The sequence below is a fragment of the Crocodylus siamensis genome, chromosome 8 (genome assembly GCF_052110815.1).
Source record: "Crocodylus siamensis isolate JL-2025a chromosome 8, ASM5211081v1, whole genome shotgun sequence".
In the NCBI taxonomy this organism is placed as follows: domain Eukaryota; kingdom Metazoa; phylum Chordata; order Crocodylia; family Crocodylidae; genus Crocodylus; species Crocodylus siamensis.
Genome location: NC_143402.1, coordinates 67,930,472 through 68,001,571, shown reverse-complemented (window position 1 = coordinate 68,001,571; position 71,100 = coordinate 67,930,472). Strand labels below are relative to the sequence as shown.

General features: G+C 50.4%; 2 protein-coding genes across 2 annotated transcripts; one reads left to right on the top strand and one right to left on the bottom strand.

Moving 5' to 3' along the window:
• Window positions 1–40,039: 40,039 nt before the first annotated feature.
• On the bottom strand, window positions 40,040–52,108 carry USH1G (USH1 protein network component sans). The gene is made up of 2 exons (XM_090060486.1): window positions 51,945–52,108; window positions 40,040–41,282 (listed from the first exon to the last, which is right to left on the bottom strand). The coding sequence occupies exons 1-2, from the start codon at window positions 52,106–52,108 to the stop codon at window positions 40,040–40,042; spliced, it is 1,407 nt and encodes a 468-aa protein (XP_089916612.1).
• Window positions 52,109–57,264: 5,156 nt separating this feature from the next.
• OTOP2 (otopetrin 2) lies at window positions 57,265–64,018 on the top strand. Its single transcript, XM_090060312.1, has 6 exons — window positions 57,265–57,646; window positions 58,155–58,291; window positions 58,977–59,035; window positions 59,782–59,912; window positions 60,457–61,343; window positions 63,848–64,018. Exons 1-6 carry the CDS (start codon window positions 57,265–57,267, stop codon window positions 64,016–64,018), a joined length of 1,767 nt encoding a protein of 588 aa, XP_089916438.1.
• Window positions 64,019–71,100: the final 7,082 nt, after the last annotated feature.

Genomic DNA, 71,100 nt, shown 5'->3' with positions numbered 1-71,100 from the left:
CTGACCTGCAGATGTTCTAGGCATGCATGCATACTAGCGAGGTCAACAAAAGCTGCAGGTGCTTCCCTAAATATTAGGCCAATTAATCCACAGGACTAGTTGTTGGGCCTAGAGGGGCGTGTGCTGACTCGGCAGCCATAGAGTTGCAGGTTCAAGCCTGAGTGTGTGCCCAGGCTCCCAGGTGGACCCCCGGGTCCAGGATGCAAGCGTGTGTTCTCTTTCAGGTTGGCTGATCTCCTCCTGCAGGGTTTAAACTAGGTTCATCGGGGGAAGGGGAGGATGAGGACAGAGGGAGCCATGGAACACCAACCCAAGAGACACCCACAAGAACAGCCTGACCAAGACAGGTGATGAGCATAAGAAGTACCCAGGTAAGAGACAGGGGTCTGGATAGTCCTGGGATTAGGGCTCAGGAGGCCTTAAATGCTTCTACACTAATGCTTCTAGCATGGGGAACAAGCAGGAGGAAACTTGCCCTCCTGCTGGCTAATACAAACCCAGACATAGTGCGGCTCACTGAAACTTGGTGGGATTCAATGCACAATTGGGTGGCAAACATCAAGGGCTATGGGCTGAACAGGGAGGAAAGGCGGGGGGGTGGCGCTCTACATCAAAGAGCAATACACATCCTCAATGAACAGCAGTGGGTCAGGATACAAGGGGATTGTGGGGAAAGGGACTTAACGGTGGGGTCTACTACAGGCCACCCAACCAGGGGGAAGAGCTGGACCGGGAATTCTCAGGTCATCTTGCGGAGGCAGTTAAGTCAAGGGACGTGGCCATCATGGGTGACCTAAACTACCCAGACATCTGCTGGGAGGTAGCAGTCAGCCAGGTCTGACCGCTCACGTAGGTTCCTAGCCAAGTTACAGGACCTCCATCTAACCCAGGAGGTGCCCAGCCCCACCAGGAGAAATGCCTTGTTGGACCTCGTCCTGGCCACAGGGGATGACCTGGTGAGGGGTCTGTGGGTGCTCGACCACCTGGGAGATAGTGATCGTTGCCTGCTGGAATTCACCATCCAGCGCAGGGTGGCAAAGGCCTGCAGCAAGGCAACAGCCCTGGACTGCAGGAGGTCAGATTTCAATGAGATAAGGAGATTAGTCAGGAAGGCACTGAGGTCCTGGAGGGGAGGGGACTCGGGAGTCCAAGAAGAGTGGTCGTTCCTTAAGGAGATGATCCTCCGAGCCCAAAGGGTGATGGTCACAATGCAGATCAAAGTGGGCAAGAGTGCTCAAAAGCCCCCGTGGCTCACCAAAAGCATCCAGGAACATCTCAGCGCTAAACAGGGGGTGTACACCCAATGGAAGGGACAGGCCATCACCAAGGAGGATTATACCTCCGCTGCCTGAGACTGTAGGGAGGCAGTCAGGAAGGCCAAGGTGGAGATGGAACTGGGACTAGTGACCCGGACTTGCACTTCCTGATCATCGCCAAGGGCTCAGCTTTGGTACAAAATAACATTGTTCTGTATTTCTGCAATGTGTACCCAAAGATCTTGGAGCATCTCACAGTTCCTGGAAAGAGGGCAAAAGAGGCCAAGGCCAGAGGGGGAAGGCAGCCTCCCCTGGAAAGCTCCAGATCTGAACTTTCTCCAAAACTGTGGGCTCTCTCTAGCCCTAGTTTATGACTCAGGCCTATCCATAATTGAAATGTCTCTCTCTGCTGCTGATAAAGCTGCATAACAAAGCAACTGGAACTCATTGCCTAGCACAACTTCATTTTTATCAGGCAGCAGAAAAAGCTGAAGGGTAAATTAACAGGAGCATCAGTTACCTTGCTCAAAAACTTCCCCATTGACTTCAAAAAGTTCTTGAGAAGAAAGCGGCACAAGTCATCATTTGATGTTCCAGCTGATATGTGCTTATCTGGGTGACTGTCCCCCAGGAAATGTGGCTATCTGTATTGGAGCACGAGAGGTACGGGGCAACAATTCATAATGCACAGCAGGATGGGGCACATGTACAGAAATAGTACATGGACAGTAAAATAAATCATGCTAGTCGTGATCAGCAGAATTTTAGGTCTAAAAGGTCCACGGTCTAAGCTCTCTCTCTTGGCCGTCCTTCCTGGTTGACATTTTAGTAGGGAGTTGTATTTCACCTAGAGTACTTTTTCTGCATGCAGTTTTTTTGCACCGAGATACTGACAGGGAACCTTGCTTAAGGATGACAGGCAGGATTTTTTTTAACTGCTGGGTCTTTGCAAACACTGACCTCTGTTGAAGCTGGATATTTCAAAGTAGATGAGCTTGCCAGGTGGGCCAAGCTGCCTACTTCAAGGGGATGCAAACACTTACTGCTCACTAGAGTGAGCTATTTATGGGTCCCTTCCTAGCCAACTCATGGACCACACTTACTATACCCACCACATGGCTCCCTCTCATCTGTGAGCCCCGATAGCTACACAGCGGCTACAGCAACTAACTGCTGCCATGAAAAAGCGATCCTAGGAAAACACTTCACGTACCTAAAGGTCCTTCTAAGGCAAGGTTAGCTGGAACCAGAGGTAGGTCAACACCATGAAGAGCCAGGTCTCCACAGAGCACAGATTCTTGAGAGCCTCTGCCCTAGCTTGCCCATTGCTAGCTACTATATCACTCTAAGGCCTTGGATGGGTGCACGTCCCTGTCCGCAGGGATCAAACCTGAGACCACCAACATCAAATTCACCAAGGTAAAGAACTCCCTCTGCAGCAAGAAAGCAGTAGGAGTCCAAAAGCCTATGGACCAGCTGTGAGAGGGACAGTCACATGTGCTATGCCAGCCTCTGACACTATATCTATTAGTGTGCCTATTTCTAAAAGGTTAGCAGGACTTAAAGGAAAATTTGAGGGACTAGGGCCTAATAGTGAAGAAGCCGGAAGCGCATTCCTGGTGCAGCTTGTGGTCAGCAGGGAGGAATCAGTCGTAGGTTCTATTATTCACAGAGATGGGGCAATTTGGGGGTGGCTGATGACATCAAGCTGATAATGTACCTGGGAGCGTTCACTGTAATACGATACTGGCAATTTCCCTGGGTGCAAAAGAATAGCTACACAGATAATATTTCCTCCTTTGCTTCCCAGAAGCCACATGAGGAAAACAGCGCAGAGGAACTCCCACACCACCAAGTGATGAGCCTCCCCGAAGTCACCACCAACAAGGCAGCAGGATATTGCAGACAGAGGGGAAAACATGACACGAACTAGCTGAGACACAGACAGGATGGCTGTCGCAGGCCGCCCCTAGACATCTCAGCTCGTAGAGACGACCCATGTGCCACTCTCATTCTCCCTTATGAGAAGCCCATAAGGATGGCACTAGACATTGTCCTGGCTCCTGATTTGCAGCATCTCTCATTTTCAAGTGCTGTATCTCCCTTACAAAGCTCACAGCAGTTAGCTCTTACAAAGGGAGACTTTCCCACCCCCCCTAAGCCCTGCAGCTGCAATCAGGCAGGACTCACACCACTTTAAGGGGAGAAGTGCCCCTCCTGTGAGGCATCTTCTCCTATTGTCACTCAAAGATATGGAGAAAAGAACCGCAATAGAGACCACCCAAAGCCAGAGCACTGGAAAACCCTTGGGTGGGAGACAGCTTTACAGACAGGGCATCGTGCAAGGCCAGCCTCTTATCTGGAGGTGTGAGGGATGGACTCCTTGGGGGGGGGGGGGGGGGGGCAAAGCTGGTGGGGGTAGGGTGACGACTGCTCCCACTGAGCTCACTGCCATGTTGTAGCTGTTATTAATATTGTATGCACCACTGCACTCAGGGGTAGAGCTGTAGAGACCTGCAATTCTTAAGTCTAAATAAATATTCTCACATCCAGGTCTGGATGAATTCGCCGCTTACATTTATGAGGGCAGCACAGGGTGTTAAAGTGTCACTGTCAACTCCATTGAATGTCTCAGATTGCTCCTGGCTGATAATCATTGAAGCCTGTTGCCCTAAGCAGAAATGGCATAGATTTGGGGGTTTTAAGAGTCCAAGCATCCCTACCCAACATCTGTGTGTGCTTTCTTGGCTATTATGTTGTCTAGGCTGCTCCAAATCTACTTGACCCATGGCAATTTATTCTGAAGAGCCAGCTGAATCAACAGGATTTACATATGTGGAAGCCAACTGACTACAGCTAATGATGTGAGCTATGCCCGAACTCTCATCTCCTCAACTGCTCAGTGTCCCACATTCTCCCATCATGCACACAGAGCAAACCTGGTTGAAATCAATGTAGTTACACCTCATATTTGTATTTAATCCCTGTCATCGCTGCCAGCATACACAGCACACGGGGGCCAACCCTGTTCTATTTAGCTTGTAAGCTTCCTGGTGTGGGGACTGTGGCAGAAAGCCACCTTGGTTTCTCCCCAAGTTCTCTGCCCTGTGACAATGAGATTAAAATAGACCCAGCACAGAGGATTCACACCTCAACCTGTCTCTTTAGGTAACCTGAGCTGGCTGCATTCCTGAGGGGGGGGGCGGGAAACCTGCTCCCTCTGCCTACATGACTGGTACCTGGGTGAGGGGCATCTACCTGGTGAGCTGGAATCTGCCCGGTAACAGATGATGCATTTCAAATTGGTTGGCCGACAGCCAACTGGGGCTGATCCCTTAGGTCTGCGGACTAAGGGAGACTTTACTTTTTGCCCCCTGACTTGGGGAAGTGCCCCAAGTGCCTGTACTGGGTCAAGTACCCGTCAGACTATTAGGCCTGTGTTTCCCCAAGGACCCAGGGCCGAGACAGTCCCTTCTCGGGGTGGTGGCAATGATGTTACCCCAGACTAGCAAGTGTGCTCCGGGAGAGGGGTCGGCCGAGCATAAGGCGCCCCTAGGGAGGCATTCAGAGCCTGGAAGGTGGTCGGCTCAACGCAGGAGCGCCCCCTACTGGCCCACCACAGGGACTACCTCTCGAGGACATGGGACAACCTCATTATAACAAAGCCCCAAGGAGCCAGAAGAAAAGTTCATTAAAGGAGGGTCACCTTCAGTCAACCTGCTCTATCATCACAATGAAAGTCAATTGGTTCCTGAGGTGCTGGTTGTTATAACCAGGTCTGTTGCTATGAGGTTCTTCTGCATGCCTGTATAGAGCCCAAAGCAAGGAGGCACAGGTCTCTAGGCGCTTCTGTGAGATGCCAGGTAATGGACTGGTTGCAAGACACATTTCTACATGATTCGCATGACAACCCCATTAACCTTAGGTTCAAAACACTTCCAGGTTCATTGAACCCTGACCACATTATGAAGGATTTCAAGGCTCTGGGGGACAAGCTGAAGGAGACGGGGGCGCAGGTGGTATTTTCCTCTCTTCGTCCGGTGAGTAGGCAGGGATGGCAACACAAGGCGTGCATTGGCGTGGTCAACCGCCACTTATGCAGCTGGTGCCACCAGGCAGGCTTTGGGTTCCTGGATAATGACCCATGCTTTCGGGCAGGGGACTTGCTGGGGTGGGATGGGCTTCATCTCTCTCCTAAAGGCAAGCATGTCTTCTCTTCCAGGTTGGCTGATCTTGTACAGCGAGCTTTAAACTAGCCTCACTGGGGCAGGGGGCCACCGGAAGACGAGGAGACGCCATCTGAGCAAGACAGGTGACAAAGGCAAGGAGTGCTAAGGTAAGAAACAGGGGTCCAGACAGTCTCCCTAAACAGGGGGTGGCACACAGTCTTGCAAGGCCTTAAATGCCTATATACACCAATGCTCACAGTATGGGGAATAAACAGGAGGAACTCACCCCCAGAATACCTAGTTCAAACCCAGATGTCATAGGGCTAACAGAAACATGGTGGGATTCGTCCCATGACTGGGCATTTAGCATTAGGGGCTATAGGCTTTACAGGCAGGAGAGAGAAGGAAGGAAAGGTGGGGGTGTGGTGCTCTATGTCAAGGAGCACTACACATCCTCTGCCAGCAGAATGGAGTCAGAGGAAGGGCAGGCTGAAGTGCTCTGGGTTAAGATTCAAGGGGACCATGGGGAGAGTGATTTGATGGTGGGGGTCTACTACAGACCCCCCAACCAAGGGGAGGAGCTGGACCAGGAATTTTCGGGCCAGCTTGCAGAGGCACTTAAGGCAAGGGATGTAGTTGTCATGGGTGATTTTAATTACCCACACATCTGCTGGGAGGAACAGTCAGCCAGGACGGACCGTTCCAAGAGGTTCCTGGCTGAGATACAGGACCTCCACTTAATCCAGGAGGTGCACAGTCCCACCAGAGGAAACACCTTGTTGGACCTGGTCCTGGCCACAGGCAATGACCTGGTCAGGGGCCTCCAGGTTCTTGACCACCTGGGTGATAGCGATCATCGCTTGCTGGAATTCACCATCCAGCGCAGGGTGTCAAGGGCCTGCAGCAAGACGGTAGCCCGAGACTTTAGGAGGGCCAACTTCAACAAAGTTGAGGAGACTAGTGGGTGAGGTGCTGGGATCCTTGAGGGCAGGGGAACTCAGTGTCCAGGACGAGTGGTCATTCCTTAAGAAAACGATACTCCCCTTGTGCCCTGAGTCCATCCCAAAAAGAAGCAAGGGGGGCAAGAGTGCCCAAAAGCCCCCCTGGCTCACCAAGGGCATCTGGGAATGCCTGCTTACCATAAAGGCAGTGTATACCCAGTGGAAGGGGGGTGCTATCTCCAAAGAGGAGTATACCTCCTCTGCTCAGGCCTGGAGGTGGGCTGTCAGGAAAGCCAAGGCGGACATGGACGCTAGTCCTAGCTGTAAGATCAAGGATAATAAAAAATCCTTTTTTCAAATATATAGGGAGGATGAAGGCGGCACCAGGTAATGTGGGGCCCCTGCAAAGTACACTGGGCAATCTGTGGTTGCGCCAGAGGAGAAAGCGGAACTCTTTAACCAATTCTTCACCTCTGTTTTCTTGTGCAGGGACCGGGACTTCCCCGCTGGGATGCCAAATGGACTCAAGGGGAACACCTCCAGACCTCAGGTTGGGGAGGACCAGGTTAGAGAGCTTCTGGAGGGGCTGGACGTGTTCAAGTCAGCGGGTCCAGATGCTCCACCCCAGGGTGTTGAGGGAGCTAGCTGGGGTTTTTGCAGGGCCCTTGGCATGGCCTTACGAGCGCTCGTGGTGCTCAGGCCAGGTCCCAGATGACTGGAAGATAGCCAACATGGTCCCCATCTTCAAAAGAGGGAAAAGAGAGGACCCCAGCACCTATAGGCCCATCAGTCTTACCTCTATCCTTGGGAAACTCTTTGAGAAGATCCTCAAGGAGCACATCTGTGATGGGCCGGCTTCAGGGATGATGCTTAAGGGCAACCAGCATGGTTTCATTAGGGGCAGGTCATGTCAGACCAACCTGGTTGCCCTTTATGATCAGGTCATAAAGGCAATGGATGCAGGTGTCGCCATGCATGTAGTCTTTCTAAACTTCAGCAAGGCCTTTGACACCGTCTCCCACCCCATCCTCATTAAAAAACTAGGCGACTGTGGCATTGATGCCTACACAGTCAGATGGATTGCAGATTGGCTCAAGGGTCGTACTCAGAGGGTGGTGGCAGATGGGTCATATTCAACCTGGGGGGAAGTGGGCAGCGGAGTCCCCCAAGCCTCAGTCCTGGGGCCCGCGCTGTTCAATTTCTTCATCAGCGATTTGGACGACAGGGTGAAATGCAACCTATTTAAATTCGCTGATGATACCAAAATTTGGGGCGAGGTGAGCGTGCTAGTAGGGAGGGAAAGACTGCAACCAGACCTGGATAGGTTACAGGAGTGGGCCGACATAAACAAGATGCGTTTCAATACTGAAAAGTGCAGGGTGCTGCACTTAGGCAGTAGAAACCAGCAGCACACTTATAAGATGGGAAACTCCCTTCTTGAGAGCACGGAGGCAGAAAGGGATCTTGGAGTCATTACTGACTCCAAGATGAACATGGGCCAACAATGTGAGGTCACGGTTGGCAGGGCTAACTGGGCTTTGTTGTGCATCCACAGGTGCATCTCAGGTAGAGCCAGGGAGGTGATCCTCCCCCTCTATACGACGCTGGTCAGGCCACAGCTGGAGTACTGCGTCCAGTTCTGTGCGCCCCATTTCAGGAGGGATGTGGACACAATTGAAAGGGTCCAGAGGAGGCCACCCGCATGATCTGGGGACTACAGGGCAGACCCTACATTGAAAGACTGCGGGACCTAAACCTGTTCAGCCTTCACAAGAGAAGGCTGAGGGGGGACCTGGTGACTGTCTATAAACTCACTAGGCGGGACCAGAAGGGTTTAGGGGAGACACTGTTTCCCCTAGCGTCCCCTGGCATGACAAGGAACAATGGACACAAATTATTAGAGAGTAGGTTTAGATTAGACATCTGCAAGAATGACTTCACAGTCAGGGCGGCTAGGAGCTGGAACCAACTTCCTAGGGAAGTGGTGCTGGCTCCTACCCTGGGGATCTTTAAGAAGAGGCTTGATGACTACCTGGCTGGACTCATTTGAGTCCAGTCTTTTCTCCCGCCCAAGCAGGGGGTCGGACTTGAAGATCTACAAGGTCCCTTCCAACCCGACTTCTATGATTCTATGCTTTATTGCATCAGAAAGAGGAAGAGTTTTAGGAAGCTGGGGATGGAGACTTACTGATTCTGGGGAGAGGGATAGCTTAGTCATGGCACAGCAAGTCATGCAAAGCAAGGTTTGTGATAGGTAGCTCTCCCATGCAATGATTAGCCCCAGTTCCGAAAGCAGGGTCTTTTCTTGGCACATTCTGCCATTGTGGAGGAGCTAATGGAGTGGGAATGAGTCTGGACCCCAAGTTTAGTCTTGGCTGCAGCTGATAAACTATATGCAACTAGATTCACCCCAAATGATGTAGGGAGGTGCCATGTAGGCCTTCAGCCTACAGAAGGATAGGTGGTGTTTGTGGCTGGAAAGGGTATCTGGAAAAATGGTACCCAACCTGCTTTGTGGGTTGCTCTGCAGATAGTATGAGCCATCCAAGTACAGGCTGAGACTAGGAAGGAGATAGCAAGCAGGAAGAGATTTCAGGAGGCCAGCTACTCCAACCTCTGCTCAAGGCAGGAGCATCTCTGTCTAAACAACTGCACTGAATCAACTTATCCATCAGCAGTCCTAACCATATTCCTCCACCCCCACTGGGGCCTGCCAGCAGGGGATCAGTCTTCAGAAACTGTGTGTGGCAAAGTGGGGCTCCCCAACTAGCCACAGTGCTAGTTTCCCCACTTGCCTTTGGGCACGCCCCCCCACCTGACTTATCTGCCGTGCCTTCTTGTTAATTAAGGCAGGAGGCTGCCCATTCTTGCCCCACTGCCAGGGGGCGCTATCTGCAGGTCTGTTCCTCCCCTACACCGCAGCCCAAGCCTTGCAGATGGCATCCAGATGACACAGTGCTCCAAGCCTAGGCCTTGTTGTCAGGCCTCAGACACACTCACATTCATACCGGCCTCCTCTCACACTCTACCCTCTCTCACAGGGTTTCTTTCACGCATCAACAACTTATACTGCCTTTTCCCTTTTGGAGCAGGCCCCTTTGGCCATAGGCTTTAGCTGGTTCGTACCTTGGGTGGCAGACGTACCGTCTTTTGGGCCTCTCCCACAACCCTCACCAAGGTAGTGGCCAGCCAATTGTCTGACTGGATCTAAGCTTGCCCTAGCCCCTTCTGGGGCAACTCTATACACTCCCACACTGTGGGCTCTCAGCCCTCTGGTTCTTATCCCCCGCACTGGGGCTCCTCCCCCCTTTCTGGGGCCACCCCTCACTGGGGCGTTCTTGACTCACACCATGACTGGTGTTCCGGGGTCTTACAGGGACTCCCACTCCCCTCTGGAGCAGCAGGTCATTGTGTTCCATTATAGCTCTTCTTTTCGACCCACACTTGGCCTCCCAGCAGTGGAGGACTCACTGAGGTCAAGACTCACCCCTGTCTCTCGGACTGAGCCCCCTTTACAAGACCTCTGGCCCAAACTGTGGCCTCAGGCATCCAAAGACATACCTTGTCCCACTCCCCTCATATGAAGCCACCCCCTTCACTTAGGGCTCCACAACTCTGCCCCCTTCACTTGGGACCATGGGGCTTCCCTCCCCAGTGGACTCAGGTGGCCATAGCCATGCCTGGCCCCAACTAACTTTCCTCAGGGTCCTACACCCCACAGGGCTCAGGTGGCCACAGCCATGCCTGGCCCCACTACCTCTAATGTTACACAACCCACCCGAGGGTGAGGGCTGGGGTTAAGGCACCCCTACCCACCTTTCACCAGGGTGGTAACTGGCCTGGCATTTCCTGGGGGCTCCCATGCCACTGAGAGCCCCACCAGGGTGCAGTTTTAGGTCATGTCCAGGACCAAAAGCCTCCAAACTGTCCCCTACAGCTCCTCCCTTACCTCCAGGTATTCCAAGCAGCCTCCACCAAGCAATGTTACTGCCTGGCCTGCCAGCAGCAAACTGCCCTGTTTATATGGGCAGCCAGAGATCTAAAATGGCCACCGCAATCAAGCACCTGCTGGCTGCTTGGCTTTGCTCTTAAAGTAGCAGGCACCCACAGTGTCCTGCCACACACCTTCCCCCTTAAAATTGTTCCTGGGGGAGGTTTCCCCTGCTGCTCCTCCAAAGCAGCAGGAGAAATGAGGCTAAGGGACCTGAACCTGTTCAGCCTCCACAAGAGTAGGCTGAGGAGGGATCTAGTGGCCTGTTACAAACTAGTCAGGGGGGATCAGCAGGCATTGGGGAAGGTTTCCCCAAGCACTGCCAGGAGTGACTAGAAATAATGGTCACAAGCTGGCAGAAGGTAGATTCAGACTAGACATCAGGAGGCACTACTTCCCAGTCAGGGCGGCTAGGATCTGGAACCAACTTCCAAGAGAAGTGGTGCTCACTCCTACCCTGGGGGTCTTTAAGAGGAGGCTAGACAAACACCTTGCTGGGGTCGTTTGACCCCAGTACTTTTTTCTGCCATGGCAGGGGGTCAGACTTGATGATCTGCTCATGTCCCTTCCAACCACACCAACTACGAAACTATGAAAGCAGGCTCCCCTCAGAGCCTGTGAAAGCCCTTGAGTGGCAAGCACCCCAAAGGTGTTCCGCCACACTTTGTACTAGTGAAGAATTGACTGCTCACCTGCAGCTGGTGTTTCTTTTATGTAAGAATCCATTGGAGTTTCCAACTTCACAATCCAACCTCTCAACATGTCTTGCTCAGAAATTCCATACACCATGGAGCATGGTGAGAAAATCTGCACCGGGATGTTTCTTTTAGGAGTCTTCCTCATCTTTCTGCTGAAGAATGATTTTTTGCCTCTCTTCATTGTCAAGGATCTTATTGCACCAAAATAAATAACACAAGAGACTCTCACCCAAGGATGGAATTTTGGCTCAGCTCCTGCCCTCTAACAGCTGATCAATGTGTAGGAAGTCTCCTACCCTTTCAACATGCTGGAATTTTCTTGTTCCCTTATACACTCAGGAATGCCAGGGAATTACAGCATAAAGTAGATGTCTGCAAAGAGGGTGCTTTAGTTCATGTCCTTGGTTTAGTGACTTCCCAACCTCTGCCCCCTAACTCACTACAGCTAAGTACAGACAGTCAAAAAGCCTGAGGCTGATTCAATTCAATATTTGCAGGTTAATCTACGCTGCATAGCTTGAACCGATAAGCAAGTGAACAGACATCGCTTCTGATTCTGGAAATGCAGCCACATGCCTGCAGTGGACCAGGCCAGAAGCCAGGGGGCGCTACAGCATGCCTCCCTGCTGGGCTGGAACAGACAACTCTGGCCAAAGCTAGCCCGCCCAACCTGCGAGGGTGGGATTTGCAGGGGAGGTGCAAAGCATCCTGGGCTGCTGGGAGACTATGAGTTAACTTGAATCTGAAGGGGATCTGGGACAGCAGTTCAATAAACTGATTTAACCTAAATCAGTTAAGTCTGATACTACATCCATCCAGGTTTATCTTATACCAGTTTTGGCCATTTTGAAAACAGTTTATGTGCACTGAACATCTGTTGTGTTACAGATTTAATCTGGTTGCCAATCACTTATACCAGTTTATGTGTAATTTCTGTCCCCAGCATGCATGACTACACACTAGAATTAATTCTACTAGGCAGCTTCCACCGTCCTGCTGAATGGGTTGCACTTGACATTCAGTTACAAGACCGTTTACATCACCCCCATACTGGATCCTCAGACACAGGGCCAGATTCTTATCTAGAATCCACAATAACGTTATTTCAAGTGAAACTGGCTCTGGTGTAAGTAGCACTTGGTGAATAGGTCACAGCAAGAAGCCGGAGGAACTTAGGCCAAGATCCTCCGTGGTGTTTAAGTGCCAACTGTCCATAGATGTCAGCGGCAAGTAGGCACCTACAGGCCTTGTAGGATTTGGGCCTTGGTCCTTTTTTTCTGTTCATGGTTTCACTTTGAAATCCTGTAACAACTTGACCTAGATCTTTAGGCTTTCCCCATGCACTGTGCCAACTGCATCTGTGGAAAGACAACTTTCCCCTGGCTATAACGTATAGCCCTGAAAAGGTGAAGGCTCTAGGTGACTTATAACCAAGTTACCTCTTCCCAGGTACCTCTGTGAAAACATCCCCTACAGTTCTAAGGCCTTAAGACTCTTAAAATGGCATGGCCAGCTCTCCCACCAGTACAAACTAACTTTGTGCCCTACACACTAATTCCAGGTATATACCAGCAGGGCCACACTGACTTTCATGAGTCTGTTCCAGGAAAAAAACAGCACATAGCATATTCAAACAAAATATAGCAGGGAAAACCAACTGAGACTCTTGCTTTGCCCAGGCAAGGTAGCTCTGCTATCCCCAAGGGCATAGGAAGGATCCACTGGTAAAATATTAACACTGCTAGAACACCAGTTGCTCAGTCACCAACCCCTTGTAAGTGGGCACGTGTGAGAGCACATTAGATGATCTTCTCCACCACAGCCTGTTGGTCTCAGCCCAACCGCTGTGGCATTTTTTTTATTTTCTATCAACCTGCTTTCATGAAGAAATGGGGTGTCATCCACTCCCTGTTCCTTCCCAGATTAATTCCCAATGCCTTTTTGGAGGTGTCACAGACTTCCTCTACTTAGCAGCTCAAAGTAACAATTTGTCTGCATCTGTTATTGTCCCAACTGAAACTAAGGCACTTTCTGTCAACCCCCTCTTTCGGGAGCTGGTGCCGCCGAGCAGGGTGTTACTCTATGTTCAATCTTCAAACACAAAAGCAGAGAAGGACAGGTCAGGGCAACTCTGCTCAGCCATCGTGACATTCAAGCCATGGGGCTCTTCTTATTACCTGCAGCTTTGCACAGGGAACGTTACCAAAGGCTTTTTTACGTGCGTATGGTGGATGCCTCTCTCGCACACAAGAGCGATGCAACCAGGGCATTTCTCTTTTTCTATTGAGTATGCAAATTCACTAATCACCTGGAAGGGATGGGTTGTTTTGAACTGGAGTATGCACCTCCATAATTCACCTCCGGGTGTACAGGTTGTTGTAGCTCTTTGGTCAACTCTACTGGTGTGCCTCCTTGAGTAGGCCCAGACACAGCGTTACTGCTCTGCCCATGCAATATATTCCCAACAAGCATTTTCTTAAAAACAAGATCCCTCTGTGCCACTACAAAAGTGCCCTGTCACACTCTAATGCACGCTACTGGGAAGCAGTCTGTCATAATACCCCTGTCATCACATCTGAGACAGCAAAACTGAAGATGGATCCCACCTTCTATTACCTAACGAATGCTCCATTGCCGTCATGTATAAAACTCCCCCCTCGTCATGGGAAGCCACTGGTTATAACACCTGAGGCAACACATTACCTGTTGTCTCTTTCTGGTTTGAGGTGACAATCCTGGAACCTCTTCAAGTGGTATGACTTGATCTGCTTGTAATGTCAGGCAATACAAAAAATATAATAGCTGGTGAGAGAGAGCACCCAGCTCTCCTCCAGAGATAAATCTCCCACACACACCAGCATTTATGAATGTATTTTTTTATCCAAAGCATTCAGCAAATCCTATTTCAGCCTAGCAGACTGATCAAAAAGATGCTCCAGGGGCTCACAGGCTTTGGAGACCTGAGGGCAATTCTCTGCTCTTTCACCGACTTCTTAGAGAACTTGGGTCAGTTATACTCATCTCTATCCTGCAGTTCCCCACCTGTGAAAGAGGGATAATAGCCCTGTCCTACCTGAGAAGGGGTGTCAGCAGGAGAAAGTTTGCTAGGTATCCATTGAGATATTATGCTAATAGGTGCTGTCTGCCTGCCCATAGGTAAGTGGCTATTGCTGGAGGCCAGAGTCTGCAAACCTGCTTGCAAAGATTTGCATGTCTGCAGGATGTAGCTGGCACACTTCCCAATACCAGGGAAGTGAGGACCGCAGCAATCTCTCCTGATATACTATTTCTGCTTGTTTTTTGTCACTGTTTGCTCAGTTTGAAGCGAAGTTCTAGAGAATCCGGGTTTATTCAGCAGCCTCTATTTTTCCTGCTGCACTAACATAGGTTGAAGATAATAGTACTAGAGCAAATAAATGTCAACAAGGAAAATCTACAATTTGTAAGACCGAGCACACATATTCCTTGGTCAGCAACAGAGGTACCATTGTTCAGCCCTCCTGTAGAGACGTGCAAGCAAGCCAACGCAACTCCGTCAAAGTACTATGTTATCATTCTCTATATCTGTTAGTCTTCCATTCATTCTCTGCACAATCTCCGCACAGGCTTGCAGCTTCCCAAACTACACGTAGTCTAGCACAAACTCGTGGCAAAGCAAGCAGCTCATTGCTTCTCTGCCCACCATGCAACGTCAGTGATCTGAATCTCACTATGTCCAAAGGCCGTGCCCCCAGAAAGGCTTGAGGCTTTGAACAGGCATAGATAGCTGGCGTAGTTGGCACTCATCTCCTTAGGTGTGGGGCAAGGCTAAAATGCAGAGGGGCAATGGTAGAGATGGCACTTTGGCACTGCAGAGGGTATAGGGGGAATCAGAGGAGGTGATACTTGCATGCAGGAGGATTAATGCATTGGACTTCTTGGTCCCCCGTCATATGCAAAGCTCCCAACAAACCAGAGGCCATCTGTAGAGCCCAGAATTCAAACTCCACTTCCCGCTTCTGGATCCAGCATTGCAACCACAACAACTCTGCATCGCACCTCTGACTTCGCCCAGGATTCAGGGGTGGTTAGTCAGGTTCAGTCCCATCCCTCCAGTAAATGTTAATAATCTCTCAGCTGCCTTCTCCCTCCCAAGGTGGAACATGTGCTTATTACTGGCCACGCTTTCATAGATTCATAGACATTTGGGCTGGAAGGGACCTCAGAAAATCATGGAGTCCAGCCCCCCCTCCCGAAGGGCAGGAAGTCAGCCGGGGTCATAGGATCCCAGCAAGATAAACATCCAGTTTGCTCTTGAAGGTGTTCAATGTTGGTGCTTGAACCACCTCCGCTGGCAGGCTGTTCCAGGCCTTGGGGGCTCAGACAGTAAAGAAATTCTTCCTTATGTCCAGCCTGAAACGGTCTTGCAGGAGTTTGTGACCGTTCGACCCCGTCATCCCTTGGGGGGCTCTGGTGAACAAACCTTCCCCCAGATCCTGGTGGTCACCCTTGATAAACTTATAGGTGGCCATCAGATCACCCCTGAGCCTGCGCTTTTCCAGGCTAAAAAGCCCCATGGCTCTCAGCCTGTCATCATAAGATCTGTTTTCCTGACCTCTGATCATGTGCATGGCTCTTCTCTGGCCTCTCTCAAGCTTCTCCACATCCTTTTTGAATTGTGGAGCCCAAAACTGGATTCAGTACTCCAGCTGTGGCCTCACCAAGGCCGAGTACAAGGGGAGAATGACGTCCCGGCATTTGCTTGAGAAGCATCTATGGATGCAAGCCAGTGTTTTGCTCGCTTTACTAGCCACAGCATCGCATTGCAGGCTCATGTTCATCTTGTGGTCAGTCATGACCCGCAAGTCCCTTTCACCTGTAGTGCTAACCAGTGTATCACTGCTGAGCCTATAAGGATGCTGCAGGTTTTTCCTCCCAAGGTGGAGAACCTTGCATTTTTCTGAAGGGAAACTGAGGCAGATTGTTGACATGTTTATCCACCACTGAAAGGGTCATACCTGGGCAAGGAGTACAACAGAGGATGAGGGTGGAAGGCCAATGCATGGTCCCACTCCTGATGGCTCCCTCTGCCGGTTCATACCCCTGTATTTGTACATCATGGGACCAGTGATTTGCTTCCCTGCTGTCCTGGGAAAGCTGCCTGCTTCCAGTGTATGCCACCACCCCGCAGCTCCTCAGATTAGGGAATGGCTGCTGCCCCCTTCATCTCTCCTCTTCAGACTTGCAGACCTCCTTTTGCCAGCATCTTCTTCCCCTGGGCTTCCCAAGAGCTGCTGCTCACGCCTTGCCCCTTCAACTCTGCCAAAGTCCACTGACTTTTGCTGGGATCCAGCAGCTGGTGTTCCCTGCCCGCTGCAGCAGGTTACTTTCTGAAATGGATAACAACCTACTCCATTTGTATCCGCCTCTTGCTCTCACCATACCCCCAAGATCCAGCCCTCCTTTGGAAAGCGTTTGTCTTTAGCAATATATGTACAGCATGTAGCACAACAGAGTCCTGCGCCAGGACCATGCTGACTCCAGAGGCTACCACAACATAGATAATACTCTTCTGTGAAGCCTTTGACTACAGTAGGAGATGCAGCAGGTCCCTGATTGCTGAGATCAGACACAATCAGCATCTGCCAATCACAAGAGGAAGAAAAAGGGGATGAAGTCAAACAGGGGAAAAGGTACAATAAAGAATAAAACTGAGGCTGATGAATGGATCCTGGCTAAACTCTGTCCACAGAGGCGGGGAATGCCATCTTGCTAGAGGTGATAACAGGCAACTGAGGAAACAGGGGCACTGGAAACACACGCGATAAGACAGATGCAGGACTTTAAAGAAGTCCCTTGGTTTCACTAAGGCGCGGTGTCCCCAGACCTGAAAGGAGGATTCTCTAATACTCATCTCCTCCCTGTTGCGGCCTTAATTACTGTTTGCACAGCTCAGTGTAGGAGAGGTACCCTGGACGTGCAGAGTTATTAATTTAATAACGTAAAACACAGGGCCAGCCTCTGGTCTCCTCTCAACATGTGCAGGTGTGATCTGTGGGAGGCGCTAGCCACCCGCCAAGCCACCAGGGCATAATATATTCACCAGAGCAATGGGGGGTCTTATGAAAGCGTTAGATGTTGCACAGGCCTTGGTGATGTAACAGAGCCATATGTGCAACTTTCTGGCAGGGAGAAAAGCTGCACCCAGCCCTTTCAAAACTGGCCCGACTCCTGAGGGAAGTTTTCCTGCTCTTGCTGTTTGATGTCTGTTGATTTTAAGATAAGCTCATTTCCATCTTCAGGAATAACCATGAGCAAGCAAAGCAGCACAGCAGCCTGTGGTAACAGCAAGCTCCTGCTGGTTAGGTAGGATTTGCCCACAGAGTGACTTGCGTACTGGCCTCTTTCCTATGAGTTATCCCAGGGTCCAAAACCAAAAAAGGCTTCAGAGTTGTAGGACTGACAGCAAAGCCCGTGTTCTGGAATGAGCTCCTCGGACGGTAGGGGCTTCTCGTGCTGTTCTGCGTGGAGATATCGCTGTGCAGGATTTTGTATTTCACTGCATGTCTGCCTAAGCGTCTGCAGTAGTTATCACCAGGTGGATGGAATATTAATCCAGGAGCTCTACAAGCTCTGCGCAAGGCAATTACTGAGAGCCTTCAGGATCCAGTTTGAAAGAGATCCTGCCACAGAGGCATAGATAGGGCACGTAATCTCCTTTTAAGACACGGCCAGTTTAGTGCTGGTGACCCACTGAAATCCTTGGCAAGTTATCTTGGAACAATGGTTGAAATCTTGGCCCCACTGAAGGCACCTACAAGCCTCCTGATGACTTCTCAGGGCCCTTAATTACTCTCAGGGCTCAGAGACATGACACACACACAACTTGTACAACCCCATAATAATTCCATGACATCTGGAGGGCTCCTCCTGGACCCCGGCAAGTTGTGCAGCTCCCAAGATTTTGAAAAGTTGCAAAAACATGGGAGCAGTCAGAATGGGCAAGATGAGGAAATGTAATTCGTCTTCTGATCCAAGAGTATAAAGAAAAAGCCTCTTCTATTTCTCCTGTCCCTATCACCCTGAATGCAAGGGCTTGATTTTCAAAAGTACCGAGTCCCATAATACTACCTGAAAGCAATTAAAATCTGGCCAAGAGAGACCCATTTTAAATGGTCCTCCACTGCCCTGGGCTAAATGCAGGTCTGGAGTGACTGGACACATCTCCACTGGCTTCTGCAGTGGTGACGCATAAGTATCAACAGTGGGAGGGGGCACAACTGCATACTGCTGCCTCCCCCACTGCTGCCAGGAGCTGGCTCTGACCAGGCTGTAGTCCCATGCCCCACAGTCAGTGCAGAAACTGCTCCCTAGCCTCCCCTCCCTTGGGCCCCCAATGCTGCTAGGCCCTGGCTCCAGCTGGGTTGCAGCCCCCACACCCCACCTTCAGCACAGAAATCTGGGGGGGGCCACATGCCCCCCACCATGTCACCAATGGGCTTCTGTGAAATATATCTGTTTATTTGAACTTTACTTGTGAGACCTGGGTTTGCCTGAAGGGTGCATGAGCATTGGCAACACATCAGGGAGGCAATGGGGGCGGAACGGGGGGACATATGCCCCCCTCCCCCAGATTTCTGCTCCAACAGCAAGGCGCAGGGCATGGAGCTTCAGCCTGGCCAAAGCCAGGGCCTGGCAGCAGTTGGGGTGGTGGCTGTGGTGCAATTTCTGTGCCAGCGCTAGAATGTGGGGCTGCAGCCCAGCTGGGCCCAATGCCCAGCAGCAGCAGGGGCAGATGGCAGCATGAAGTTGTGCCCCCCGACTGTCAGTACTTACACATCACCTATGAACATAAGCCCACACCCCTGGTAGGGGAAGAACTGCCTCCAGGTGCTGGCTTTGCCTCCTTTCTCATGGATTCTTTCTTTTACCAACATGATCCATCTCAGGTATAAAATTGCCTAATCTAAGCACCTGTCCTGCCTAGACAGACCTCTACCAGTAGGCTTTCAAATGGAAGGTTGTCCCACCTTCTTATTCACCTTCACCATCCCCCTGACACCTCTCTACAGCATTTCATAAGGCTACCCCTGTGGGCTATGTTCTCCTCTGTAGTGAGCACATTAGGGAAGCCTTTCTTCTAGTTACCTCAGTGGCAGGACGAAGCATGAACACTGATGGCCATGGCGGGGTTGAACCACAAGCATTAGCAAGACAGCTGTTGCACAACACTGTGTTTACTGAATACTTGATGGCTATTAAAGGGACTTGGCTGCCAACATTCATCTGAAAAATTTATCCAAGCCCTAAGGCATCCTGAGGAATAAAGGAAATCCTGAAACACAGGAAGAGAAGGACTAAGAGCTTTGGTTCTCCCAGGAGACAAGACACTCAAAGTTATAAGGATTTATTCTCTAAAGGCCCAATCGAAAGCCCAACTGAAGTCAACAGGGGGCACTGCCCAGATGAGGATGATCTTACAGTTCTCCAACACCTGGAAAGATCTCAAAGCTCTTTGCAAACCTCAACCAATGCCCAAATCATGCACAAGAATGTTTTTTTGCCTACCACAGGAATGCAGTCACTCCCCTGGGTGAAACACACAGCGTTTAGCCATCGTCTGGGGCTGAGCACTGTGGGAACTGCAAGAGGAGCTTTCTGCAGGCGGAAAGCTGGAGACATAAAGGGGTAATTCCCCCTCTGGAGGGGCACAAATTATTGAAGGCTGCACAAGAAAGGCAAGTCACCAATGGGTATACAGCATGCCAAAGTAGAAAGGATGCAAATTAACATTAAAACAAGGCTGGGGCTGGGGGGGAAAGAGGCACACACACACAGCCAGCTAGCACTACCAAGCTCTCCCACAGCATTCCCATGCCTGGTTCTCAAAGCAGAGGTCATGTCATGAGGCATTGAGGGGAAGGTCTTCACATGGGCCAGCAGCCAGACCTCAGTGTCTCACGTCACACTCGAGTGATTCCCCATCAGGCCACATCCCCTTCCTTTCTTCATAACTTCCAGTCAGAAGGGCTGGGAGCTTTCAGTAAGGCCATGGAAAGACTCTCCCTAGATGCAGATGAGCATTAGATTTGGCCACACAGCCAGATCTAAAGCCCAGCAAAGCCTTTCTATTGGCTTCACTGGGCTGTGGCGGAGATCCACAGAGAGGAAATTAAATTTTAATGAGCTGTGCACCTGCCCTGCAGAGCTCCAATCACCCACATGCCTGGCATGAGCAACGTGTTTTGATGGCTGAGTCAAACACCATTTATTTATTTGTTATATCACCTTGGCCAGGGCAGGCAAGGCAGATCGCAATGCAGGTGGCAAGTTGCTCGCAGCGTTTCTGCACCACTCTTTGTGTCTACCAGCACCAGGTCCCACCAGGATTGGCATCGAACTTGCATGGAAGGGCACCCAGGACTTCAATCCCAAGGACAATACTTCAGCCCAAATATCCCCTGTTCTGGCATCCTCTACGCTCCTCTAGCTTTTCCTCCCCATGTCTCGGCAAGTCCAAATCATCAGAGGACCCTGGTATGGGGCATCACAGTGAAGCAGACCATGCCTACTGCCCGCGTGCTACGCACCGGAATGGCTAGAGGTGCTAGGCCCACCACTAACCTCTCCTCCCCTCAGGCGTGTTTGCAGGCAATGAGACGACGGATGGAGTACAACGATGAGAGTCGTACTCTGTCCATCTCAGGCTGCAATACGCATGTGGGGGGCCTTGCATGCTTCACAGCGGTGCCTCCCAGTATGGTCCCCTTGGTTATGCCCAGCAGGAAGCCCCCAGTTTTGCTGTGTGCAGCAGCCTCCTCTATCCCAGTCCCTCCACTGACCCCCTGGCTTTCAGCTCGCTCTGGCCCCAGAGAAGCCATCAGGCAAGGCCTTCGCTGTTCTCCTGCCCACAGCCTTCCCTGGCCTTCTAGCTTTCCAGCCCTGCTCTCCCCAGCTTCAAGCTTTCTCCAGCTTGAGCGCCCACATCAGGAAGATCCATAGGCTGGCACCTTTGCAGGCCGCAGCTCTCTTCTTGACAGTTGTCCTCAGGGAGCTCTAATGGTATCCTATGGCTTCTTCCCGGGGCTGGGGGCTCCAGATGGCCATGTCTGCCCGGGAACCCCAGCAAACATCAAGCTCACCCAGCCTCCTTTCACAGTTTATTAGTTTCAAGTGGCCCCCTAAATCAGGTCCAGATGAGGTGCACCTCATCCCAGGGGCTCTGGACCTACCTTCTAGCCGGCTTTCACAGACCAGTGACCCTGTGATGGAGCAGGACCAACCTCATATCTCTTAGCATGTGCCAAGATCCCATGTGCCCTACGTGGTTCCATGTGCCTTACACTGGCAATGCCCAAGACAGGAAGTTAGCACTAGATGATCTGTCAGGGATTTACCTTGCAGATATCTCAGGGCTTTGTTCAGAAAAAAAAAAATGGAGCTGTCCTGCCAGCCAGCCTGGATGTCTTAACTTTGCTCAAGAGAGGTTACATAACCCTTTTATATAAGGCAGGAGCTGTACTCTCACAGCGGGAAGAGATCTCATCCCGCGCTCTCCCTCCCGCTTGGTTTCACCCTGTGGGTTTAACTATTAAAAAAAATAAACAGCACCAATCCGTCCAGTGCGGGTGACACCGATGTCTCCTCCCACTAACTTCAGGGGCAGCAACAACGACAGGGCTCCTCATCCCTCACGTTTCTTGGTGCTCTCAGATAAGCAGCCCTTCCATTTGTGACCCAAGGGAAAGCTGCGTGGGGCTGCCTGGCTCTGCATGGACCCACCGACCTGGTGTCTTGCCACTGTCAAGAAGAATTCAACACTTGTCTTTTTAATTGAGACTAAGAGACGAGCCGGACCCATGAGTCCATCCCCACCTCCACCCCTCCCAGCACTTGGAGAAAGTCCACACTCTGCAGTTTGGAGGCATCTGGATGGACCAACATTTAATGCGTTTTCACTTCTCCACACACAGGCAACAAGGCTCCTAACCAGGACCAACAAACTATATTCTGACACCGCAGAGGCCAGAACTTGCAGCGTCTCCCAGCCCCAGCCCACGTCCATGAATCAGTTGGGTTCGGTCACCGCAGACACAGGCAAAGTGAGCATGAACTGAGCTGACCATCAGCCCAAACGGCACAGGACCCGCCAGGCCACGGCCCTCCATGACTTCTGTGCAGGACTCACAAAGTACTTTGGCCTCTCAGTAGAAAAGCCGCCACCATGGAAGTTCCTACCTGCGGCGGAAGCTGAGGGGGCCCAGCTGCCAAGTCGTAGGCCCATCCTAAATCCCAGCTGGGCAACACCTCCCCAGCATCCTAAACAGGACCAGGGGTCCTGTAGCAATGGGGCAGCAAGCCCCAGGGCAGAATCCTGGGACCAGCCGCAGGGAAACAGAGCAGCCGTGCTGTGGGTGGACAGAGCCGTCCCAGCTGAGATCACCCCTGCTCCTCCTCCCCCTCATTTCCCAATTACAAGCCAGACCGGCTTTCTTCGACTCATGCCTTTATGCCATTCGGTTGCCTCACTGATGGTTTCAGGCTGATCCAGGGGCTCTGTTCTGCAGAGACCCCCCCGGCTCTCCAGCCAGCAGCCTGGCACTTCCACGCAGGGTGTGGCATCCGCCCAGGCTCCATCCCAGCCTTCGCTGCCCGTGGGCTCTGAAGCCCGCCAGGGGACTATCCACCCATCTCTAGGTCTGCTGCTAATTCAGGCAGTGTAATGCAAGCAGTGAGTAGTCACAGGAAGGGGAGTTATATGCAGCAAAATTGCCTCAGAGGGCTTTTATCTTTCCCTGTCAGCATCCATCTCTCCACTTTCTCCATCTGCCTGGCATCCCGACTGGTCCTGAGCGACATGAAATCCTGAGGAACAAGAATATCCCTGATTTTCTCTCCCTCATTCCTCCAATCCCTTGGTCTCTTTCCCCTCCTCCCCACCCATCTCACATCTTCTTTCCAGCACCCCTCAGCTCCCCCTCCTGCTATTCCCCATCCCCCATGATGGGGTATCTGGTGAAGGTGGAGGAAGATAACACATGCCACCTTTCCCCCCTGCCCTCCCCCCCTTGTCATGCTCAGTGGTTACTCTCCCCTTCCCCTGGTTTTCAGACTCCTCTGGAATACCAAGCAGCAGCAAAGCCAGACCAAGTGGAAATCAGGAGCAGAAGAGAAAGAAGAGAGGCTTCCAGCTGCTCTCTGGTGGCCAAAGGCAGAGCGGCAGTGTTGGGACTGATCAGAAATAACATCTCATGTGCTGTTATGCACCCCCAGCATGTTTTCTAAGATCTTGCAGCTCCTGGGAAAGAAGACGGGCAAGTCCGTGGGCCCCGGCTTCTTGGCAGCAGGGGCAGCGTGATGATGAAGGAAGTAATTCCCTGGAACTGACTCAAAAGGGGGAGGTAAAAGCCACCGCCAAGATCAGCAGAACTGAAGAGCACTTTCCCCTTGATCATGGCAAACCTATGCAAAACAAGTTAGTTTTTGCAAACTCAACCCCAGATAAAAAAAGCCGCTTTTGTCAACAGAGGCCGCCTGCCAGCTAGTGCAAACGCACAAGGAACTTCATCCCAGCAAGAGCCTGAGATTTAGGTGGGATTGTTGAATCCCCCCAACTCCGGTCCCCAAACCTGGTGCAATAAGCTCACAAGCTGCAACAAGTGCTTGAGCTGCTTTAGGTGCACGGAACCGCGCTCACCAAGGCATCGGATTCTGCCAGCAGGAACCCGCTGCCAACCTGGTGTTGCCGGGTTTTGACAACACATTGCCAAAGCCAGGAGCCAGATCCGGCTGCCTGTTCCACCTGATGCAACACGCCTGCATGAGAGGTAAGAGAATCAGCTCTATCGGGAAGGCAGAGCGCGAGGTGGATGGGGGACTTGGCGAAGGTCGTAGTGTGAGTCAGTGGCAGAGTTCCAGTGGGCGGCGTTGCTAAGGGAGGGGTGGAGCAACGTGTCAAAAGAAGGCAGGGTGCTAGTCATGAGCAAGGCTGATATACCAGCATCTGTCAGACGAGTTCTCCTTTGGGTCTGTTTGCTCGACCTGTTCGGCCGTGCACCGCTGCTCCCAGCCGCTCTCTGGATCCTCTGGCTGCGCAGACCAGCAGCCGTTCCTCCTCGCCGCTGCCAGGCCGTGCCTGAAGCACTGACTGCGGCTATCCCCCTGCAGAAGTCCTGCCGCCTTAGCGACTCGGCCACCGCAGACTTGGGAAGCCAGTGATGGCGCAAGGTCAGTGAAACAGGAGGTTTCTTTGCCTTCCTCCCTTTATCACTGCAGCGCAATTTGTCCTTTCTTAACCCAGGCCAGGAGGCTGCCGACCTGTTGACAGGTGCATTCAGTAACTCTCTTATTGAACTGGGCTTGTCGAAAGGGCCCTGCTCTCCTTGCCTTTACGCTGTCTCTGATGTAGGCACCTGGGCATCGGTGGCATTCCTCCTGATTTACTACGGACTGGAGGGAGGATCAGGATCCCAGGCCCTGAGCCTCTATCGCTTTACCCCATCTTGTTATTGCTGTGCACAAAGCGAGAGCAACCTGCTGCCATGGTGCTGGGCGAGGGGGGGAGGAATTCTGACTTGTTGGCATCACGCGCCCACTCCACATTTACATGGCCTGGATGTAAATAACTCCCTGAAGTGCGCAGCAAGGTAGACTCGGGCTCAAGCTGCAGCTGGTCCTGCTATAGGCGCTTCCCCGAGTTGGCCGCATTTCTCAGTTTCAGAGATTCCCACACCGGGCTGCAGTGCCAGTCACTCTCTACCTAGCACATCTTCATGGGGAGATGAGCCTCACTCTGCCTAGCACGTCTGCACGGGGAGATGAGGCAAAGCCCAGGGAAGGGAAAATACATGGTTAACCCGCTGTATGGGATCCTGGTGGACAAAAGCTTCCTGGGACAGAGGGTGATCTCAGCCAGGCAAGCAGAAATCCAGTGACTCTCTGGGAGGACTGACCCTGTTTCTACTGGATCTTGATCCTGCTCCTCCAGTGCAAGCAGGGTCGCTCCAGATTCACACCAGTGACCAAGACCTGCATCAGGGGGAGGATCCAGGTATGGTTTTATCTGTACAGAGGGTTCCTCCTCAATGCCAAGCTGAGCATGTTTCCCAAGCCTTCAGTTCTCCACATACCTGGTCCAGTTACCAGAAGCATCTTTCTATCCATCTTGGTCCCTTTGCCACCTCTCCTATCATCTGCATCTCCTCCTTGAGGTCTCTTCCTTCAGTCCCGTCCGTCTCACGCTAGCAGTGGCTCAGGTGAGACACGGTTGCCCGCCAGCTCCAGAAGAGTGTAAGCCAGCAAGACAGGGAGAAATCCCTGCAGGTGGTAGCAGGGAGCCTGCCTCAAAGGAACAGGATGAAGTTAGTAGGGAGAGGACTTAGGCTGAATGTCTGTAGGCTCTGGCTGATACTGAGCTAGGCGCGATGAGCAAAGCTCTTCCAGGAGAGAAGAGGGAAGCCTCACTGCTCCTGCCTTTTAAAACATAAATGGGACCCAGCCCGAGAGATGCCCTGCAGGAAAAAGCAACCAGGAGCTGCGTCCCCAAAGGCTTCACAGATCCCAGGTTCCCTAATTTCTACCCGTAAGGTCAGGCTCTGCTACTTCCAGACAACAGGAGCAATTGAATGGAAACGCGGGGGTGTTGTGCCTGCCCAGATCTGTCACTGATGGCTCCAAAAAGGCTCAGAAGCTGTGCCTGGGTTAATTAGGCAGGTGGTCTGGGATACCTACACTGCCGATGTACTGCAGCCACACAGCCTAAAGCCCCGAAACGCAATGTCCTCCTGCAGCTCTCTGGAGCCCCAGTGATTTCAAAGGGACAGGACCCACATACGGGGACAGAGCTCCAATAGCACCCCCAGACAATGCAGGAGGCACTGGGAAACCCATAGGAAATCATGGGGGAGCCTGCTGGAAAATTTGCTACTTGCCATTGTCAGCCCTACCATCCTCCTGCCAATACATATCAGCTCCCTCTACATCAGGGGCACCCAATTATTTTGGGCAGAGGGCCGCTTACCGAGTTTCAGCAAGCCATCAAGGGCCGCATGACAGGAAGCCCAGGGGAGATAAATATTAATTTCCTAAATTTTTAGGGGTCCCGCGGGCTGGATAGAATGGCCTGGTGGGCCGCATTTTGCCCACCCCTGCTCTACATGGTGGAAGGGCATTCAAGAGCAAGACCCTGGTACTTGGGAGCAAGACCCTCTCCTCCACACAAGAAGTCAAGGAACTTCTGCCATGGGCAACTCCCCTGATCCCTCCTGCTCCCTCTGGCCAGTTCACTGCTCTCTCCACCCACGCAAAGTGATCAGCCTCCACGCAGAGCCGGACATACAAGCTCCTGGCCTGCGGGAGCTCTGCGTCTCCTGGCTCCAGATCTAGAATGAAGAGACCAGTGTTACTGGAACGTGTAAGGGGTTCCGCTAAAAGTCCATTGGGTTTGTAGGCCAAGGGCTCGGGGTGTGTTCCCCCCAGCCCAACACAGATCACAAGCCTATGAACGAAGTGGGGGGTTGCTCTTCCTTAACATCGATCAATCTGCTTTGTCGGAGCACCCACATTGCAGTCAACGTGAAGCAAATACCTGTGGATGAGGCACTCACTGCTGCAGGGCGATGAGGAAAGGTGTAGTGGGAAGGAGGAAGCACCTGTGATAAATTCAGGCAGCACGTGCAGCTATAACTCTCTCCTGCGGCAGGCTGGAGTCACAAGTTCCCAACCCCAGTTTCTTGCTGCGCCTTCAGATGATCTGGTATCGGCCTCCTGGCACTCGGGGTTTGCTTTTCACTTCTCCCTCTATCCCCCCCAGTCCTCATGGCATTCGGGTAGGGGAGGGCTGACATTAATTACAGCTACCTGGAGCCCAGCCCAAGGCACGTCAGACATGAGCTTCTCCTGCAGCCAGTTCCACCAGGGGCTACCATAGAAAGAGGGAGGAAAGGCAGGCAGCTTTCATGGTAGAGCTTTTGCCTGCCTGCAGTGGTGGAAGAAGGGTGGACCTTGGGGCATGCATCTTATCTGCTCCTTTCTTCCACCCCATAGCCCCAGTTTCACCCACCCCAGTGCAAAATGGTCCCCAGAGAAGGCAGGCTAAGAGAACCGGGGTGAAATGGGTGCCTATGCAAAGATCTCACCACCTATATGACACATTGGTCTTCAGAATACAGCTTACATGGGGCAAGTGGTACGTAGCCTTCTGCTGTCCCCAGGACAGGTAGCCCTGCTCTGATTCCCTCCATGTCACTGTCACAGTGTGCAGAGGGAGGCATGAGGGCTAGACCCAACCTTAGAAATATGAGGCCTATTAAGCTGCCCTCTGTAGTTCCACAATGCTGCTCCAGCCAGAGACATGGAAGCATCTCCCCTATTCTGTGGCCAAATCCAGCAGGCCATTGCTTGCCCAAGGTCCTGGACACAACCTGGTCAGAAAATATGCCGGGCTCAAGTACAGCATCTCTTCAGGGAGGATATGGGAGAAAGGGCTTTGGCAGAAAGGTTGTGTCCTAGGGTATTATGCAATGGTTGAGAAAGGGAGAGACCAGAGCCCCCCAGGAGCAAACAAGTCCCAGCCAGGATGCCGAGCTGCTTCTTGCTCATTTTCTTCCCATCAGTCATTGTTTCAACATGCAATCACACCTGGAAGACCACCTAAGGAAGGGTGATTTTGTGCTCACTGAAGCCAGGCTAACAGAAGCTATTGCCACACCTTGATCTGCTCAGGTTCCTTCTGACCCTACCAACTATGAAGCTATGAAGCTTTCCTTCTGCATGTTATAGTAACTGTTGGAGACTCATCCTCACCCAACAGGATCCTGCTGGATTGCTTCCACCACTTTGCCCCGGTGTCCAAGAGTGCTTAAAACCTGGGCGCTCTGCCAGGGCAGCCAACCAGGGGATCAGTTGGGTGATGCAGACACTCTCCCAAGTTGAACCGCTTCCATATAAGCCACCAGTTCCTTCCAGGAACTTCTTTGGCTCTCATCACCAGGAATTCTCAAAACCTGTCAGGCAGCAATTAATGCATCCCCACAACATCCCTCCAGTGCAAGCCAGTATTTTTATAGCAGGAACCGAGCCACAGGGAGACTAAATGCCTTACCCAAGATCACTCACAGAAAGCCAGGCACTGAATCCAGGTCTCCAAGTCTGGCACCGCTATCCCATGGCTGTTGGGCCATATCACCTTCAGCACCATGGATGAGATCCAAACCGGCTTTGCTCATGTCTCCGCATTTTTGCCTCCCGCATCCAATTATATCCCGTGTCATGTCCACCTAAAACAGGTGTCAGCAAAACTGGCCTGATTCAGATCAAGTCTCTTCTGGGTCTTCTCACCAGCAGTGATCAGTCTGGTTCCAATGGAGCTGAGTCATCTCCAAGTACATCCTGAACTGGCTTCATCATCCACAATATCTGCAATAAGAACACCCGGCCTCATCCACACGGACTCTCCCCTGCTTTGCCAACCAAGCCTGGGTGGGGTCACTGCCCAGAACCACCAAGGCAGTGCCAGTAATGATAAGGTAGATTGAAGGTTGCCAGATGATTCATGCTGAAGCCCAGAAGGCTGCATTTCTGCAAGACTCCATTCATCGTACAGGAAGAGCATCCACCCATTGGAACAGGACTTTTCTTCTACTCCAGTTCCCTTTTATATCAATGGTGGCAACCAAGGTTAAAAGTATTTCCAGGGCACGGGTACTGCCAGACCCACAAGGTATCGACTCAACCTGCTTAGTCTTTTGCCCCCCTCATTCTTGCTGGAGACATACATTAAGAGCCATGTGCTATACCTAACTACATAGCCCAGATTGCTGTAGTTCTGCTACGCACACAGGGGAAAGGAAACATCATAGCAAGGGAGTACAGGAGAATCTCAGGCCCAGACCCTGAGCTCTGCAGGGATTTCATTCATTCCTCAGCAGCTTATGGAGTGGATAGTTTGGGGCACAGATCAGAGAGCAGGCGGTGGCCTGGTCACTAAGTCAGCAGCTATTTCGATTCATTCACCAAGCCCTGATGTGCAGGGGTGCAGCACACAACACCTTTTGTCCCTGGCACTGGGGACCAAGTCTCCATCCAGCTGAGCACTTAAGAACATGCTTAACTTGCACCGCAGGAGCCCCATGGGTGTTAACAGGATTGCTCATACACATAGGGACCTGCATCTCCCGAGTACTGGGCATCTTGGGAGCAGAGTCCTGGCACTGGTAAATCAGTGCAGCAAGGCAAGGACAGGGTCTGAAACTAACTGATCCATCAAACCAGGCCTCCCTGAGTACTCATGGTGCAACAGGGCTATGCAAGAGCTGCTGGGCTATAGCATATGGGGTTGCAGCACCACAGGAAGAGCCAGACTGGCCTGGAGGTCTGAACCACTGAGAGGAAGTCAGCATATTGAGGTGGAGCAAGATCTGCTCTCCCTTCACCCACAAATGAGGACAATGAATCCGTGGTGTGTAGGACCAGGCCGTATCCCTGCTCCCCCTGGCTGGACATATGCCAGGCAGTTGTGTTGGGTCCTTATTCACAAGGCTGAGTCCTAAGCCACTGAGTGCTTACCCACTAGGTCTTTATCTACAGATGATGATGCTCTCTCCCACCAGGGTTGTAGTCAACAGCTGTGGTACCTCAGGGTACCTTCTCCCTGGCCAAAGGCACACATTTCATCATCCACCTTCCCCATCCTGGTTCATGGTTTCAAAGGCCCTCAGCTGGATCTAGTGATGCTTTCTCTTAGACATGGACTACTGTATTTGGGATGGGCAAGTCATTCTGCCTGTCATGAATGGGTCAGAGTGTTGTTCCCTTGCCTACCTATGAATAGTCACTGAGGACATCTGAAAAGCAAAGAGACAAAAGCAAACACGGCTAGGCATGTTTTGGCTGTACTGTGCTTCTCTGTGATCTCGTTCAGTCAACCTGACTTTGTTGATTTTGCTGGCATTGCCACTCTGCTCCACATCAACACAGGATCAGGAATAGGTTCAAAGCATGTGCAATTCATTGCAAATGCAGCTGAGTTGAAGTCAGCCCTGGAGGAAGTAGGCATAAGCACCACGGACCGCAGGCTTGAAACTAGAGCCATGTTTGGCAACTGAAGTTTTTAAACAGCCCACGCGCCTCTGTGTAATTTCTTGTGAAACCCATGTCTTATTTCCCACTCATTCCTGCTTTTCCAGAGAGAGGAGACTGGCAAATCCCAGCCATTGCATGCTATACAGTCGAGGTCTTAAAGAAAGACGTTGTAGAATTTCAGGGTGGATCGAGGCTAGCAAAAATCAGGACTCTGTAAAAATAATCAAGAGCCTGAAGTTCACCTGAAGCCTGCCATCATCAGTGAAGAACACTCCCACTGACTTGACTTCCCACCCTGGGAAATGCAGCTACCTCTGGGCGTAGAATACATCAGCTCTTTATCAGCATATGACATTACACAACAGCTTAGCACAGGAAGTGAATCTCCAGATGATACTGCAGCATGTAGTTAAGTAAGAAGCCTGGAATTACCTACATAGGGATTTGACCAGGACCCCAGAGGGGTTGTGGCATCTCCAATGGGCAGAAGCTCCTTTGCTTTGCACCTCATTTCAAAGGTGACACTTCCAGCAGCAGAGCAGGTGCTGCTTCAGACCTGCGGTGTAGTTCTGAGATACACATACTGGGCAGAACTGGGAACCACCGAGTTTCTCTACAGAGCCACATTGCTACATCCTACTAGTGGGCAAATTGCCCCATCAAGGACCTGGGAGCCTATAGCATGCCATCAAGCCTAGCCAGCTTCTACTGCAGTCAGTAATAGAGAAAACTTTGACCTGCCTCCCATTTTATTGGAAGATCTCTCTTCCACGAACTGACCAGTCCCAAACCTAAGCAAACTCTGCAAAATGTTGAGCTCCTAGCCCACAATGCAGAGCTATGGCAGCAGTTCCAGGTTTGGGGTAGTTAACGCGCATGCATATTGCCATAGCAGCCCCATGGATTCTGGAGCTCTTGGGCCAAGTGACCGCGGTAGTTTGAGTCCCCAAGTGCCAAGGACTATTATAACAGCCAAGAATAGCCTAATACCAGCCTAGCAATGTCCACTCTTTCTCTATGCTCCCTGACACCACACTGGGACCAGTGGGACACTCCAACATTAGCAGAATGCCCTGGAGCTGAACATCCTTAACAGGGCTGGCTGCCCCTTCTTAAGAGGACAGACCACCTCGTTACAGCAGGAAGAACAGAGACTGGAATTGGAGAGCATCCGCTTTGCAGGACAGCGCTTCCCAAGAGGCTTGCTCAATAGCTCACCTCGTTGTGGTCTTCACCGGGAGAGGCCAAGAGAATAAAAGAAGTCAACACAGCTCCAGGCATCCAGCAAGCAAGCTTCCCAACACAGTGCTGAGACCAGGTGAAGATCACTATAAACATTACCGAGAACCAGACTTGCCAGAGGGCTTCAAAGTTCACTCCACTCCCATCTACGGTTGCCATTTCACATCCAGGAACAGATCAGCACAGCCAGAATCCATCCCTCTTTCTTCTGTCACCTGACAAAAAATCTGCCTTGCCATTTCCATGTTGACAGCCTTGGCGGCCAGCAAACAGTGCTCCAGATGCCTCCAGTCCATTGCATGCTGGGATGACACTGCATCAGTAGGGAGACAGTAAAAACTAAAGGAGGCTGCTTTTTAAAAAAGTACTAGGATTATTTGATGCAAGGATTTCCAGGAAGGATTCCCCCCTTCATGCTGGCATTCACTCCTTGTCCTGCCTGTGGCTGGGGCTCCTGGCAGCCCCTTCCTTGGTAGCATGACTCCAATGAAGCCACCTTGCTAGGGAGCCTGGTGAGAAAATGAAGGTGTCGTCGTGTTGTGCTCACTTCTCCGAGGAATTTCTACCAGTGCTGCAGCAGGGGTCAATGTATTTCAAGTGGCCTTTAAGGGGGCCCAATTCTGTGGCTCCCTTCAGATCCAATGTGAGGTTGCTATACACCCTGAGGGCCACACAAGCAGCAGCTGAGCATTAATCCCTTTTCCCCTTCCAAGGCCCAGGCTCTAATAGTCTCCCCTGTCAGAGAACAACATAAGGATAAAGAGCTAGAAGGGCATCAGGGACCTGGAGTGTTAAGATGCCACAGTATAAGAAATGTCATCCCCATGCACTGAAAGCAGCCGTAGGCTGGGATTCATCCATGGGTCAGGATGCAGCTTTCCTGACCCAGATACAAGGAAAGCCCCTAAAGCAGGGTCCTTTCTGTCCCCTTGCCAGGCACCAGCAAGGCAGGACAGAGCCGCCTCCTCATTACTGGGCTCAGCGCTGTGCAGCCAGCATCAGTTTCTGTTTGGGAGGACTGTGTAAGGCAGGGTGTGCAAAGGGCTGTGCCCAAGACTGCTTATGAAACCAGGGTGTGGGCCACTCTCTTTCAAAGGGAGTCTGTTATTTCCAGGAGTATCTGGCATGTGATGAAAATCCCCAGCTGGCTCAAGAGGCAGAATGGCCTAGGGAATAGTGCTCTGGACTGGGCTTATGGGAACCTACCTGGACTGAGCTTGTAGGGTGACAACATGCCTGTTTTGCCAGCTGTAAAACAGGATGGGTGATGCCAGGCTTCTCTGGAGGAAATGCAGAAGGTACAAGCAAAGATGTGATCAGGAACCCTGTTTTCTTGTAGACAGGGAGGCTCTTTAACCTGTGTGGAACCAGCTAGAAGTTAGGAGCTCAAGATCCTCCAGTAAGTTCAACAAGGACCTACGGATGGGGTGGGCAGTAGCTCAAGCTGCACTGGCAGCAGAGTCTTCTTCACTTGGGGGAAGATGAACAATGCCCCAAAACAAACCCACCGAATCACGCAGACAATCTCCAGAGCCAGCTCTTCCCTGTCCTACATGCAGCCAGTAGATGCAACCAGCAGGTCTTGTTCTGTGCTGCCACACCATGGCTGGGGCCTTCCCTGCAGAAGCCCAGACTTGGAAGGAACAAGGAGGCAGCTCTCAGAGCCCTGCGCCTGGCTCCACGTGTAGGTGAGCACGTTTCATCACCCCAAGGGGAGTCACCCATCCACATCACCTGCACTTCACCATGCTCCCACTGGTTACCTAACTGTGAGACTCCAGGGAACAGCCCCACTGTGGCTCAACAGCTGGCCAGGCCCATAGATCAGCCCTCACCGTGAAGCCCCTTGCTAAGCTAGCTGCTACCCCCTGCCACATGCAACCAACTGTGGCAGCTGTTTGCTCAGGTACCTGGGGTGTAGCAGCACACCCACCTCATTATCAGCCCTCAGCATTCCCGGGGTTATACAATGGGCGAGGTGCCCTTCCTGCCACGCCGCCTCATTACAGGCTTAGGAGCTGCCTGTCCAGCTGGGGGAATTCCTGCTGGATGCAAGGGCTGAGGTTTGGCCCATCCTCCTTCTTGCCCTGTGATGTAAGTGGAGCAGGACATGGGGCTGATCCCCCTCCACGAGGAGCTCGCTGAGAGCATCCCATTTCTACACTTGAGCTCAGACTTGGGGGCGTGGATTTTAGCTTCCCCGCTGCAGCTTGGACTCGCTGAGGGCATTTGCTGAATATCTTGGTTGGCCGCACAGTCCCAGCTTTTCCTGGCCACAGTTGGGGAAGTTAACATTTTTAACCAGCTGGGTTTTTATGGGACAGGAAAGTTAGGGGGAAGGGCATTACCTGATGCTCAAAAGGACTCAGACATCAGCTGAGAGCCAGAAGCGTGGACAACCTTAAGCAGGATGAGACCATGAGCTGTAAACTCCCCCTGGCATTATATGAGTCCAATCCCTGATAATGGCTAGCTGCCTAAGGGCCAAGAAGTCCTCCCCAGCCTGGGGTGAATGGCTTGGATTCTCCTTTCCCACAACCCCCAGGTCAGGAGTGACTCCAGAGAAGTCAAGAGTCACACCACTGCAAGCAAGAGATGAAACAATGCTGCCGTGCACACTTCAAACCCACGGGGCTGATCGACCCCAGCTGTTACTCCAGTGAGGTGGGCAGAATGACAATAGGATGAAGTAAGGCCAGCGCTGGTGCATGCACGTTAGGTTTGCTCTTATGTATGTCTGTGTGGAGTACGATAAATGGAGAGATACGGCAGGGAAGGGGTGAGCAGAGACCATGGCCTAGGTCCTAGAGCATCAGAGGGGAAAAAAACAACATGGTGGGGGTGAGTTACTTAGCCCGAGGAGAGGTCTGTTTGGCCTTCAAAGGCTGCTTCTTTCTTTCCTTTTCTCCCTTCCCAAGACTTCAGCACGAAAGACCCCCAATGTTCATGGGCAGCTTTGTGTTCCTCTGGGCCTCCTGGCAGCTGCTAATCACTGCTTCCTGCCTCAGGTCTTCCTTGATCTAGTGCAAAGCTCTGGAGCCCTGCTGACTTGACTCCCTTCAACCCATCCCAGGTAAAACACAATGTCTGATGGTCTTCTGACTTCAGCTAAGCCCTCTTCACTCTTGCCCTCCATGAAACTCCATGGGCTACTCAATGGCAAAACTCAGCATGACCAAGCAACTCTCGGCAATTCAAAGTAGCCACACATGGAGCTCATTAAGTTAATTGCAAACACCTCATTGATTAGGATCTCTCATGCCAAGCTAGTCTATACACCCAAGCCTTTGAAGATGGGTTAGGGGAGCAGGAAATGGCTGGAAAGGTAAAGGGATGTGAGCATTTAAGTTCCTTGGCTTCATGGAATATGCTGAGCACTGCTGTATGTAGTGTATTATTCACCATGTAATTTAACATTCGACATGTGTTATAATTAGATTTAAATGATAAGGGCATTTGAAGCATTCGGCTCAATGCTGGACTTAATGTGTGTGTCAAGGGGGGAGGATTATGACATGCTGTATAAGCAGAGATGCCAGATGAGACTTGGCCACATCTTGGTAAAACAGCTGTAAGTGGAGCCAAATGAGGCAAGTTTAACAGTGAATTAGGCCAGTGAGTCCCAACCAACATGCCACAGCACCCTGGGGTGCCACGAGACCCTTTCAAGTTCAACCCAGAGATTTCAACAAGAAATTCATAGTCTTAAAACCATTCCAACCTGCTGTGGTCTCGAGTTCTTTGCAACAGAAGAACTGGTCTATCCTTTTTCTGTAGTCAAAAAATAAGTGAAAACTAAGAGTATTTTCAGAGGGGGACCTTGAGGCTAATGGCGGGTGCCTGGAGTCTGTAAAGGTTGAGAACCACAGATCAAGTTGTAGGTGGATCTTAGGGACGCAGAACACAAACGGTCCTTGCAGATACACCTGGAGGGGTCATCCCATGCATGTGGGACAAAGTGGAAGGTGGCTCAGGAGTAATACAGCCCCCGGGGGAGAGGCAGGAGCACAGAGTCTGGCTCCTGGCACCTTCAGTTACAAACAGGCTTTCCCAGGCAACCAGCGGGTTTTGACCTCCACGAGCTGGAAGGCGCACGTGCATCACTTTGAACTGATTAGTCATACTTGAGGCCACAGGAACACATGGACAAAGAACCGGGTTCATCCAAGGAGGGAAGGACCCTCTGCCCAGGCATAGGTCTGTGCTTGGTTCTCATTTATCCCAGTATAGTGGTATTTGGGCATCTAGTTTCATATTGCATTGCAGTTGCCAACTGATCCCAGTAGAGGGGATTGTTGCACTGCATTATACCAAACCCAATTATTTGTCAATAGCCTGAAGTGGGTGGAATGACATGGGGCTCTGCATCCAGCATCTCCCAGCTGGGAAATGAGAGACTCAGTGCATCTAAGCTGTACCCACTGGTCCTGGACATCACTCCAGGGGTTCCCCGGGAAAGAAAGTGATTACTCCCCACAGAAAACTAAGAACACGTTAAAAAAGAAAAGAAATCCAAATATAAAGTCTCAGGATGCTCTTGTGCCACAGGGAAGTGGGTTGTTAGCCCTGCTTTCCAGAGGGAGCAAGAAAAGCGAAGAGACCCAGCAATGTGCTGATGATCATAAAGTAGTTGGTACCAATGTCCCAACACCCTGGTTTCTGCCCTAAGCACCCAGTCCTGCTCCCTCCAATTACTGTTGCCTGCTCTTGAGGCCTCTGGAAGTCACAGGTGTGCTCCCACACGTGTCAGGGGAGCTTAGGCACAGGCAGGGTTAGTCATCTGCCCTGAGGTTAGTTAATAAACCAGTGCCATGGACAAATATAGCTGGATGCACATGTGCGGACATCAGCATGAGAAAGCAGAAAGAACAGGGAGATGAAGAGGCTGGATCAAAAGCCAGGAAGGGGACGGGAAAGGTGGGGGGGAATTTTCTCTCTGTTGCTTCCGGAGGAGGACAGAGAGCCACTAAAGGAGTGTGTAGCAGGGGCAGAGAGCTGGGCCCTAGAAGCAACCCGAAAGCTGAGTTCAGCTAATGGCAAGAATGAATATGCTCATGGATGGGATGATCTGTCACCAGTAGCTGCCTCACCCCCGCCCATCCCCACCTTTCCTTTGAAAGCAAAAGAAGCCCAAATCCCCCACACCCCAGTAGCGTATGTGTTCAAACCTGAGCCTAGGAAGTGACAGCAGAGACCGGGTTTCCCTTATAAAAAAAAACCCATGTAATCAGTCAGGCAGGTCCAGGGGGAAGCTGGGTTTCATGATCTCTAATAAATAAGCAGTAAACAACGTGGTACTTTTACAGGTAGGAGACGCGTACAACAATGCCCGCATAGCTCAGAAGTTTTATATATATACATTTAATCACGGGAAACATGCCTGGCGCGGGAAAGGTCTGGCATGAGAGAGCAGGTGGAGTGGAAGCAGTGGTAGGGAGGGGCGCCTCTCCAGTCTTTGCACAGTGGACAGGGACAAGCTCCCTGTATGGGGGAATTGAGCCCGAGTCCCTGCCATTCACTTCAGCGTTAGGATCCACCGGCTGGGGCTAGCCCTTAATGGAGATTAGGCCTTGCCCAGGCTGGTTGGATCCTACAGACGGCCCCATTCTCACAGGCCTGGCTTGAGAAGACCAGAGCTAATTCTGGGCAGTGATTTCAAAGCCCTGCTCAAAGCCTGCTGGGCCTCCGGCTCTGTGGTTCCAGCCAGACCCATTGCTGCTTTAGATCATTGATTTCAGGCAGGTTTGCCAACGGTTGACCTGAATCAACCACCCAACCCCCTCCAGTAAGGATCCAGGCCTGGGCTGGAGTTATTTCCCCATACCCTTGTTTGCCCTCCAAGGCCAGAGCCCTGGTAGACTGCTCTGCCCTTCACTGCTCTCCTGGTAGCTTGCTCCAAAGTCCCTGGGGGTCAGTGCAACTGTTTTCACTGCCTACAGTGGACTTTGGCTCAAGCCCTGTAAGAGCAAGGCTTTGAGGGGCAGGCAGCCCACTTGGCATTCCTCCCTCCTTCGGCCTCAATCCAGCAAAGCCTTTAAGCACATATTTGGGCCATGTCTACACAGCAAAGCATGCCTTCAGCCTTCTGCACGCTTTTCAGTTCAACTGAAGTCAACCAGGCTTCAACATATGCTTATATTCTTTGCTGAATACAAGAGCCTCCGTCTGCTGGGGACTGATCAGATCACCCCATAGCATCACCCACCGACTGCAGAGGGAACTGTGGGCATATGTCCCCACACAACTATGACAGGGCAATGAAGCGAGCTGTCTAGGGAAGTCATGGACTCTTTTTTCACTGGAGGTGGAGGACTAAATAGGTACTTGTCTGGGATGGTTGGGGGGAACGGTAAATCCCACATCCATGCAGTGGGTTGGACTCAAGTCCTTTCCCACCTTTCCTTTCCTAACTTTACAATTCTATACAGCCTGGGGTAATTAGGGAGGCAATAATTAAGCATACAGAGATACAAACCCAAAGGGGTTATAGTATGAGCACGATGAAAGAATTAGGAAGGGTTTCCCCTTTGGAAAATGGGTGGGGGGCAATTTTGGCCACTCATTTCTGTCCTGCTGTGATTCATTCCTAGAAGTCCCATATGCATGGAGATGGCATTTTCAGGCACAGCCACAGATAGCAGAGCAAGGGTCATGTAGTGCATAGGAATATGGTAGTATCCCTTTCCATAGTTTGTGGACCCTCGCGTGGTGCTCCCTGGATTCAGTGCTTTAGAAGTGTCCAGAAGTCAGTCAAAGCAGCAGCACGTATGCAATGAGGCTGCATTTCTGTAGGCCAACAGAAGATGCTCCACAGCACAAATCACTTATGTGAATGCCTGAATAAATCTTTCCATTGATCCAGTTGTGACAGCAACTAAAACTCCGTGGTGCTTGCCGATGGCTTTTGGGTTACTACCGTATCCCTATATCCTACAAGTCACGTAACAGCCCTGTACGGGTCCCTAAGGGTGAAAAGTCACCACCTTCCCCTCAGGAGCATGCTGTGGGGGTACCAACCCACCTGTCCTCGCTGGAGTAAAGGAGATGTCGAGAGAGAGGGTGGGGTCCAGCCCAGTGCAAAGAAACTCATAGCTGGGTGGGGACTCTGAGATCTGCTGGGATCCATCTCTATCAAAAACAGTCCCTGTCATTTGCATGGGAGTGGAGGCTTCCAGATGAGGATCTCAACGACATGAGTGACGTAGGCTTCACCACACTCCAGCAAGAGGGGACAGGGGTGCTACCTCCTTTGGAAACTGAGGCACAGAGGGACACTGGCTAGGGGAGCCTTTATTTTTGGGTGCCCCCCTTGAGATATCAAGGGCCCGCTCCTGGAGGTGCTGAACACCTACAGCTCTAGAAGGAAAACAAAGCCACAGAGCCATGAAAACCCAACTTGAGATGTCTCCTACCAGGCACCCTAAACACGAGATACCAAACACAGCAGTCCCATGTGGAACTGTGGCTTCAAATGATGTTTCCAAAACTGTGAACAGCAGAGCCAGGATTGGAAACTAAATTTTGGCTCCCCGTTCCTCTCTTTCAAGCACCCAACCCCTCCGGCTCCCTACAGCAGGCCACGTATGACCGGGTTCTGCCCGGTTGTCCACGGCACTCCTCACGTGTTCTCCTCCCGTGTCACTCAGTTTTACCGACCAGAGTTGCACGTTCTTGTCACTCCTCTAACAAACAAGTGACGGCAGCTCCTCCTGACGAAGACGGAGGGTCCAGCAGGTCCCGTGTCAAAGATGAGCCTGTCTGGGAGAGTCCCACGGGCAGGGAGCAGACTGGGGAAGCAGGCAGGCAGCTGGGAAGGGTGGGTCTAGGCTGTGGCTTTCAGGTGTCCCAGTGGAAGCATCACTGGGTTGTGTTTTCTGGCAACTTAGAACTGGTTTTGTTTCTTGCTCATAAAAACTGCTATCTGCAAAGGGAAAGAGAAAATCCGTTAGCCAGATCATAGCAGGGCCTTTCAGAAACCCAGGTCAAGGTCCCAGCCTGTGAATTTAGCGGTTATTTATGCTTCTTCCAAAAATATACAAATAGGTTTGCATAAAACAAAAACAAATTACTCAAGTGTTCATCCTGACCTTGAATAAAACCTTTCAGAAATAAACCCAGAGAACTTCCTCCGCTTGTTTCCATACATTTCCATCATCCTTCCTAATTCCAGGGACACAAATGCTGAGGCGGTATAACATTCCCAGCTCAATTTTGCAAACCCAAAAGGTCTGAATAAGAACCGGAGCGTTTGAGAAGGGACCGTCTAAAAGCCCTCAGTGTTGGCTTTACTCTTCTCCCAGTGGCACATCTCCACATGACCGCACTGGAAACAGTGTTGGGCAAAAGCTGAGTGATTTGGACAATCTCATTCCTGAGTGCTCAGTAAAACCGAGGCCTTGAAGCAGGCTGAGTTTGTTCAGGCTGTGGAACAGCAAGAACATCAGCTCCCGTCCCCGCTGCCCTAGGACATGAATCAGCCTGGACTGCAGTGCTACCACTTGCCGTCTCTCCGGGTTGGCAGATTCATGCCCAGCGGACATGCAAAGCAGCACTGAGCTTGGCTAAGCGCCTGGCTCTTCCCATGGACAGTATGTTGAGAACATACCTAAGCCCTTAATTTATCTACGTCTCCACATGCTAAGGGGCATATTGCTCTACGGCCACAGGGCAGGACATGTTCTACTTACAAATCCGTGTCTTCAATGACATCTGGCATCTCCAGTGTCTGCCTCCTCCTATGGACAGCATCTATGATCTTTTTCCTGGGTCCCATTGGGATGTTGATGCTCTTCAGGTCATTTTCTGAGCACAGCATGAGGGCATCCAGGTCGATCTTCTCCTTCTTCAGGATGGAGATGAACTCAGACATGTGCAGGGAAGCCAGGAAAGTCTCCAGGGGACTGGTATCAGGTTCGTCGTCATCCAGGCCCAGTGACACATCGTCCCAGGGCAGCTCCTCCTCGTTCCTCTCCTGCAGGCTGTTGGCACTGCCGATACTGTCATTGAGACTTGGCGAGCGCTGCAGGCGGCTCCTCAGTTTGACACCTACCCCATCCCCATTGCCCTCACCCAACATGCCAGCCTCCTCCCGGCCAATCCCAAAGAGCCCACCACTGACATAGTTCCTCCTGAACACCATGGTGCCAAGCCCTGGCCGGTTGAACAAGGAGTCATGGCCAGAATCGGTGCTGACCTCAGAGTGGGCCGAGTCCATGTGCAAACCTGGGTCGCTTATGGCACGGGAGACAGTGTCTTCATCCGACAGAAACATGTCTCGGATATTGCGCCTGGTCCACTCCTTCGGACTGGCATAGGTGCCTTGCTTCACAAACATGACATCGTTTCCCAGCTGCAGGCCTGACAAGGACCTCACACTCTTTCTCCCGTCCTCATAGATCTTAAATGTCCCGTCCACCTGCTTCTTCTTCTCCAGCTTCTTCTGAATTTTGGTCTTCCCCTTGGTTGTGCCATGGATGGTGGCTTGGGAGTATGGCAGGGACGTCATCATGGACATGTGCTGGAACTTTCTGCTGAGGGTGCTGCTCGAATAGCTGGAGAAGCTCATGGTGTCCGAGTTGTCAGACATCTCCTTCTTGTATCTCTTCTCCATCCGCTCATGGTGCTTCTTCTGCAGCTTAAGGCAGTCCTTGATCCTCTTCTCCGCATCCCGGAAGGCCTTATCCTTCAGCTTGCTCACTAGCTTGGGGTTGAGGCTGCTCTGCTTGGCAGCGATGGAGTCCAGGTAACGCACGCACTCCATGTGCCCCTTCATGGCAGCCATGTCTAGTGGCGTATGGTAGTCATTGTCTAGGCACCAGATGTTGGCCCCAAAAGAGATCAAGAATGAGAGGCAATTCAGATGGCCGTTGGCTGCTGCTAAGTGAAGAGGAGTGTTCCCCCAGATGTCGCATTTGTCTGGATCACCCCTAAAGCAATATTTGGAAGAAACAGTTAGTGCACAGGGGGTCTGGCTGGCCCTACCATGCAGTCACATGGGGGGTCTAAAGAGATGTTTATGGAGCAAGGAGATAGCACATTCATGCAGGAAGATATACCCCAAACTCTTCTTCCACCTGATATAAGCAACCCACCCCTTACTACAGCCTCTACATCGCAACCTATAAGGCCTGTGGAGAGGCATTGCGCACATCAAACTCACGTGCTTAACTCACAAATCCACAGCAATTCCTATTGTCTGCATTCAGCACCCAAAGGCCATGCTCATCAACCCCCCATTGTCTCTTCATGATGGACAAGGACTTGAGCTGCAAAACGGGAGCTCTCAAACGACCCAGAATTGGCAAGGGGAGGTGATGTTGGTTTCCGCATACTTGTGGGGCCCACAGTAAAAGCCATTTGCAAAATTCAGGCACAGATTCACACCTCAAATGTCCCCAGACTCTGATGATATTCAGCCTCTAGGCTTTGATTCAAGCCCGTCTGTATTCATATTATATGAAGCGATACCCCATACTCTGCGTACACTTTTACAGCATCTGTTGTCACAGGGTCCCATCATGCTGGAACGGAGACCACACAAAGCAGTCATCTTCAGCCACATCAACTGTTTCACCACCCTTTGCACATTTATATGAACTAATTTGATGCCTCACCTCTGTACTGGGGGCATCATTCCAGTGAATAAGACCAAGCTTGTTGGGTTTGAAACTTCATTTCTTTTCACCTTAGCAAGTTTGGTTTTCAATTGCACAGCTCAGAGCAAGTTGGTATTTGCACATCCAAAGAATCCAGTTTCAAAGAAAGTGGAGATTAGGTTTCCACGCTTCTCCAGGCCAGAGACTCAACTAATGTGATTAGCGCAACCTGCAGTGATGTCCCAGGAGGCTACTGCTAGTCACCAAGGGACTGGCCAGTTTAGCAGCCTCCCTGAAAGCCAGGATCTGGTCCTGGAGAAAATGCACTTGAGAATAGCCAAGCTCCTAATTATCACCCTGTATTTGTGACCTGCTGAAAAGAGAGACACAGTTACGCCCATCCTAGCACCAGCCATGCACTTGTGTGTATGAGTCAAAGAAATGAACCCAGCATCAGTATCCGACAACAAGCCTCTCTTGCTCATCACGTGTCCAAAGAAGCAAAGACAGCAAGCAGCACTACTGCAGGGCAATTGCTCCCAGGACAGTAGGGGACTGCAATACTCTGATACCCACTTTCTGAAATGCCTCCTGGCTATAAGTGAATGAAACAGGGCAATGACACTTGTGCAGAGGGGCTAAGACCGTGATCACTGTGAACTTCACATCTGGGTGCCTTTTTTTATCGCTGCTGCTGGCTGGGGCTGGGACTGCTGCCAGAGGAGCAGGCAGGCAACCCCCATGCGCCATTCCCAACAGCTTCTCTTTTCATTTCTTTAAGCTACACTGGATCAAGGTCTTACTCTGTAACCTCCATGCCTGTCTCCTCACTGAAGCCTGGGCTAGTATTGCCCCTGCTTTTGCAAAAACCCAATCCTAACTCACAAGGCTTTGCAATATCTTCTCATTCCTCACTAAAAAATCACAGGATCCAATACTGCAAAATCTCTGCACCCAGAAACCTCAGGCTTCAAAAAAAGATCCAGGAAGATCCTGGAGAAAAAAAGAATAGCAAGGAGAGCGCTAGACACCAGGCATCTGTCCACCTAATAGTTAGAAGTGAAGGGAGGTCTCATCCGGGCTGCCAGCTTCCTAGGTACTATAGCAATGCTGAGCTCCGGCAACAGGTAACTCCCCTGCTAGCTCCACCCAGTTCCCTCTACCCTCGTGGTGACATATCCAGGCTGGGAAATTCATGGGGAAGATAAATATTTGATGAATTGCAAGAGAGGAGTAAATTATTTATTGGGTTGGATTAAAGAGCCAGTGAAACTGTAACTGCCGGCGCTGGCAGTGGGCTTACAGGTGTGTGAACGGCTGTTTGTTGATGTTTGTCCAGAGTGAACACACGTGTGGCAGAATCGGGCACGTACATCTGTGCATGCATCTGTTGGAGGGCAGGATGTGATGGACCAGCATGTTATGTAGGACTGTGACTTAGCTCTGGACCCAGAACAGAACTCCTGTTCCCAACAAAACTGCTAGGCGTTGGGTGCATCTGATCCCATGTCTCTGGTACACATGCTTTGGACTGTGTGGGGGTATTCTTGAGCCCATGGTGCTTGGCTCACACAGGTGCTGCTATTTGGGATTATGCATCCTTATTCTTTGTGCTATCTCAGTAGGCCACTGACTGGGAAGGAACAAAACAAGACCCAGCCATCTCAGGATTATTGTCAGAAATAACACAGAGCCACCACCCAAAACATTACAAGACCAGACCTCTGGTTATTTTTGGCCCCATAAATTGTTCCTGGAGGCAGTAACAATGCATGGAAAAAATCGGAGGCACCAGTCCTTGTAAAGAGGATGCATTTGGTCAGGAGGTGATGAGAGATTTAAAAAAACAGGAGTGTTCACAGGCAGGTCTTAGTCAGGAGTCACTTCTCAGGGCAAAACCATGCCTCAAGGATATGGCATGTGAGATATTTAATGCCAGTCCAGTAAATGAAGACCATGTTCTAATAGCAGGTAGTAAGTATTTATATAGTGAAGCACTTTTCTGATTCAAAAAATGTTCAAGTGGCGAGTCAACAAGAGTAATGATTATTAATTGAACCCCCTTCAATGGACATACACAAACACTGAGTCACCCCACTGTCATCACATCGCTGGGACGCTCAGCCTCCTTCCCTCCATCCCCTCCTTCTGTCTGTTATTCTCTGCTTCTCCCATCATCCTGTCTATAATTAGGGCCCAAACACTGATGTGTGTCCCTCATGTGCAGCTCATGAAAACTCCCTTAGAAATCTGTGGATTGGCTTGACTGCTTCAAGTGATTGGGACCTTAATTGCTAAGCTCTTTGAGGTGCAGAAAGTATCCTTCTATCCTATAAAATGCCTGTCATAATCCTGGATGTTGCAAAAAGGATAATAATGAATCCTTTGAATAACTGGAGAGAGCAAAACTCTCTGCAGTGCAACTGGAGTCAACCTCGGGCTCTTGAAATTGGGATCTAGAATAAGATGTTACATTCCTCTGCATTAAATCCAGGGCTTTGTCCAAATTTGAAGGGAGGTTTGGACCAGGGTTTGGAAGCTTAACCCCATCTCCAGGCCTTTCTTTTCCCAAAGCTGTAGTTCAGCAGGCGGCTGGGATGTTACTAGTCGCTATTTGTGAACACCAGTCACTGAGCAGCACCCAGCCGTACTGCATGCTGTCCCTACACAGAGCATTCCCAGCCCATGGCCGGATTAACACATAGGCCAAGGGGCCCAGTTGTGCTTATTTTACATATTACAATTATTGAGTGAAACAGTAATATAAATATACAGTATTAAGTAGGGGCCCACAAGTTTGTTTGCCTAGGGCCCATTAAAGGGATAATCCAACCCAGGAAGCCCTGTATTCAAACCCCGACTGCCACTGATGGCAAATTGCTGGTGCTATCTCTGCACTGGGCTGGAGATAAACTGGGCAAATTAAAACCTTGCAGGGAGCAAATACCTTAGAAAATTATACGGATCCTTTTGCCTCTCTGCTACCCATTCTCATCTACTCCAGGGCAGGAAGAACACAGGTTGCTCCAAAGAGCTAGCTGGGAAATTATTTTTCTTCCCGTACCCAATTTTGAGGAGGGGCAATTTTTTTCCCCTCATTTCCACTGAGTTTTAGGGTTTCAATGTCTGGCAAAACTTAATATTTTGGGGAGGAAGGGGAATCTGTTTACTGAAAAGCCATTCTGATAGGAGCAAGGTCAAATCTGCAAAAATGCCTAAGTGACTTGGGAGCCCGACACCCGCTCGCAAAAGCAGCTTGGGAAAGTAGGCACCAATGGCCCATCACAAGTCAAAGGGGCACCATTTCCTTAGTGCCTAGCCCTCTTTTTAAAATGGGACTTAGGCTCCTAACTCACTTTTGAAAATCTGACCCCTTCTGCACCAGTTGCCGTCTCCAGGCTGGCTGGTGGTGCGACCCCGGGGAGCTGTCTGCAGAACATCAGAAGGGCCCCTCTGACCAGTAATCTCAAAAGGGCATTATTGGCCCCATTTGACAGTAAGGGAAGTGAAGTGACACAGGCCAAGTTACAGGCAGAGGCGAGACGAGATCCTGGGACTCCTGTGGTCCCAGCACCAAGCGACAGGTAGATGCACACCAGGCGGAGGGAGGCACTATAGGCACAGAAAAGCCCCTCTATAAAGCTCCTCCAAACCTCTCTCCTCCCCATTGGACAGAAGTCCTTGTCCCTGCGCCAGCCCCCTTGCCCAGCCCTTTGCTCTCTCCATTAAGATGACGCCGGCCCAGTTCCCGATACAGCCACCCTTCTTCACAAAGGCGTCGTTCCCACACAGAAGAACGATTGTCTCTCTGAAGCTGTGGCTCTAAATGCCAATTTGCCTCCCCTTTCCCGTCATGTTAATTAAGTCCCTTTCCCTCATGAGAACCCAGTCAGGAGAAAGAAAAAGGTTTTTTATATAAGCCCTGTCCCCCCCTCCCCGCCATCCACCCAACTGCAGCACAGAGGGACAGGCACGTATCTCTGGTGGTTGTGAAATCTCTGCTCCTCCGACTCGCAGACCCTCCCCATGGCAATAAAACTGCTTCATTATCCCTTTTCTCTGAGCTGAGCTGATGCCCGTTACTCAGGGGAGCTGTCGATAGCTGTGACTAGCACCGTCTTTCCCACCGACAGCTGATTCCTCCTCATCCCTCCCCATCTCGGCTTCACAGTTGCAGGGTCCCTTGCCTTGCCCACATTGCACAAGATATCTACAGGAGCTCCTCTCTCCAGTTCCCATCCTTGTGATACCTGACCACCTCACATGCACGAAGTAATCTCTCCCAGCACCCTTGGGAGGTGGGTAAATTTATTCTGCTCAGGTTACAGGTGAGAAAAATGAAGTGCAGAGAGGTGAAATGAATTGCCCAAGGCACACAAGCAGTGTGTGGCAGAGCCAGGACCATAACCCAGGTCTCCTGAATCCCTCTACAATGCCTGAATGTCCTGAAGATATCCTGTAGGACATCCCAGTCCACGAAGAAGATCCTGGGTCCCTAAGAGTTGCAGAGATTAAGAACCTGACAAATGATGGGATAGCAGACATGCATATGTCCAAGGCCTATCAATACTATTGAAGTTACTGCATTGGAGCAGCAGGTCCCCACATGGCAGTGCTTCAGCTTTGGTGTCACAGTGCTTGGCTTCACCTATGTAGACAGGAATGTCTCATAACCCTGTTCAGGAAACCATATTGCAACCCAGAAAAAAGTCCAGCGCATAGCAGGGTTCCCTTAACATGCATCTTTATGTTTAATGTGGTCTGCTCCCATCCGCAGAGGCAAACCCTAACCAAGTTATAACATGTGACAGGGTGCCCTGACAGATCCATGCCGTGGCACTGACACGGCTCTGCAAGCGTTGAACTTGTCCTGCAGCCATACCCAGCCACCTCCTGAACTGCAATAGGAAGAAGCAAAAACACCCTATTCCCAATAGCTTCTCTCCTTTAGCCCCCTGCCTCTTTTCTCTTTCTCATCTCTCTGTCCCATGCACGCATGCACCGCCCCCCCCCAAATATTTCATAACAGCTCATCTCCAGCACCCGCTTCACTGGGCACAAAGAGAAGCCCATTTACTGGACTTGTCCGTGTGCCAGTACCATCGCTCCAGACTGCTTACCCAGCACTGGCAAAGGGTGTCCACTGCCCCTTGATGCCCCAGTCCTGACCAGTCCCCCTAAATTCCCCTCTTCCCACGGGAGGCAAATGTGACACTGCCCCAAAGTTCAGATTTCTGCTTGCTCTAGGGTCAGACACTAGACACTGCTTTAAAACCAAAGTCCTTGGGACATTTGAACACAGCTTATCATTCCTTTTTTTGCTAATTAGGACAAAGGATAACATTTTCAAATGGCCCAGTGAGACTTTGTCATCTGAGTCGCCTTTTCAAATGTGACTTAGGCTGGCTGAAAGTGAACATAGTCACGGAGGGTTTTGACACTTCAATGCTGTTTCCATTTAAAAGGGTTTGAAGATAACCCATTTTTTGAAAAATATTCACTGCCTTTTTAGTGACGTGCTCCCCCAAAGTGGTTATTAAAAACTTTACTTCTTTGACAACAGGATTTCCCTCATGTTTGTGTTAAAAATGCCAGTGCAAAACATCAGAATTTTTGTGAGATTCTGAAGTCTTTTAAAGTCGTCAATTTTTTTCTCCAGTTTCTCGGGGTGGGGGGGACCCTATGGGTTCAAAAAAACTGAATTGGCTCTTACTGTGATGTCCCAACATCCCCTTAAGATAAATGCCGGTAGGTATCTGAACTATTGCAGCTATAGCTTGTCGCTTTTGGGGCTCCAGAGTGGTTTCCCTGACCTGAGTAGAGAGGGAAATACTTTTCCCTCAAACTGTACCAGGCCGGCTACCCTGAACACCTCATCTGGGCTCACTTGTGCCCAGTGAAGCAGATGCTGGAGATGAGCTGTTATGAAATATTCCGGGGGTGGGGGCAGGCGGTGCATGCATGCATGGGACAGAGAGATGAGAAAGAAAAAAGAGGCTGGGGGCTAAAGGAGAGAAGTTATTGGGAATAGGATGTTTTTGGTTCTTCCTATTGCAGTTCAGGAGGTGGCTGGGTATGGCTGCCGGACAACCATTGATCAGCCATTATGAAGCCACCCACCCCAGTGATGACTGTCATAATGGTTGATCAAAGCAGATGTGGAAGAGGCTGATACCTGTTACAATAAAAATAAATCGATTCAGACCCTAATTCAACCCCCATCTGCACAGCTCCTGCCAGTAGACAAGCTATGTATCCTATCCAAGGGCTTACCATGACTCAGAGACGTGTCGAAAGGCTGGAGATGGCTTAGATGCCGAGCCTTAGAACATGGCCACGCTCTGTAAAACACCCCCTCGCTGCCCTTCAAGGAGACCCGGCCATAGGAGATATATTACTAACAAAATATGATGGTGTCAGACAGGTCCATAGGGCCCAGGCTAAAGAGTAAGTTCACAACTGGACTGACTATGTTTTATGAGCCCTCCGTATTCATGTGATTAGTGAACAGCTGGCAAGGCAGAAGATTCATGATATTTAATAGGGTGAAAAAAAGGGCACAACTGACCATGCTGCAAGGTCCCCAGGGGTAACCCCACAGCAATCACTGAGCCCACATGGCCATAAGTGGCACCTGCGTATAGCCTGTGGCCTCAGAAACTCCCCTCTCTGCCCAAAAGCCCACGCTGCTAACAAGTGCATTCCCTTCTCTGGCATCATCTGTCTCTCTAGCTCTGTGACTTGCTGGCTTGGCTCTGTGTGCTCCCCACTTCCCAGCTTGCAAGCAGCAGCCAGATGTGCTAACACAGGCACTCACCACCAGATCCTGGTCATGGACCTCTGGGGCTGGGAGGAAGAGCAACATTTGGGAGTGGAGCGAGGAGAAATACAGCTCAGCTTTGATATCAGTAGAGATATCAGTATGGCACACAGCTGATCAGGGAGGAAGCAGGGAGTACAGCTGCAGATTGGGCAAGGGACGGGGTTGGAGGGCACTCAGGGAGGGTGTGGGGCTTAGTTTGTAGCACCTCTGCCAAAAAATGTTGCCCCCCCACCCCAGCCTAGGTTGTGAGAAGGCCACCTCTGTGGTCTCTATGAACTCTGCTCTGGTTTACTGAAGCATTTGAGTATAGGTCATCCCTCTCTGACAAATGCCTTGATGAAAACACATCCTACAGCCAGACTGACAAAAGATTTGCTCATGCCATCAGTCACGAAAAGGGCACTGGCTCTTCCCCATGCTATTTTCCCTGTCAGCAGCAAACATAGATTACACTGTTAATTGGACACCACTCGAGCTGCACAAGAGGGTTTTGTGCTGGGACCTTTGATTCCCATTTGAATTTATAAAAGGGGCCCTTCTCCAGAAATCCCAGCATCTGTCTGACTGGCAGGCTGAAAGTCAGGGCCCTGGGGAGATCTGGCGTTAAAAAGGCAGCGGGCGATGGAAGTGAGCTGTTGGGGGAACTGTGAGGTGCATTGGCAAATGCGCCTGAGAGGTGGGGAGGCAGAAATGAAATGTCAGGAGATGCTGCTAGTTTGGGCTGAAGATCGTGGGCATGGGATCTGGCAGTGGCCTGGCAGGAGATGTGTGAAGAGCCTTGGCGGAGCTGGGAGCAAATCCAATAACTGGGCAGTAGTGGATGCAGCTGGGAAATGGAGCAACATGCAAATATGTTTTGCTCTTCTCTCCATGCAGCATTAATCACTGGCCTTCTGGAAAAGTCCTTGAAGGTGGAGAGCCGAGAGGAAGTCAGAGGGCATTTATTCAATTGACTTTAGCGGCAGCTGGGCCAGGCCTCACGAGAGCAGCACTGAAAAGGGAAAGGGAATCGGCTAAGAGATACAGAACTGATTAGTCAGGAGGGAAGAAGCCTGTTGTTCACAAAGCACCTCGGAGAATCAGGTTCTTGAAGCATCTCTTCTTAGGCATTCAAAGTCTCTAATCGTTGCCAAGCTCAGTATAGTGTCTGGAGCCCCTTGGACTGCAGCAAAGAGCACATGCTCTTCAGGAATGAAAATGTATCCCTTCAGTGATCCTGAACACCGCAGGCAAGGCCCCATGGAGCAGACACACCCCTGTTACCTCCCACCAGTGTCACCCACCACACACCAACTCTGGTCCTGGAGACGTAGGCACTGACTGCATCGGCTCACAGGGAAAATCGTTTGACGTTCATATTCAACACCTTTCATCCAAGGGTCGCAAGCCTGCTATAAAGACAGGCTGGCAAAACTAGATCAAATTTTTCCTCCAGCCGCAGCTCCCACTGAAGTCAGTGCTGAGGGCGAGAATTTGGCCTCGTATCCACCCAGAAAAAAATGGAGGTACGTTCCCAAACCCACTCCACACTTTGCTGCGTTCCCCAGACCCTCCATCAAACTGAGCAGCACCTGTCTGAGGACCACTGAGGCCTGGGATATAGCTCAGGACTGTGGTGTATTAGCAAAACTGAGCAGTGCCTTGGGGTTAGAGGCATCTCAGGTCTGGAACCAAGGTGCTTTAGGAGCCCTGCGTGAGGACTCGCACCTCAAACCATCTAGACCCTGGGAACACCCATTCCCAGGCAGGCTGGAGGCTTGTTAGCAGAGCTCTTGGGGACCACGCATAAAATCTGCAGTCAGCACATCTGTCTATGGTTAGTACAAGCCCCTGGATCACTCCTGATCCTAAATGAGCCTCCTCCTCTGAAGCAGAAGATACCCCTTCTCTCCCACACCCTTATCACCAAGCTGGTCCTTAGCCCAACTAAGACACCCCATTTCCCAGAAACTTCCTGCTTTTCCTTCCTCCAGTTGACCTGGGATTGATCTCCAGAGGAAGCGAAGCCTGAAGGCAATCGATTGGGCTGGTTAACGGGAACCAGTGATTTCACTGCTTCTCCCTCTGTAGTCATCTCTCCCTCCTCAACTCCTCCATTCCCCGGCCTCTCCTCCCACAGCTGATAAACTCCCCAAGAAAGGCCTCTTTTTCCTTTACCACAGCACATTTCAACAGCCCACTCTAACAACCAATCCTCTTCCCCATCCCCTGCACCCAGGTTTGCAATGGCAGGACCCTTTTTCAACCGATGCCCCTTTCAGACTAAGAATAATGAGGAAGAGGTTGGCATTAACCACAAGCACCCATCACTGGGGATACATTGATAAAAGAAATCTACTAAGGAAAAGACTTGGAAGCCTAGAGTTTCTCCTTGCTCCAAACTCCAACCCAGGCTGTGTCCCAGACAGGCCACACATTTGATCACCAGCTTGGGATGAGCAAACATCACCCACTGCCATTAGTGTCTGCCCTCTCCTTACACAAGCATTTCTTTTTAACAAAAAAGCGAGGTCTTTTTTTGTTTGTTTCATTCGAAAGGTCAGAGAAGTGCCTGGACCACGACCTGAGGCAGTAGCTGCAGGGTCTGCATTCAAATCCTGCTTAGGTCCAGCACCTGCTCAGGGGAGGGTTGGGACTGGGACGCTGGATTCCCAGCAGCTTTGCAAACCAGGTGCCAGGTGCATTGGGGCAGACGGGGAGGCATGGGATTGCAGCTGTGTTGCAGATTCAGCGGTGCACTGGCTGAGTTAGCAAGTAGCTGAGGACTGGGGTAGCCTAGCAGGGGCTGGAGGTGACGCGAGGGGGCTTGTCTAGGTGTTGCTGAGGAACGGTTGATCAGGACACAGGGTAAGCATAGCGCCCCACGTGTGAGCCGACACTGCCCCCAACTTAATGCAGGGTTAACTGATGACTTCCCTCCTTCCAGGCACCTAAATGTTTCAGGGAGGAGTAAACTTAGAAATCCCATAGGCTGGATCAGACAAACCGACTCACTCCAAAAGGGTTAGCATGGAGGGAAGGACGGGAGAGGCGGACTCACGCACACGGCAAGGGCCGTCAGTCTCACGGCACCCACAGCTTTCCTGACCCGGTGAGGAGGGGGGAGATGGGATTTCACCCGGCTGCAAACTCAATACTGGGAAGAGCACAGGGCAGGCAGCAGCACTTACCCTCTGCTAACGATCAGCCGCAGAGCGTCCAGATTGCCGTGGTAAGCGGCCCAGAGAGTTGGGGTCATGCCATCCTCGTCGGGCGAGTTGAGGTCTTTCTTGGTGGCCTCCTTTAGAAGGTCCAGGTAGCCGTCCCGGGCGGCTCGGTGGTACTGGTCGTTCATGGTGCCAAGCTGTCCCCTGGCGAGCTCATCAGGGAGGCAGGTGCCTGGGGATGGTTTAAAGGATGGGCATGGGCTTGCACAGGAGCTCCAGGGAAGCCGGGTGTGAGGGAGGAGGAGAGAGCTCAGAGCAGGGACACCTGAGAAGTTCTGTGCAGGGAGGGGAGGATCTCCTTGAAATGAAGCAAGAGAAGCTGCTTCCCCTGGGTCCTAAGCATCCTCCCGCCCTGGTCAGGCCTCATCGCATGCTCCCCTCGCAGCAAAAGACACAGCTGAGCCCCTGAAGCGTGTTGAGAGCTCCACCGAACGGTCCTGGACCATTCCTGGGCGGCAGAGACAGGGCAGCGATGGCCCCTCACAGCAAGTCCCTTCAGGCTCCTTCAGCAAACCTTGTAGGGGGGAAAAAGGCTTAATGAACTCAGGCTTGTGTCCTGCTCCAATATACCTACCATGGCAGCCTGAATGCCAGAGAGCCTGGGACAGCATCAAGACCCATGCAACACCACTTGCACCCAGGGAAAAGCAGAGAAACTGCACCGACATCATGAGACCCTCCCGATTTCCAGGGGGAGGGGAATTGCCGGGACCAAAGTGTGATGCCTGGGCTAGAATTCAGGGCGCTTATTCATTTTCTAGTGCTTATTTTTCAGAGTCATAGATTGTAAGGGGCTGGTAGGGACCTTGCAGATCATCGGGCCCGGCCCCTCCGTACTAGGCAGGAAGACAACTGGGGTCAAGCGACCCCAGCGAGGTGACTGTCCAGTCTCCTCTTGAAAATGATTCTGGCCTATTTTTGAGGATGATGATTCTGGCCTATTTTTTTCGTGGTAAAAATAAGACATAATAGTGGTGTGTATGCATACACAGAGGCCTGCCTGCATGAGCTATACACACAACAGCCCCTCAACCCCAGCCCACCACAGCAGCCCCCTCCCACCAAGCTCAGGGGTGAATAGAGAGCACCTACATAGCACCAGAGCCTGCCTGGGCTCCACAGCCCCCTGCCTCTGCCCAGCAGAGCATCCCAAGTGGTTATCTGAGGACTCTGGGGGCCAGATAAGTGATTTGGCCTCAGCTTTCTTGACATAGGGTAAAAGCCGGCAGACTGACAAATCCAGCGCTGAGCTGGGGACTGCCCCATTCCCACATGCTCCTAAGTGCTGGGGTAGTTCCACCTTGAAACGCTACTGTCTGCTGCTTTCCCTTGAAGCTCAGAGATGAATACTTCTCTGGCTCTCACAGTCTTGCAGCACCCTCTGGTGTTCAAAGGAAACCAAGTCCACTACCAGCCTTTCTGCTGTCTGGCCCCAGGGGACCCCAACGCATTGCACTCCACATCGACTCCCATTCCCGGAGCACATAAGGGAGACATGCAGTATAAAGTGCAAGGAAGTTCCTGTTGCGCTCTGAGGCTTAATGGGATCCCTGCACGCCTGGGCTGTGGGAGTTGGAAAACGGTTCGCTTTAAAGGCAAATCCCCACCAAAGTCAACAGGACGGTGCTTGGTGTGGATCAGTGGCATTTGGGGCCAGGGGACAAGACACAGACAAGAAGGCAGGGAGTGGGGGAGAGATGGAAGAAAAGAGAAAATCAAAAAGAGGGACTGGGAAAGGGCTGAGATGAAAGACAAAGTAATACCGAGGGAGGGAAAAGGAGGGATGGAGAGAGGGAGAAAGGGACTTAAAAGAGGATACAGAGAAGGGAAGGACAGAGCAAGAGAGATGCTGAAGCTAAGGGGGCAAGGATAATATGAGTTAGGCTAGGAACAGATGTTGCATTCATCTCTGGATAAGTTGTACCTGTGTTTGTCCCAGAACAAAAATATCCTGGTTTTGGATATACATACATCACCCTTCTAATCAAGGGTCAGTGGATGAGTGTAGTACTGCTTTTCTGCCATTGATTCAATCGGGCAATCTTGTGATAACTGTATAGACATACGGGGATAAACTGTTATGGCCTCCTAGCCAGGAATTTTTTTTAGGGTTTATCCTAAGACAGTAAACATGACCATCTGTACAATTGGACTTTGTCCCAAGATAAAATAGTTTCTCCCAGGATAAACGTGACATCGGTTGACACCCTACATGGCATTAAGCAATGGTTCTTGGCCCACCCCATTGTCAAAGGATTTTGTAAACAGAAGCTTTTACCCAGGGTCCTAGACAGATTTTGCAGCCCATGCTGAAGCCCTGTCCTACCACAGGTACAGTTTGCTGGACCCAGGATAGCTGGTTTAAAGCAAGCTTGGCTCTGTTCAGGCAGCTGACGTCACACCAATGGATCTCAATGCAGACAACTACTCCCCAAGTCCCCTGGGCAGCATATAGGTCTTCTAGAAATGAGGCCAAATTCAGCTGTAGAAACTGCTTACATCAATAGAATTGTATCCACTTATGTCATTGTCCAGATTTGTCCCTAAGAGGTTAAGTGATTTGATAATGACCTGTTCGTTTTGACGCTCCTCTTGGATGAAAGGCCACCGTGTAATGCAAGCTCCCTATTACTTAAATATTAATTCTATAATTATTACTATGCCTCTCATTATGATGATAATGGTGATGCCAGAGTTGAAGTTCCTGCTACTCAGTGAAGAAAATTCTGACTCTTCCATTGCTGTCTATTGAGGAGGGGGGAAAGCAACACACTAACAAACATGAATACAGATGGGATGGAAAAATCAGCTGAGGGTACTGCAAAAAGCAGGGCAAAAGGGCCCCCGTCCCAGCCAACATAGGGCAGCAAAGGGGAAAGAGTCATGATTGAGCTGAATCTTCCTATCCTTAGCATGAAGTCAGGCTGTTTCTGGTACTCCCACTAGTGTGCGTGCTGCTATCTTCGGTGTCTATGTACCACACTGCAGTGCAAACATACTGCAGAGAAAAAGGGGCATTTGTTGGTAACAGAGGGAAATGAAGATCCACAGACCATAGCTCAGTCTCTATCCAAACCCCAGTAGATTGTTACAGGAAAGAAAACAGAGGAGATGGGAACATAGGTCTGGGAGGAACCTCTTCCATCCCTCGTAGCCTTATTCGAGTCAGAGAAGAAAGCTGCAAGGGAGACATGAAACTTCAGTGATACCTGGAGGGGAGGTCACTCTTACCTGGTGGCTGTCTGTTGTAAGAGATCACTCACCACCACATTGCGTACTTCTCTTTATCTGTTAAGGACCAGCTTTGTTCTTAGCCTGAGCAGCTGTGAGCCCAATATTTGGCTACAGAAGTGGAATGTGATGGCTCTATGACTTAGAAATGCACAAGAGTTCCTATAGGAAAGCTTATCTTTTGATGAAAGACAGCAAAGGAAAAGAAAGTGATGGCAAAGAGGAAGGTGTCATTCCAGCCCAGCAGGGCTGAGGCTGCTTTTGGATAGGGCAGTGGTTTTCAGCCTGTGGTCCGCAGACCCCTGGGGGTGCGCAGACTATGTCTAAGGGCCCGCAAAAATGACTATGGTCAAGCAAAAGTATGTGAGTACCCACACTTACAATTCAAAGGGGTCCACACCTCCATTCCAATTTTTTTTAAGGGGTCCGCAAATGAAAAAAGGTTGAAAACCACTGAGACAGAGGATTGCCTGGAGCTACATGACCAAGTGAGCTACATGTCCAGGTGAGGGTCCAGCCCATGAGCAGCAGCCGAGATCAAATGAAGTATCCCTTTAGCATCTAATGTGTCTGTCTGGGAGGGGGGGACAACTACCATCCTTTCCAGGGGGATGAACTTGAGCTAACAGACCTTTTCCTCCGGTAACACATGACCTAGTGCGGTGGCCAAAGTCATGCCCAGCCACGCTCACACCTCTCCTCATATAATCCTTATCTCCCCATCTCTCTCTTTCTTCCCTAAAATCAGCCATTGCACAAAATGGAGCACGTGACCTTTACTGAGTTTATGAAGCAGCGCTGTCAGTTCCAGAGATGGTGTAAATCAAGATGTCCAAACAGGTATAAATTCCTTGGCTGACTTGATTTGAGGGAAGAGGAACTTTGCCGAGAAGCTCAAGACAGACCAGAGATTCAGGCTGCCAGTGGGAAAGCAGGTTGGTGGAACAGTTTGTAGCTTTTTACATGCTAGTTTGGCTCTCGAGGATTGTTCACCTCAGGTTTAGATTATGAGAGAGTCATGATTTCATGCAGAAGTACTGAGCTGATCCAGGGCAAGTAGCAACATGCACTGGATGAGTTGGAAAGCTAGAAAAGATGGCTAAGGAACTTTGTTTCTTTGAATGCATGCATCTGTATGGCCCATGATGTGCTAGCCTGAAGAGTTCTCATGCTTGTTGCTTCAATTAGTCTCTTCATGCCGCACAGCATGGCATTTTGTCTTCAGGTTTCAAGGCTGCTGCTTAAATCCAACCATTTGCCCCAAGACCTTTGATCTTACCTGCATCCCAGCGCTTTCTGACAGGTTACATCAATAAACATGTTACACTGTCTATTAGGCAAGTGCTACCGGTGTAATTAATTTTCATGTTCAGCTAACATTACCTTCATTCCTACATGCTTAAGCATGCATTAACATGACATTTCAAAGGCAGCCAAACAGCGTGCACAACCAAAATGGTATCAATGACCAAACTTGACTGATGAAGTGCTTTCCATATTCTCAAACAAACCTGTTAAAATCTAAGGCGTTCCCGCAGCAGGGAGGCAGATGCTAATTTGCATTCCAGCAACTGCAGAAACTGGGAGTGCATATCCTGAATGAGAAGCGCAGCCCCATTAAAAATAATTGATGTTGAGAACGCAGAAGTCTTGCAGGGAAAGAATAACAGCAGAATGGGACGAATTCCTTCTCATTTCCCTCCAGTAGCTGCATCTTCCTTTGAGACTGAACCTTCTTCAGGCTTCCACAGGGGACTCTCATAATGGTATCCCATGAGTTCACACTGGCACAGTTACTTCAGAGAAACATGGCTGTAGTGGGTATTTATCTGAATGGATAAATACCTGGAGTGGGGTGGGATTTGGGGGGGGGGGGGGGAATATCAGCAGTCGTCCCTCTTCATCTCTTGCTCTCCTGCCTTCCCCTTACTTCTGCTCTGAGTGTCTCCAGTTTCCCCCACCCCCTTGGTCTCAGCCGTGGGCCACACTGATTTTGTAACATAGGTTTCTACTCCCAACAGCACGAACCTGTGCCTCCAGCCCTAGTTGAACCATGCCAGAGGATCCCGTGCAAAATGACAGTGAGCTCGGACATGAAGACTCAATCGTGAGTTTGGGTCACAAAGATGACAAGGGCACCTTAGCCCATCAACCTCACCTGTCTCCCTCCACGTCCAGGCCCAAGGAGGTCTGGAAGAAAGGAGGGCGCTTGTTCTCCATCCTGCTGGCTGTTCATTTAGTGCTATTAGCCTGCACCCTAGTGAGCAGTGGGGCCTTTGAGAAGATCGCTGTGCATGACTATGACGTGTTCTTCCTGCTGACTGTCATGATGCTGATCGTCATTATCTGGATATTCTTCTACCTTGTTGGCACTTCCAAACGCCAGAATGCCATCCTCTACAAGGACTCCCATGCAGGGCCCGTCTGGCTGAGAGGTAAGGGAGACCACCTCATGCTAAGTCTTTGGGTGAGGGGCAGATACTGAATGAGGCCACGGTGGAAGCTCAAACATAAGTGCTCTATGGGGAATGCATCAACCCAACTTGGGACCCATCATCTCTTCCCTCTCCAAGCATCAGGAAGTTCTCCTCAGTATTCACTCCATGCCTGTCCATGAGCTGGTCTAGTCAGTGGTCTCATTAACCCAAGTCCTGCCTCGGTTGGTCTTTATCTTGGAGGTTTCCTTCGTGCCCAGGAAGCACTAATTCCTCTTCAGTGCTATCACTTTCCCCTTACAAGGGCTGTTGGTATAAAGAATGTTTCAGCTGGGGTAAAAATCAGACCTGAACTATTCAGAGGAGAATCCTAAGGTGGCATCAATCTCTAAATAGCAATACAGCTTCTCTTCCTCCTTTTGTCCATTGGTACTAGCACCTCTTTCATGCCTCCACGCCCAACACACGTGCACTGCAGCACCTCTGATTTCCTCTGATTCCTCCACAGGAGGCCTGGTCATGTTTGCCATTTTCAGCCTTGTGATGGATGTGTTTAAAATTGGGTATTACTCCAGCTTTGAGAACTGCCAGATTGCCATCAAAATCATCTACCCAGTTGTGCAGGCCATCTTTGTGATCATCCAGGTGAGCTGGGCATGCTGGAGAAGCCAGGCTGAACCCTGGTACAATGCATCACGGAGTCCCAATGGGTCCTCAGCTACTGTCTGACCAGGGAGCTCAGGTGTCCCCTTTGACCAAACTGAGCTTCCCAGGGGAGGCCCAGCCAGCTCTCATACATTTCTCCATTGGCAAGAACATATTTGATCACTTATTATAAATAAATACACAATCGTGACTTGCTGTGGGTCAGTGGCTCACAGGCACTTTCCACAGCACAAATTGCTGTCATCTTCCAGGACTGCCCACCTGAAATCCTCTTCCCATGCAGCTGGTCTTTTCCATTAACCATACAGAAAGGACAGGGGGTGGCCATGGCCCCTGACATCTGTTTTTTTTATTGTCAGTGGCAGAGGGGAGGGAAATCTGACTTCCAGGTTGGGAAGCCCTGTTCTCCACGAATGCTGTGGAGTAAAGCAGAGGAAACAGGAACAAATGATGTGCAGTGAGGTCTGGTAGGAGGAGGATCTGTGAGGGCACAAGCGGAGAACGTGGGGCAGCTACAACAGCTGAGGAAGTACAAGGACCTGGAGTGATGCCAGAGGAGAAGGGCGGGAGGGATAATAAGCCAGATAAAAGGCAGGGAAGTGGCTAGATCCACTGCCTGGCAGGTTTGAGGGGCCTTTTAAATCATTCTTTATATCTTTTTCAGACATACTTTCTATGGATTTCTGCCAAACACTGTGTCCAAGTGCACCTGGATGTCACCAGGCAAGTACTTCGCCCAGCTGGGGGGAGACCTCTGCCCATCTCCACGTCACTGCTACCGGTATTCCTTCCCCAGTAAGGGCCCCCTATAGCCAAAATCAAAGCAGGGCACATCAGCCTCTCACAACTGTGGCTCTTAGCTCAGGCACTGGTGGCTTATGTTCTGAGATCCAGCAGCCTGGCAGTGATCCCCGCAAGTAGCCCAAAGGCACAGTTAAAAAAGCCAGCGCGTAGCACTTTAAAACATTCCTGAATGACTCCTTGGCACCAGAGAAGGAAGACAAAGCACCACAGAGCACCAGGAAGATCCAAAGGCTGAAAGAACAAGAAACCAAATCAGTGCATCTCACTTCTCCTTTTGCAAGGCTGAATCCACTTTTCTGGACAGGCCAACTCCGACCCGTTAGCCCACCAGATTTCCAGCCCTTCCCTGCTGAAAGGCTGAGCTGGAAACAAGAGGAATAAAGACTTGATCAAAGCTTACTAGTCAGTCTGAAAAGGGAAAGCAACAAGGAGTGGTTAGAGCAGTAGACCAGGAGTCATGAAAGCTGGATTTCTTTTCTCCAGCAACTTCCTCTATAAACTCAAGCAATCACTGGTTCTCCTCCAGTTTCTCTCTATATAAAATAGGGGAGATGACCTGTGCCTGCCTTACGGTAGTGACAATCAATCCACCAATGTTTGAAGAGCACTTTGAGGCCTGGAGTAGGCCATGTCTTGACACCATGGATCTCCGTTCTCTCGTACAGGTGTGGCTTGATGCTGACTTTGACCACGAACCTGGCTGTGTGGATGTCAGCAGTAACGGATGAGTCGGTGCATAAATCACACTCAAAATTCAACTCCACGACTGAGCAATCAGCAGCATTGATTATGAAAGGTAATTTGCCAGTTACTAAAACTGCCAAGGCCTCAAGTGCAGGCCCCAGAGGGACAGAGCTCTCTCACACCTGGATTCTGATACCTTTATTCATGCTGAGTGGTTATTCGTGTCTGAATGCAGGAAGACCACACAGAGTTAAGGTCCTATTTGGTCTGAGCAGGAATATCATGGTCTGGCCTTTGGTATTTATTTCTCAGTTTGCATCTAGGAGGGATCAGAATGGGGAATGGGTTTGAAGAAGCAGGACTGCAATGAATAGGGAAGGACGTAGGGAAAAAGGAAAATGGAAAGGAGGGGAAGAAAATGGGACAGGACAGAAAGAAAAAAGAAGGGATGGGAAATGGGTAGAGAGAGGAAGAGAGGGTTGTTGCCTAATGTTTAACAAAAGGTTACCTCAGGTTTAAATGCTTAAAAATCATGACATCTGCTTTTACCTTTGCTCATGGATTTCCGTGAGCCTACCCAGGCTTTTCAGGGCCTTCTGCTCAAAGCTTGAGCTCTACAAAAACACTGCAACATGTGTATGTCTTTTTGATTCTAGCTGGAAAATCTTCCTCGGCGGACATCTGTCAATGCAAAACCCAAATCTGCGAGATCTTCCAGAACGGCTATTTTTGGTTGTACCCTTTCAACATAGAGTACAGCCTCTTTGCCTCTGCCATGGTCTATGTCATGTGGAAGAACGTTGGACGCCTCATAGACGATCACGCCCACCTTGTCCACCGCCTGAAGTTCAAGCTTTTCAGAAGGACCTTCTTTGTGGGTATTGTTTTGGGGCTCATCGTACTGGTGAGTGGGCTGGGGGTTCTCATTGTGTACGAAGTGCAGGTGAACACCCACAGCAACGACGAGAAGAAGAACCAAGCGCTCGTCATGTATTACATCTTCAACATAGTCTGCCTAAGCCTGATGTCTGCGGTCTGCATTGGAGGCTCCATCGTCTACAGGTTTGACAAGAGAGACATGGACCGTCACAAGAACCCAACAAGAACTTTGGATGTGGCCTTATTAATGGGGGCAGCCCTAGGACAGTATGCCATCTCCTATTACTCCATTGTGGCTGTTGTGGCCAGCACTTCAAGGGATACCAAAAGTGCCCTCAACCTGACCTACTCGCTGCTGATGATTGCCCAGCACACATTCCAGAACATCTTCATCGTCGAAGGCCTTCATCGGCAGCCCCCTGAAGAAAGACACAAAACCAGTTCCCACCGGAAAGATCTATATGGACTCACCTTTGTCAACATCAACACTATATCCCTCCGGATCCCCGATGGTGGCAGCGTACTAGGATCCAGCACACCCCCCAACACAGAAGCAATCCAAGCTTCTGATGATGTGCAGTCCATAAGGATGCCCAAGAAGGTGAACTGGAGGAGCAAAGCCTTAAGGGAGATCTCCTTGTTCCTGCTACTGTCCAATATAATTGTAAGTACATTTCTGACTGGGGATTTTCTCTGCCTTGGGGGAGGAGACCATCTGGTCTACGGAAAACGTGCCCTAGTACCTAGCAGCAAAGCACACTAGCAAGTTTCTGGGATCTCCTTTGGGGAAAAAAAACCTAAGCACAACCTGCCTCTCACTTCACCTGTTCTGAAATCAAAGACGCTATAGGAACAAGCATTCCAACAGCATAGCTAGGCACAGATACACCAACCTAGAGCAGGGTTTTGCAATTTGTGCCAAAAGAGAATTTACCCCCAAAATTTCATAGTTTCATAGTTTCTAGGGTCAGAAGGGACCTGAGTAGATCATCTAGTCCGAGCCCCTGCCATGGCAGGAAAGAGTACTGGGGTCAAAAGATCCCAAAAAGGTGTACATCTAGCCTCCTCTTAAAGACCCCCAGGGTAGGAGCCAGCACCACTTTTCTTGGAAGCTGGTCCCAGACCCTAGCCGCCTTGACTGTGAAGTCGTGCCTTCTGATATCTAACCTAAACCTACCCTCTGCCAGCTTGTGACCGTTATTCCTGGTCACTCCTGGCGGTGCTCGGGGGAACAGGGACTCCCCCAGTGCCTGCTGATCCCACCTGACTAGTTTGTAACAGGCCACAAGATCTCCCTCAGCCTTCTCTTGTGGAGGCTGAACAGGTTCAGGTCCTGTAGCCTCTCCTCATAGGGCCCGCCCTGCTGCCCCTGATCATGCGAGTGGCCTCCTCTGAACCCTCTCCATGCTACCTACATCCTTCTTGAAGTTAGATGCCCAGAACTGGATGCAGTACTCCCGCTGCGGCCTGACCAGTGCCGCATAGAGGGGGAGGATCACCTCCCTGGACCTGCTCGAGATGCATCTGTGGATGCATGACAAGGTGCGTTTGGCCTTCCTGACTGCCTCCCCACGCTGCCGGCCCATGTTCATCTTGGAGTCAATGATGACCCCCAGATCCTTTTCCACCTCCATGCTGACAAGAGGGGAGTTCCCCAGCCTGTAGGCATGGTGCTGGTTGTTCCTCCCCAGGTGCATCACCTTGCACTTGTCTGTGTTGAAACCCATCCTATTCTCCTCCGCCCACCCTTGTAACCTGTCTAGGTCTGATTGTAGCCTGTTGCTTCCTTCCAGTGTGCCCACGTCCCCCCGCATCTTAGTGTCATCAGCAAATTTGAACAGGGTGCTTTTTACCCCCTCGTCCAAATCACTGATGAAGATGTTGAACAGTGCGGGCCCGAGGACCGAGCCCTGGGGGACCCCACTGCCCACGTCCTTCCAGGTTGAGAAGGACCGATCCACTACCACCCTCTGGGTGCGGTCCTCCGGCCAGTTGGCGACCCATTTGACTGTGTGGGTGTCGACACCACAGCCCCCCAGTTTCTTAATGAGAACGGGGTGAGAGACAGTGTCGAAGGCCTTCCGGAAGTCCAGGAAGACTATGTCCACTGCTACCCGTGCATCTAATGATCTGGTGATCTGATCGTAAAAGGCCACCAGGTTGGTCTGACAGGACCTGCCACTGATGAACCCGTACAACTGCTCATCAGTACAACTGGTACAAGTGAGAGGGGAGGTCAGGTCCACTATTTTTCATTAAGTGCAATAACCCTTTACCATTCCTTTTTCTATGCAAGGAAAAATGCATCTAGAGCCTGATCTAACTCTCTTCTTACATATCCAAAGAAATTAAATTCAGTAACAGGCATTTAAAACAAGGATGGAAGGTTACTTCCAGTGAGGACAGTGGTAGAAAAGAAATCCCATTGCCTTCAGTGGAGCTGGCATTTCATCTCCGGGTCAGCTTGCATTCAACCTTCACTGACAGACCTCAGAGCCTGCAGTAGCTTCTTTGAGAAGACTTCCCTCGTCTTACAGCCATGCCTTCATCCTGCACACTGTCAGGGGAAGCAATTCAGGGTAGTTTGAGCATCCCTTGCTTTTGATTTATAGGGCAGCTCTGAGGAAGAGGCATGTTTCATAAGGCCCTGGCTTCCAAACAAGCCAAGCACAGATTAGTCTTTACAGTCACCAAATGCCAAGTCACATTTGCACATGATCCAGGGTGTTTAAGGTCCGTTAACATTGCTTTCAGGTCTCATCTATCTGCCCACTTGCACCAAAAGGGACATGAGATGATGCAGCCATCATAATGCACATGACCCAGAACCAGTCTTCGGTTCTCCGAGTCAGGCACACGTGTTAGCACACACACTCGGTGCCACTCTAATACAGCTACATCACCTTATGTCCAGGATTTAGCATGCACGGGGGGAGTGAGTGGGCTGGACCAGAACGCAGAGGGGAGTAAAACAAGGCTTTAATGTCCAGTACTCTCCCTTCTGATGGACACAAGGGCCATCTCTGATATGGTCCTGGACATAAAAGATGCATCTTCCCTCTTCTGTCTGTTCCACCCTTCAAGTCTCTTAGCAGAAGCAACTGTAGTTACCATGTCCCTCCTTTCACCCTGAGACCGTCCTATTTGCTCTCTCTCCCCCCACTACAGCTCTGGATAATGCCTGCGTTTGGTGCCCGGCCTCAGTTTGACAACAAGCAGGAGCTTGACTTCTATGGCAAGCCCATGTGGTCTGCCATTGTGGACATCTGCTTGCCCTTCGGGATCTTCTATCGGATGCACGCAGTCGCCAGCTTGCTGGAGGTCTACATCACGTCCTAAAAGGGAAGACGAGAAACTGCCCTCTTGAGCCTCCTTTTCCACCCCCAAGACTGAACGTCTGCATGGCTGATCAGGACTTGCTGGAATCTCCTGCCGTGGGATCCTGCAGCAGGGATAATCCAAGACGACAGATTTTATTTTTATACTTGTGTGTGTGTGTGTGTGTGCGCGCGCGTGTGTGCTTGGGTTTAAATTTTAAGGTTTTTAATGAACTGGAATCATGAGTACTCTACCTACCATATGTTAAAAGAGAACTCCTTTATGTCTCGCAGGATTGATCCTACTAAGTGTCCTCAATGCCAGTGATGCCGTTCTCCCAGGCAGCTCTCAGAACTTCATAGGTTCAGAGCCCATCTGCATGCAGGCCACATCCTGCTTGCAATAAATGACCCGGTTGGGTCAGTGAGATAACTCAGGTGTATAAGGCAGACTAAAGGAGATTGCACAATGTCTTGCCTCTGGGAGCTCAGCTTTAAAGGAAAGGAATGAAGTACACACATGTGAAAACTGAACTGATAAAGCTTGACAGCTCTTGGGATCACATCAGCATGCCCATCGTCCCGGTCACTGACTGGGGTCCTGCCAGCCTCCCCATCACTTTGCCCTTCAATGAGATATTACAGCTGCTGATCAGCTGGCTGAGAAAGGCCCCCAGTGGAGTAAAAGCTTTCCTCTTCCCAGAACAAACACCGAGCTTCACTCCTGCTGAAGTCCAGGGAGTTTAGCACGTGATTGAAGGCTGCCCTGAATAGGGACACACGTAATCCCATGCTTTTAAGTGATTTCCTCAATCAGGGCTCAGGAGCTGGAACATCCAAAGGTTAATGAGGAGACTGAGAAAGAGGGGTGTTTTAATAGCATAATGATTTTTTTAATATATGAACTTTTTTGTATAAACGTATTTATTGATTTTCAGCGTAACAGTAAATGACTAAAGGCTTCACTCCACCACACAATGCAGCCCGAGACCCAGTGCATCCTAGAGACCAGATCTGAACCTTAGATGAGGGCCAAGGCCTCCCAGTGAGGCCTGTGCATCAAGTCGCAGAGTTACAATGTGTATGCACAAGGTGAAACAAGGCTCAGACAGTCGGGGCTCCGTTTGGCAGGGAGTGAGGTGAGGGGACTGGGATCAGTAAATGATGCAATGTGGTACAGCTCCGTTTCTAGCTCCGGACAAACCACTTACAAAAGAACAAAACATTATTGTACCACAGAAGGAAATTGCAGCGGTGATGAAAGCTGGCAATCATTCCCCAGTGATTTTTGCATATTCTTTGAAAGAATAAATGAAAATCATATGCTCTGATTAGGCTGAGCTATTTTCTATGTGTTGTATCCCAGCAACTTGATCTGAATAAAGTACCTGTTTTGGAAAGGTCTCCTGTCTACGTCTGAAGGGATTAGAAGATGAGGAATCTCCCACTCCCCTTGGCAATTTCTTCCAATGCTTAATCAAATGTACTGGCAAATGCTTCTGCTTTATTTCTAATGCAACTGCGGCTGACTTTAATGTCCAACTGCTGGTTCTTGTTACACCTTCCTCCACCAATTTAAAAGGCACTTTAGCCCTGGCGTTTTCTTCCTGTGAAGGTAAATGGTAGTTGTCTTTCAGATTTTCAGATGGGAGATTAAGTTCATACTTAACATGCAAGAGAAACAACTGACTCAACAGGGAACTCTCTGGATTAGAAATATCCAGCCGTGGTCTTCTCCTTCCAGAGATGCCATAGCCTGCCCTTACCTGCAACACCCTTCAGGAGGTGTCACCCACCGTCACAGCTCTGGGGTTAGCAGTTCTCTCCCTGTCCCCCCATAGTCCTGACCTCAAGCAGGCGTCAAGCCTGCTGTCCTCACCTCTCCTGGGAGTAGAGTCATGTGGTCCTCCCACTCCACCACCAAATCCTGGGCCACAGTACTCTGTGCATTCGCAGTGGTTACCCAGCCAGTCTGACTGCATTACAGTTCCTTGTTTCCCTTTGGGATCTTGTGACTGATGCTGTACAGAGTGACCAGGCAGCCTTCTTAAAACAAAAGTACGGTCTCGTCCTGAGGCAAAATAAATGAAACACGAGAGAAGGGTGGTTTTAGGCCTGCACATCTCTCTTGCATAGCATTCCCACCAGGCTCATCATATCTTGGACCTCCAAGGGGCCTGGGTCTCAAATCTCAACACCCTGTCTTGTTCCTTAAGGGAGTGTCTGTGTCTTTATAACCTCCTGGCCCAAGCTTGGAGGGGCTGCCCCCAAGCTTTCTGGTGTGCTCCACCAGGTTATCGGAGCAAAAGGCTTTTGTGCAGTCTCTTAGGTGCTGGCAGAGGAAGAGAACAGCAGACCCCTTCCTGGGTGCATTTCCTGACATCCTGCTATTGAATTAACATTATGCTGGCAAAGAGTAACCCCCATAGTGACCAGATCAAGATGGCAATGTTCAAACCTGCTGACAGGTGGCTTCAAATCCAGCACAGTCTGGTCCATCATGGACCAAATCATAAGTCCTCTGGAAACCTTATCTTCTTCCCAACAGCTGAGCAAGGGGCTGGCATTTGGGCAGTGTCTAAACTCTGACATTCACTTTTGCTCGTCAGGTGGCAGAGCCAGACTTGGGGCATTGTCTGGCTGGGATACAAACACCTGGTCTGTTCAACGGGGCCTGTCAGCCCTCTCGGGGAAGGTCACACAAGCATACCCTGGTTGCCTAATCTGCTTGCCTGCATAAAACCCAGAAATGTGGCAGTGGTGCTCTCTACCATGCCAGAGACAGGGGCCTCAAGAGTGGCTCTGGTGGGATTCCCCAAAGAAGCTTCAACATGGCACATTCGGGCTTGGCTCATACAAGCAGCAGTGGGTGGGTGGGTCACGCTTGAACATGTTCCTTCCCACCCATGCTGGGGACACAGTGCAGACTTCCCGTCATGCCTTGAGACAGCAACTATAGGGAAATATAGTTAAGGAATGGCAGGCACTTATGGCTGGGATTTGCCATTTTATAACCAACCATTAACAATTCTTGAGTTGTTGTTCAGCTGGGTTAATACTTCCAGCTGTCATGGCCAATGAGTGGGAACTGCAGTGGTTTTAAATCCCCTCGGTCATGCTGTTGGATATTAATGTGATGCTTGCACTCGCACACAGCTACAGGAGCTAAGCAAGCGAAAGGCCAGGTGAAAGCCAAGTTATAAATCAGGCCCTAAAGCAACAAAAGCAATACATACATGAGAGAATCAAAAAGCTCTTTTGCTTTCCATAACAAATTGGTTTTTGTTTATTCAAGACTCAAAGGGATTGTCAGAAAGATGGATAGGACTTAACACCACCCTCTCAAACCAGTTTAGAAGCAGCTTTGTTAAGCAAATTGTGCAGGCTAGCATGTCAGCAGCAGCTCACCATCAGATCTGACCTTTTACTAATTACAGGCCTTTATGCTCAGCTGAAATGCAGACGCTCACCCCCGAACACTAGCTGAGCTCAAGCAGCTTCATGACCCACCAAAAACCCCTCAGTCATTGGGCTAAAATATCTCAAGATATTTTACTGCTGGATAACAAATCAACTCATCTTCTGCAGCCTGAGTCGAGACACCCCTCCTCCTGATGATGACCAGTCATCTTAGAGATGCAAGCACTCCAAACACTACCTGTCTAAGGTATTTACATAGCTCCCATTAGCGATGAAGCATCAGTCAGCCTTTAACAGATTTCTACAACTCTATCAGGTAAGCAGTATTATTAATCCCATTTTAAGGACAGGGGAACTGATACAGAGAAACAACGTGGTTTTCCTGAGGCCACAAAGGAAGTCAATGGCAGAGCAGAGAACTATGAATCAGGATACATTTCAAACCATTATGGCATCCAAGACCTATGAGAAAGAGACACCGTAGGAAATGAAGACCTAGGACTGAGTTCCTAGATGCATCTAAATAAAAAGATCCTGATTTTCAAAGAAACTGAGTGCCTACAACTCCAACTGAGTTCATGAGATGTGGATAGAGGAGCCCCGATTCACTTGTGATTCAAAGAGGTTTGCCTCTGGATTTCACATTTAGACCTTCCCACTCTTCCAGTCCAAATCACAGCTAAGTTACAAACATGCTTGAGCTCCTAGTAAGGTCCCAGTCCAGTCCCAGAGCTTGATTTTATCTGCCAGGCTCATCTCTCCACCCAAACTGGAAAATGTCATGAAGGCCTGGGTCAAATGGAGTATCAGGAAACTACGTTAATCTCCTGAGCCTGAGCCACTGAATGCACAAAAGCCAAGACCTTTCACCTGTTGAGTACACAACCAGGGCACTAATCTAACAACAGCCAGAGATAAGAAAGCACTTTATTGAAAGGAACAATAGGGAAAGGAAAAGGCCATGATAATGACCCAACCTGAGTCATGTTTTACGGATACTGAACATTTGCACCTCTTCCCCAATTTCTTAATCATTTGTTACATTAAGGCGAGTTTTTTATTTGGTCTAAGGAGTGATGGGGACAGTGGATGGCCTCTGGGGTAACAATTACCTGGCGCCGATTACCACTCAGCAACTGGGAGAGTGATCCTCAATTCTGGGGGAGTTGAGGAGCAGGGGGAGGAATCAGGATAAGCATTCAGGGGGTGGATCCTGGGATAAAGGGGTGGCATCAGGGTGTATGCCGAGGGGCTGTGGTTGGCAGTATTGAAAGGAAGTGGCTGAGCTTGGCAGCTGGGGTCACCATGGCATGGTGAGGTTGAGTTCAGCTGTCAGTGAGGGGATAAAATCAAGTCTTTATTGCAGGGTTGGGGGTGGCTGGGAGGGAAACTAGGCTGGATAGCGGCATCAGCATTAGAAAGTGGGGCTGAGAAATGGCAGGTCTTAGCAGCTGTTGCGTGGGAGGAAAGTCATGCTACACAGTACGGCTACAACACTAGGCAAATACTGCCTGAGTTTGTCTTCTCTTTCCCCCCTTTGCAGGTGGGGAGTACTTTTCTACAGGAAATGACCCAAATCAGGGCAAGCAGCTGTCGTCACAGCCTGAACAGGCTGTTTGCAATCATTTTATCGTATCAGAATTGCAGCCACCGGCTAGCTGTGCCATGAGACGTCATCCCAGGGCATTTATCTGCAAAGGGAAAGGGTGTGGGACTTCAAGGGGAGGGAAGTGGGGTCATGTCTTGGGTACATGAAATTCCACAGGCCTCCTTTAGACAAACGCCAGCATGGGGCACTAAGCTCCCAGCATAGGCCCTCATTTCTAGTCCACATTTGCAGATCTGCTTGGAGAACCTCCACCGTCATTACCACTAAATGCATAAATAAAGCTATTAACAAGAATGCTGCTGATAGTGGATGGGCAAAGATTAATCCCAGAAGTCAGTAACTCTACACCAAGCTGCCCTAAAAGCTTTTTCAAAGCTATCAGTCCACAGTGTTCACTAACTGGACTTGAAAAATCAATTCTGTAAAGCCAGAAGGACCACACCTTCTCCAATAGGGATGCCCTTATATTTCTTTAACTCTTGCTGATTTTAATCAAACTTGCATCAATGCTGTTTAAACTGAAGGGGGAATTAGTTAAACAGATGCACTTGCCTAACATGGACAAGGCCAGAAACAAAGGATTAGGCAAGCTGGTTGGGCTTGAGGGCTTTGCAAAACCCCAAAGCTCGTTTGGAGTTGGATGAAGCTCCCTTCTGAATCCCACAGATCATTGATCTCAAATGATCATCTTTGCCAAGGGAAATTTAAATAATAAAGGCACATTTTCATTCTATCTGGCCCCGCCACAACCAGAGAATCTCATATCCCTGCAGCACCTCAGAAGTTGCGTTTTGCTGACGTCCGGTGGAATTATTTCCTCAAGCGTTGATCTTCAGGAGAGGGTCGCAGCAGCAAGTGGGGACCCAGGTCTAAATCTTTTCAGAGTTGGGAAGGGTTCAGACTGGGGGGGTTGTTTTAGCCTAGCAGAGGTAGTCTACCAGCACACTGTTCAGCTCCACGCTCAGCCTCACCCAACACTATGGAAGGAATCATAGTTAAACCACAGAAGTTAAATGATAAGCAGAAGTTAGGGCAGGATGGCACTATATAGACTAACTGGTTCAGTGAGGCATAAGCTTTCATAGGCAACAAGCTACTTCAAATGGTATAGCAACTGATGAAGTGGACTGGCACCTACTCATATAGCTCACGCCTCTCTGAGCCAGTGCCCCCTGCCTTACCTTCTGCCTGACTTCAAATTAACATGATTAACTGATTCCATGATTCCCCCACCAGGGTCTGGGGGAACATCTGTTCACTAGAGCACCCCAAGGGATGACAAGGTCGAACGGTCATAAACTACTACAAGACTGTTTCAGGCTGGACATAAGGAAGAACTTCTTTACTGTCTGAGCCCCCAAGGCCTGGAACAGCCTGCCGCCAGAAGTGGTTCAAGCACCTACATTGAATGCCTTCAAGAGAAAGTTGGATGCTTATCTTGCTGGGATCCTATGACCCCAGCTGACTTCCTGCCCCTGGGGCAGGGGGCTGGACTCGATGATCTTCTGAGGTCCCTTCCAGCCCTAATGTCTATGAAATCTATGAAACTACTTCTTTGCTTTAGGTTAAAGATAGACTCTAAGGGCACCTATACACATGCATCAAGGCTGCACTGCAATTGCAGCATCGGAGCAGACTCAGTCGCACTCCAGCAGACTGATGCGCTCCAGCAGACTCCAGTGCCATGGGGATGCTGATATATATGATGCTCCAGGCTCATTAAATAGAGCGGCTCTCAGAGCTGCTCTAATTAAAGCACCCCTCCAGCCCACATCCCAGAGCACGTGTATAAGCACGTTATGATTTCAACAAAACCAGCTTCCTCCCCCCTGCCCAAGACATATCCAGACACAACCACTGAAAACCCACTGTGCGGTTCTGGCCTCCGCCTTTAAAAAGGACACGGAGAAGTTAGAGAGGGTCCAAAGTCAGGCAACAAAGATGATCGAGGGCTTGGAAGGAAAATCACACAAGGAGAGGAGTTAGGAATGGTCAGCTTAAGAGGGGGCGTGATAGCAGTCTTCAAATACTTGAAGGGGTGCCATGAAGAAGAGGGAAAGCACCTTTTCTCTTGC

Excerpts from the sequence above, each read along its gene's own strand:
- USH1G (XM_090060486.1), bottom strand. The coding sequence starts at position 52,108 with ATGAACGACCAGTACCACCGAGCCGCCCGGGACGGCTACCTGGACCTT. Across the intron at positions 41,283-51,944 it reads CGGCTGATCGTTAGCAGAGG|GGGTGATCCAGACAAATGCG; the intron begins GTAAGTGCTGCT and ends ATATTGCTTTAG.
- OTOP2 (XM_090060312.1), top strand. The coding sequence starts at position 57,265 with ATGCCAGAGGATCCCGTGCAAAATGACAGTGAGCTCGGACATGAAGAC. Across the intron at positions 57,647-58,154 it reads AGGGCCCGTCTGGCTGAGAG|GAGGCCTGGTCATGTTTGCC; the intron begins GTAAGGGAGACC and ends ATTCCTCCACAG. Across the intron at positions 58,292-58,976 it reads CCATCTTTGTGATCATCCAG|ACATACTTTCTATGGATTTC; the intron begins GTGAGCTGGGCA and ends TATCTTTTTCAG.